Raw genomic sequence first — 72,089 nt, 5'->3', positions numbered from 1 at the left:
TACAGCAACTAGAAGGATGTGCAACTATGACATACAACTATCTACTGGGGCTTTGGGGAAAAAAAGGAGGAAGATCGGCAATAGATGTTAGCTCAGAGCCAGTCTTCCTCAGCAAAAAGAGGAGGATTAGCGTGGATGTTAGCTCAGAGCTGATTTTCCTCACAAAAATAAATAAATAAATAAATAGATTCTTCATTTTTAACTGAGTATTTTTGTTAATAGCTGCATTAACTTAAGCCAAGATGGGTTTGGTAAACCTTCACATTGTACTTAAGCTTTGTTCATGATCTTTCCTGATAGTGTGTGAGATGCACATGCGGTTACAACAGTCAGGGTCCACTCGGGAGACAGAAACAATACCAGTTACATAAACAGGGGAGAACTGATATAAAAAACTATTAACTAGTAAAAGGGGTTAAAAAAAAAGGACCCTAATGGGAGCAGAAGCAGCAGGTATAGCAAGAGAAATTGCTATCTCATGGCTGGAGGTGAGTGGACAATGAAAGAACTAGGGACTTAGGAGAGGACCTATGGACTGAACTGTGTTCCCCAACATGCATATGTTGAAGCCCTTACCCCCCGTGTGATGGTATTTGGAGATGGGATCTTTGGGAGGTAATTAGGGTTAGATGAGGTCATGAGGGTGGGGCCTTCATGATAGGATTAATCCCTTTATAAGTTGAAGAAGAGAGAGATCTCTCTCTCTGCCAAGTGAGGACACAGTGAAAAGACAGCCACCTGCAAGCCAGGAAAAGAGCTCTCGCCAGAAACCAGCTGGCGCCTTGATCTGCTACTTTCCAGCCTCCAAAACTATGAGACATAAACGTCTGTTGTGTAAGTCGCTCGCTCTGTGGTATTTTGTTATGGTGGCCCGAGCAGACAACCTAAAGCTCCAAGGCTGAGAGTCAGACTTCTTTGAACGTAGGGGTGCCACAGGAACACGCAGTCTGCCAGTGGTCAAGAAATTTGCCCCAGGGTCAAACCTAGTTCACAGAAGCTGTCTGCCGTTGCTGGAGGGTGTGGGCAAGCTGGACCTGGCCTACGGAAGCAAAATGCCTGGTAGGCATACAGTTGCCAGAGGTGGCATCCTGAACAACTGTGGAAATGGCCCTTGTGCACATGCATGGCCTGAGAATGTGGCTAGAGATGCCCATGTGAGGTGCTGGGCACCTACCCTGAAAAATCATAAGAGGACCGGAAGCTGGGAGGGAAGTGCCTTTCTTCTGCTATCACCTTGCAGTGCCTCTCTAGCTCCCTCTATTGACAAATCCTAGCATTGTGCCTGCTGGTAAAGTACTTTTTAGAGGGTTCAGGTCCAGTATCACAGAGTATTCCCATGAAGGTAGATTCAGAGCTGAGAGACAATAAATGTATTGATAACTGACACAGCAGTGAATAGAGTTTTCAACTGAACCTGCGCTTAAATATGAAAGGCAACCAGTAAATCTCATTTCCTGACCTTTTCTAGAAACCTCCCCTTTCAAGGACGTACGCTTGGCCACAAGCAGCTAGGGAAAACTAACTCCTTCTGGACTCGACTCTAGGGCTGGTGGGAAGGGGATTTGATGCTGTTTTCCCTGACAGCCATTTGGTGTCTCCATCAGTGGTGCATGGCCCATGCTACGGCCTGAGAGTATCAGATGAGGGTCAACTTATGCAGCAAGCCTAGTGGACCAGAAGCCCCAGTCCGGCCCTCTGGCCCTTTTATCCCCTTCAACCCAGAAATGGCAGATAAGGACACCTGTTATGTGCAAAAGGGCATCAGGTCCCCGTGGGGTGCCTTCTGCAGCCTCGGCCTCCGTCCTCTCAGTCTCCAAAGCATCTGACACTTTGGACCCCTCCTTTGCAAGTGAGGCCCTGTGGCTTTTCCTCTGAACACAGGGATGCAGGAGCTGCTCCAGGGGTCCCGGTTATTTGGGCACAGGAAGAGGGAAGGCTCTTAGGACCTCCATCGGGGACTCCTGGAGAGGGCCAGCCATGCTTGCAAAATTTGTAGAGCCCAGCTGGACCCAGGCTTAGCTCCACACCCCAGGACATTCATCAAGGGGTCCAATGTTGTGTGCTTTTGGTCCTGGAAGTTTGAAAGCCCCACTTTCCAGATGGGCAAACAGAGCCAGAAAAGTAAGACTTCATATTAGGGGCAGACATATTACTGGCCCCTGCTCCTCCTCCTCTGTGATGATAGCTGCCCTTCCAGTAGGAGCTGAGGTAGCAGCTCAGCCTCTTAGGAAGAATCCACTCTTTAGCATCATCAGATCTGACATTGGACCCCAGTTCTACCCCCTTGCTTCCTACAAGAACTTGTTCAAATTACTTAACCTCCTGGCCTCAGATTCCTCATAGATTTATTTATTGCTGAGGATTAAATAAAATAATCTGCATAAAATATCTAATGCCAAGTAGGTGCTCAGTACTCATTTATGAATGGGTGCAACCAACTTTTTTCTAGAATAAATCCTGGAGGAAATTTATTTCGTGGATGCTTACAAGAAACACTGCACAGCGTAATGGAAAGGTCTTCTAGCACAATTTCTTAGAAGATGTGGAAGCATTATTTGGGTGGTTGTGTCTTTTATCAAAATGTAATTGTTTTGATCATCTCCTATTCATCCCATTGCTGAAGGAGGGATCCCCCACCCCAAATATTATAAGATGGCCAAACACATGACATGAAACACTGGACAGATGGAATTGGCAGCAGTTTATTAAGTCACATACACTCATAGACCGGGAGAGGAGGACACCACACACCATGCAGGACCACATGGAGGCTACACTCAGGAACAGGGTCAACCAGCAAGGACTGTGGGAGGCAGGCTCCGTAGTAACAAGAGAGTGAGGTGGCCCTGGTTCCTGTGGGAGGATGTGACCATTGTGTCTGAATAATTTTACAGGCTGGCAGGGAAGTGAACTCATTAGGTGGGGGACTAGGTAGAGTACAGCTGGCGCAGCTGATGGGGGAACTAGCTGGGGAGGGAGACATTCTGCTTGGGGAGAGGGTGCACATATCTGGTGACAGCAGGGAACACATGGCCTTTGGGGCCCTGGGAGACTCAAAGATGTCAAGGCAGCACATGGAATTTCAGGCCTTACAGTACAGTAATAAAATAGTGAGCAGTAACTCTTCAAAGGCAATTTGACAAACAGCTAAGGTAAAGTAACTCAACGAGACAATAAGAGCCTCTTAGAGCAGTATACCTATTTTTATTTTCTGTGTTTTATGATATACATGGCTAAGGTCTATTTTATTACAGGTCTAGAACAGGTAAGACCACTGTCATTCATTTTCACAATTCACTATTGTTAGGGTCTGAATGTCCTTCTCCCAGAGAAAGGGAAGAAAAACACCTTAATGCTGGGGTAACTCCTACCCTGCACTTAACAGGACTCTCTGCAAGGCTGTGTAAAGTGGCATACCTTTCCCCGAGGAACAGACACCAGCCTGCTGCTGCTGGTTGCAGCCCTCAGAGGCTCTCTCTACAGTGGAAGAATCACATAAACTATTCCCCACCTTTGAGTCTTTCTTCCAAGTCCAAGTGCTAGGCAGAGGAGGGAGAAGGAGGAGAGCGACAGAACGAGCCACCTGTCGTCCCCCCTTTCCTCTCCTCAGCCCACATATCATGTCGTTTCCTTAGACTCCTCAGTCCCATTCTCTCTCCACAGCTATGCTTCTGGCTTGGGTACAAAAGGGAAAGTGGACCAGCCAGAGAACAGAAATACGAGCTGCATCAGTGAGTTGGGGGGCCCAGGCTCCTCTGACTGCAAGGGGGTCGGTGGAATAAGTCCTTTCAACTGTTTCCTAGAAAACAGCACAGCTTGTCCTCTTCAATTGACTAATCAATTTGTTCTCGAATCACTGAACACAGCAAGCACATTTTTAGCATATAACACAAATGACCACAGAAACTTTAACTTCCTTCTTTTTCTAATACTTGAAATACAATAGAAAGTCATATGATGTTTACCTGTGACATTATCTAAAGCTACCTTCTTGGGAACAGAGCATATCTAATCATCTCTGCCTACTGATAGCAATTTTAAATTTTGAAGGAAAGTAGATAGTTGTACATTTGAATAGGTTTGTGACCCACAAATCCCTATGAATGCAGACTAGGATAAAAGCAGAAGCACACGAGGGAAATAGGACTGGTACCTCACTGGTCTGAGTTGACTGTTCACTCAGTCTCTGTGCTGGCCTCTGATGAGCTCACAAAATGTCTTGGAATAGAGGTCTACCTCTCCATTTCACTCTCTATTCTCTCATTAAAAATGGAACAAGATATCAATGCTATTTGGTAAAGAGAGAAAAGTAACATCGATCTCCTTGTGCCTGGGAGAAGAGAGGCACAGCAGACAGTGAGGGCAGCACTTTGCACAAAGTGAAGACACAGCTGAAATGCACATGTATGGGAAGGAGGCGAGTGGGGATGACACCTCGTTCCAAGCAGAGTGGTTTTGCTAAGTGGCCGGTGCTACCACTGCCAACGTGATCACAAGACCCTCAGAGAATGTCCATTTCAGACCCTAGAAAACACTTAACATGCAAACATACAAACGCATAAGGGTTCCTAACAAGGGATTTCAAAACTAGGTCCCTAATTTGTGATTTGCCACCCTTGCACTAATTAAGGTCACTTTCGATTACAGGCACATGGTGATAATCAGGTCAATAAGAGAAAAGAGAAGGGCTATATCCAATGACTATTACGTCTTCATGGAGAGGAAAATCCGCCACAGAAGAGAATACTATTGGTTTTGCTGTTCTGGATAAAGAAAAGGAAAGGATGGTCTTCACAGAACCTGGGGATGATTCTTGCTCATGTGGGGACCATGATGATGGCAGTGACAGCTGCTGCTTCTGTACCTTCCTCACTGACCTCTACAAAAGACTTGTGTATGATCCTGGACAAATACAGTCCTTTCTTAGATGACATTCCCAAAAAATCTGCCCTCTCCTCTTCAAAGGCATTAGTCATGCCCAAACTGCAAAGGACATCCTCCATGTCATAACTTTCCTCCAGTTTAAATCTGGGAAGGAAAACTTCCAGCTCGTCTTCGTACATCTTGCCTGGCCTTGTCCATTCTATGAATTTCTCATAAGAAAGTTCTTTTTCCACCTAAAAGAAGAGAGTTGGAAATGTTCAGATCTAGAACAGCGTTGTCTAATAGAACTTTCTGCTAGGATGTTAATGCTCTATACTCGTGCTGTCCAATATGGTAGCCACTAGCCAAACATAGCTACTGAGCACTCCAAGTGTGGGTAGCGCAAGGGAAGACTTGAATTTGTTATTTTGTTTAATTTTAATTAATTTAAATCTAAATAGCCACAAGTGGCTAATGGCTACCATATTGGACAGCACAGGTCTAGAAGAGGGCACACTAATGCTAAACCGTTCAACTACAAGACGATTTTCCTTTCAATGTCTCGACTCCTCAATTCCAGAAACTTAGTCAAGCCTGTTTCCTGAGGCAGAAACTTATAACCAAGACATTATCTTGGGCTACATTTCCGAGAGAGTGGCTATTCTTTTAAGATTTGGTGTTCTATCTTATTAAAAGCGTGTTAAGGTGGGACATCTTAGACTTGGCCTTCTCTTTCACCCACACTTCCTTCCAATGGCTCCCTCACCGTTTTCTGTTGACTTAACTGCCAACATCTATGTCCAGTCTGGCCCTTCCTCTGTCTCCATTGCCATTGCCTTCACTCAGGCCCTTGTCATATTTTGCTGGAAATGCCAGAGTAGCCTCCTGTCTGCTTTATCGCAAGTCTCCATTCTTTCAGTTCATCCATTGCAGCCACAGGGATTAGCTTTCTAAAAAAGCAAAATACTCTCCTGCTTAAAATTCAGCAATTCTCCACAAGCTTGCTACTCTGAGTGTGGCCCAGGGGCCAGTAGCTTCAGTATCACCTGGGGGCTTGTTAGAAATGCAAAATCTCAGTCTCCACCCCACACCTACTAAATCAAAATCTACATTTTACAAGATTACCCAGGTGATTCAGAGTGTCAGAGAGGCTCTGCCTCATATAACTGCTTTCTGAAGAACAAAGTCACAGCTATTTAGCAAGATTGGGGAGAAGAGTACTAAAGTTTGTCAATGGCACACCCTGTGCATTAAAGCGAATGCATTAGATATGCCATCCCCCTGAATCCTATAAGAAACCTCATAGAGAAGTATTGTCATCATTTGCCATAGGAAGAAACAGGCTGAGAGAAGAAAAATTACTAAGTTGTAAAGCAAGACATTGAACTCAGACCTGGCTCAGACCTGACCTGAACCCTTTCTGGGACAAGAGTATTTTCTAAAGTGTGTTCAGCACTCAGAACACCAACCCCACTGGATGTAACTATAATAAGCGAAACTGCACAAGAACAGATAGGTTAGGGAAACACTGGTAAAAGTAAATTTAAAACGTTTCTTTCGTACAGGGCCTGTCAGAGCCTTTAATAAGATAAAATATATACTCGGAACACTCATTACCATTTCCAAATTGGTGTTTTCATCTGGAAGCACAATGATCATGTTCAGCTCCTTTCCAACATCAGGAAGCACTAGAATTTGGGTGAATATTTCTCCTATATATGTCGTTTTAAAAGTATATATGTTAAACATCATTTGCACAGGTTTCTTTTCATTCTATAAAGGAAACAGATAAACATTAAGTTGAAACACAATCCAGTTGATATATCTGACAAATTCAACAGAGTTAGCCACTCTCTGCCCCTAGAAACACTTTCTTCTCTTGGCTTCTAGAACACCACATCGGCCCCCTCCTTTGCCCGCTCTTCTTCATTACTTCAACCTCCAAACACTGGGATGCCAGGGCTTAATCTTCAAACCTATTTTCTCTTGGTGATCTCATTCAGTCTTGTGAATGTAGATATAATTTACGTCTCCAGCCTGGCCCTCTCCCCAGCACCCCAGGCTCGTGTGTTTTATTGCCTACTTGAGAGCTGCATTTGGACATGTAAAAGCAACCTCCAATGTAACAGTTAACACTGGGCTCCTCGTATTCTCTTCCACATCTATCTATAACCTTCCCCATCTCCGTTGATGGCAACACCAGCCTTCCAGTTGTCAAAAACTCTGGAATTAACCTTGACTCCTCTCTTTCTTTCACACTACATGTTTGACCCATTCATAAATTATATTGGCTCCACCTTTAAAATATAAGCAAGATCTGACCTGTGCCATCACTCTAGTCCAGGATGGTTGCAATGAACTCCTAAGTGCTCTCCCTGCTTCTGCCCTTAATCCCCTTGTGACAATTCTCAGCACAGAAGCCAGAGGGATCCAGTTAAAACCTAAGTCAAATCACATCATTCTGCGCCTGAGAACGCTTCAGTGGTTTCCCCTCTGACTCAGAGCCAAAGCTGAAGTCCTTAAAACGACCTTTAAATCATGACAAGAGCTTAGCTCCCATTTCCACTCGGATCTTCATGTTTCACCACTCTCCTTTGCTCATCCGCTAGTCACAGAGGCCTCTTCACGATCCATGGACAAACCAGGTTCTTCCCAACTCTGCCCAGCATGCTTGTCCCCTAGAACTTGCAGAGCACTCTTCCCTACCTCCTTCTGTTCTTTACAGTGAAGGCTTCCTTGATAATCCTTATCTGAAATTGTGTGCCCTCCCCCTCCACTTCCTCTCCCCTTTCCTCCATATCTGTGTCTGCAGCACTTCCCACTATCTAATACACCACTCTTTTCTTATTTATGCTACTGCCGCCCTCCCCAGGAAACTATCAGCTTGTGAGGGCGGAGCTGCTTTGCCGGTTTTGTACACGGCTGTAACAGTACCTAGCACAACACCTAGCACATAGTGGGCACTCAATCAACATTTGTTAAATAAATGAATAAATGAATTAATGAACAGGAGCATTTTGAAAGGGCCAGGCAAAATAAACACAACTTACTAGAAAAATACCCCATCTGTCACTAATGCATCCTCAGACGGTAAGAAAGGTCTGAGAACCACGACAATGTTCTATACAACAATCCTTCTCGATTCCTGGATCTTTTGTAGTTTAATAATAGCAGTTACTGTGAATTTATTAAATACCTTGTGAGAAGCACAATCACAGGTACTTTATATTCTCTAGTTCTCTGGTATATCACATAATGTTGTACTAAATAAACTAAACCAAAAATATGTCTTTGTGTCATCACATGGTTGATGCTCACCCAAACTAACCCTCAGCCAGAACATCATCTTCTTCCATAGTTACCTCCCTCCAGGCCAGGTTTTGGCAAACTCCTCTGTCAAGGGCCAGATAGCAGATACTTTCAGCTTTGTGGCCACACAGTTTTTGTTGCAATTACTTAACTCTGTTGTTGTAGGATGAAGGCAGTCATAGACAATATGTAAACATCTGAGCATGGCTGTGTTCCAAGAAATTTTATTTACAAAAAGAGGCAGTGGGCTGGATTTGGTCACTGGCCATAGTTTGCCAACCCTTGTTCCCTCTTCCCGACCTCCAGGTCTCAAAACTTTTAGTTTTACAGTATAAAAGAATCCAATCTTGATCATTTGTAGTAACTGGATGATTAACTAAATATACAATTGTGTGGATAAGTTTCAGTTTATTTAGAAATAAAAGAATTAAAATGAAAATTAATACCAACTCAAAATCCGTGCCCTTTAAGGGACTTCATAGGTTGATGTACTTAACACCTATTGCAACTTCTTTTATTTTTTTATTGGTTTATAACATTGTAAAAATTTCAGGTGTACATCATTGTACTTCTATTTCTGCATGGACTACATCATGTTCACCACCAAAATACTAATTACAACCCATATTGCAACTTCTTTCTCCCTTCTCTTTCTCTACTGTAAAGGCTAGAAAGGAAGATAGGATTCTTCACCTCCCCATAGGATGCAACGATTCTGGCCAATGAGATACAGAAGAAAGTTTTCACTTTCTGAGAATAATGGCAGAATCTTAGGAAGAGAAGGCTTTTGCTGTTAGCCCTTTGTCTTCTCCTTTTCTCTTGCTCGGATTAAGGATGAACCATCTTATGACCATGAGGAAGAAAGTCATGTGCTAAGGACGACAGAGGAGGAAGAGAGAGAGCCGGTTCCCTAAGAGCATCACCCACATCAGCCCTGGTCCCTGCCCACCTCCACACCTCCAGCTAGGGAAGATGAACTTCAAGAGTTTAAACTACTGTACGCTGCAGTTTCTGTTACTTGTAATTGAATAAAACCCTAACATACATCTTGTTAAAGAAATTTCAAGGAGAGAAGTATTTTTCTGGGAGAAAATGGGACAGTTCATTTCAGAATAAAGCTAGAAAGAAAATATATTTCTTGAGAAACTGAAGATTCAAGTTCGAGCCTGCCTGGAAGATTTAACTAATGTTCAATGATCAAGAACAAACTTAATTAATCTATTCTGTCTACTGTTGTGTGTGTGTAAAAATCTCTAGAGTCAAATAAAAGAGAAAGAATAAACTGGATTCTATTACAAAAAGGTAAGGGGCCTTAAGCAAATAATATATTCAAAGCTGGAGGTAGCTAAATTCTTGTCTAGCCTGTGTATATGTCCTTTTGCTCACCTGTTTATTAAATAAAAATTGGTGCTTGTATTATCTTTATTATCAAAAGAAGACTAAAGGTAATTCTTTGGTTCAGTATTTATTGTGCAACAAGTATGTGCTAGGCACTTGTAAGTTCTCTGCCCTCAAATGACGTTAAGCAGGGAGGGCGAAGACACCCATTCAGCACTGCAATGCTACTGTGGGGACAGGCAGAGAGCACTGTGAGAGCTTGGAGGAGAGCATCAATTGGACTGCAGAGGTGGACTGTCAAGGAAAGCTTCCCAGAGGGTACACTGGTGGAATGAAAGGAACATGGAGGTAGTGATGAGAAATGAAGAGAAATAGGCAGGATCCAAATCATGAAGAGCCTCACACATCATACTATGGATTATGAACTTTATCTCAAAAGTTTCGGGAAGCCAAGGACTGTACAATCAGATCTATGCTTTAGATAGAACACAGTAGATGATACAGGGAGCTGGGCCAGAGACATAGGAGTACACAGCCACTTGTGTGAGAGACAAAAAGGGGAACAACGGCAACAGAAAGGTCTAAAGGGGAGTCAGCTACGGGGCTGCCAAAGGGCCATGTCAAGTCAAAGTTCTAGAGGTTAAGCTTCTTGCATGTTTTTTTTTTTTTTTTGGTGAGGAAGATCAGCCCTGAGCTAACATCCATGCCAACCCTCCTCTTTTTGCTGAGGAAGACCTGTCCTGAGCTAACATCTATTGCCAATCCTCCTCCTTTTTTTCCCCTTCTTCTCCCCAAAGCCCCAGTAGATAGTTGTATGTCATAGTTGCACATCCTTCTAGTTGCTGTATGTGGGACGCCACCTCAGCATGGCCGGACAAGCGGTGCATCGGTGCGCGCCGGGATCCCAACCCGGGCCGCCAGCAACGGAGCGCGCGCACTTAACCGCTAAGCCACAGGGCCGGCCCCCTCTCGCATGTTTTAAAACCAATACACACACAGGGACTGTTCCCAATGATTTCCTTTGATAGTGCAAAATATTCACCTTTCTGATTTTAAAAGGAATTTCCATGGTCAGCTCTTTCTTAAACTGACTATTCCATTTTCCTTTGAAGTAGATGGCATTCACGAGAATCAGCATAGGCAACGATTCAACTGAATCTGGAGACAGTACCTCTGTAATTTTACTTGTAAAGAAAAATTTAAAAACCACTTAGCTAAAAGACTGATGTATCAGGAATGATATTCAGATAGGGTCATCTTTGTGAGCAGTCAAGTACACATGAAGAGAGTTCATTGTGCTCCAAAATATAACCATTTAAAGAGATGCTTGTCCTTAACCAACAATAGTAAAAATAGTCCTTAAACAACCACAGTAAAAACACCAGTAACAAAAACTTGAGATAGACTGTCCAGCTCTGGTAAGAAAAACACCACAATTTGAATAAAACACAACAACATGAACAATTAGATATTCATAGGTGAAGGATGAAATGACACCACAGAAGACAGAAGGGAATGACTTAAAGAAAGGAAATTAAAGGTTTGTCAAAGACATGAGAGGCTGTAGTAAGTATAAAGAACACTTAAGATTAAGAAGCAAAGGAAGAAAAGGGCTTGGCCAAGCACCCAGCAACACTGAATGAATAAACTGTAGAACGTGAGCAACACTGGAGAGGGACGCAACTCAAAACCTTTAAATACAACTTTTTATGTCATTTGTGAAAAGAAAGACTATCTAAGATTAGCAACAATAAAACAATTAAAGTGTAGATTGTTCTGGAAGAGATGTACTGAATATTGAGAGACATCACACATACGTGACGAGAGCAGAGAAAAGCTAGAGGAAATGTCTATATGTTGACAATACTTCAGAAGCATATGCTTCAAGTTTGCATTATTTAGAGAAAAAAAATCACTCATTTTTATATTTAACACTGTTGTAAAGGAACTGACAATTAGACCAATTAAAATACTATTAAAACAGAACAACATTGGGGCCGGCCCGGTGGCGCAAACGGTTAAGTGCGCGCGCTCCGCTGCGGCGGCCCAGGGTTCGCTGGTTCGGATCCCGGGCGCGCACTGACGCACTGCTTGGCAAGCCATGCTGTGGCGGCGTCCCATATAAAGTGGAGGAAGATGGGCATGGATGTTAGCCCAGGGCCAGTCTTCCTCAGCAAAAAAAGAGAAGGATTGGCGGATGTTAGCACAGGGCTGATCTCCTCACAAAAAAAAAAAAAAAGAAAGAAAAAAAAAAAAACAGAATAACATTATATTTTCACCTTTAGTCTTATTGGCAACCCAGGCGTTTATGCGTTTTGTGGACTTTTCTGCAGCATTAACAAAGCCGAGCTCTTTCATCTTTGCTTCGTAGACCCTGTGCAGGAATCTTTAAAAGACTAGGATAAACAGAGAAACATCGTTTCACAGCTATAAAATAGTTAATACCAACAGCTTACTTCTTCATTGTGGCAAATCAGAAAATCAATAATTTTATTATTTACGTATATAAATTACAAAAAAATATGAGGAATGAATCTGAAGTCAATATTCTTACTTGCAGCTATATTTAATCTTAGCAGGTAAACTAAGTAAAATAGTGGTCTAAAGATCAACTGAGCTTCAAGAACTGCGGGATCCTTTAAGGGGGTAGCTGTGCATCAGTGAGATAATTTAAAAGACGCTGATAATTCCCCAAGAAGACATAACAATCCTTACTGTGTAGGCATCTAATAATAGAGATAAAAATACATGAGGCAAAAACTGATCGAACTGCAGGAGAAATAGATGAATCCATTTTTATTGTTGGAGATTTCAACATCCCTCCATTAGAAACGAACATATCTAACAGGTGGAAAATCAGTAAGGGCATAGCTGAACTCAGCAACTCCAACAATCAACTGGATAAATAGACATCTCTAGACTACTTCATCCAACAACAGCAGAATACACATTCTTCTCAAGTTCATATGAAACATTCACCAAGACAGACCACATTCCAGGCCATAAAACAAGCCTTAACAAATTAAAAAAAATAGAAATCATACAATATCTCCTCTCAGACCACAATGGAATTAAACTACAAATGCACAATAGAAAGGTGGCTAGAAAATGCTCAAATACCTGAAGATTAAATAACACATTTCTAAATAAAATATGGGTCAAAGAAGAAATCTTTTGAGAAATTTAACGATATTTTTACCTCAATGAAAATGAAAACACAATTTATCAAAATTTGCAGGATATAGAAAAAGCAGTGCATAGACAAAAATTTATAGTACTGAATGCATATATTAGAAAAGAAGAAGGCTCTAAAATCACTTGCTGGGTGGAAAACAAAAGTTTGTCTTATTCTCCTCAGCCTGTTAAATGATTTTAAAAGTTAAGAAATGGCCTCAGAGGGGCCAGCCCTGTGGCTTAGCGGTTAAGTGCGTGTGCTCTGCTACTGGCGGCCCGGGTTCGGATCCCAGGCGCGCACCAAGGCACTGCTTCTCCAGCCATGCTGAGGCTGCGTCCCACATACAGCAACTAGAAGGACGTGCAACTATGACGTACAACTATCTACTGGGGCTTTGGGGGTGGAGAAAGGAGGAGGATTGGCAATAGATGTTAGCTCAGAGCCGGTCTTCCTCAGCAAAAAGAGGAGGATTAACATGGATGTTAGCTCAGGGCTGATCTTCCTCACAAAAAAAAAGAAAAGAAAAGAAATGGCCTCAGACCAAAGACCAAATCTAAGGCATTGACCTCAGGGCAAGACTACACCAGAGGTGTGACTGTAAGATCCACCTTGCTGAATTCATAGAAAGATTTAAGGCAGCAGTGTCACACAAACTATCTCAGCTAGACAAATGGGCTTCTAAGAATCTTAAGGACATCGTCACACAGCACCCTGACTACCAACCCAACACAGAGTCCTGCCTCAAACATATTTCTGGATGTGGCTTTTGTCTAATGCTGCAGAGTGTAAGTCGATACATAGAAAGCCCACAAGGGCTTTAAAGGAGCTTTAACTGCTTGGACTAAAGGGAAGAGAGAGAGTTCAATGTAAAAGGAGGCCTTGGGTGGGTCTCCCACTTTCTTCGAGCAGGAAGCAGGCTGACAGAGCTACTTAGCAACAAAGAGGCCATTTCTCATAGAAAATGAAAAAAGTTGGTTGAGAACCAATTCAAGAACACAGAGGGCAGAGCCAAGAACCAAGGCAGACAATAGATTAAGAAATGTTTCTAGGAAGCACAAAGAGAGAGTAATCAAGGAATATTCCCTGCCTTCAGAACAGAGGAGACTGGCAACATGTACCTGGCTGGGTTTCAGAAATGCTATGGTTCAGTAATCGCTACGTGCCTCACACACACACACAAAGACCACCCTTTCTTGAAGGGGAACGTCTATGGACCACAGTTATCTCTCCCCGTCTCACTATTGTATCTTAGGTGTATGTGTGTGGTGTGGGTGGGGCAGATGTTTCTTTTTAATTCACAAATCTCTGTTCCCAAGAAACAAAACTGAAGAGCTGCATCTTTAAAAGCCTAAATGGCACAAATTCCTAGACTTCAAGCCTAAGCCTGATCCCATGATGGGATGAGATGTGGGGGTCTGGTGAGGGGGTAAGTGTACTTTACCTGTGGGAGGAATTTGCATCATTAGGGGCCAGAAGGTAAACTATGGTAGTCATTAGTGTCCCCAATGAGCCATACCTTCCGTGTTCACATCCTTATGTAGCCAGTCTCAGGCTGAGTCTGGGCTTGGCCGTGTGACTGGCATTAGCCAATAGAACACCAGCAACCGTGACACAAGCAGAGACTTGATAAGCACTTGCACATTCAAGCTTGTCCTCTTGGAATGCTCCCTCATGAGGCCCAGGTACTGTGCTATAGAGAAGTCCAGGCTACCAGGCCAAAGAGAAACCAGGCAGATAGGCCCTCGAGGGTGACGCAGTACATGGAGGAGAGGCCATGTGGAAGAGACCAGATGCGCCCCAGCTGAGCTCTCGCCTGAATGCAGCCACACAGTGACCCCAGCCAACACCAAGTGGAGCAGAAGTGCTGCCTGATCCATCCAGAATGATGAAATAGTAAATCGTCATTTTAAGCCACTAAGTTTTGGAGTAGTTGCTTAGTCAACCATAAATAACTGAAACCCTAGTGAAACCACGTTTGGCCAACAAGTGCCATTCTAACAGAGTTTTATAATTAATTGAGAAAACAAAAATAAAAGTTGCTTTTAACAACTGAAAATTAGTTGACAATATCCAAAGAATAACATAAGACTCAATGTTGACATAAGTTTTTACATCTACTTACAAACTCATATGCAAGCTCTAACACTGTGGTTATGAAATCATTCTTCTGAATAAAGTGTCCACCACTCAATCCCTAAGAGATCAGAGACATCCACGGAAACACTCTCTGGTCACAGAACGGTCAGGCTGTGGTAACATGTCCTATCCTGCCAACTCTCCATCCACACCCTTGTGACACTAGCAGAGTTATCTGTTAAGAGCAATTTCTTTGGGATTTCAAATATGAAAGACCAGCTCAACTGACAAATTTACAGCATTTATTGTTGTCTTTAAATGGTTTCAGGTACCTGGGAGATCTGGGCAGCAGTGTTCCCCTTCACCCCCAGCAAGACCATGGCCAAAGAAGACAAAATGCTCATGGGTGAAAAAAATATCTTTTTTGAGTTGTTTTCAGCCAGCTTTTTCAAAAGGTTTAGAGCAAATGTGCCATTTCCTTCTGATAAGAGTATCCATGATGGTGAACCTAAAATGATAGATTTTAAAACAATATTATTTAAATATAGGCATACATGTCTACTGCATTTTTACTTTATTAACAGTTGTGGTTAATATTTTTGTTTAATGAGCAAGTAGATAAACACAAAAAATCTGAGTAGTTCTTTGTGGACCCTCCAAATTTATATTGTGTGTTTCTAATATTAAAGTGAAAAAATTTAATATGATCCCATTTTCGTAAAAAGAAAATAGCAGAGACATATATCTAAATACTTGCCCACCCTAAACCCAGGACGACTTCATCTCAAAAGCCTTAACTAATTACATCTGCAAAGACCCTACTTCCAAATAAGGTCACACTCTGAGGTTCCAGCAGACATAATTTTGGAGGGACAGTATTTAACCCACCACACATGGTCAGTGGGGTGCATGCCCATCTTCCTCTCTAGAATACAAGACTCTAAGGGTCAGGGGATGCATTTGGTAGTGGGCCTGGCTTCCCAGGTAGCGTCCAGATCAGGAATTCGCCTAAGGAGTCGTGATGGGATGGGTCAGGGGGTGTCTTCAGGCCAGTCGGATTCACAGACTCATAAAATGCTAAAGCAGAACAGGTCTTTAGAAATATCTGTCATAAATCCTCACTTTGCTGATGGGAACCTGAATTTCACAGAAATGAAATGATATATCTAAGCTAAGGAGTGGACAAGCCAAAATCAGACCACTGCCCTGTGTTTTGACTGCGCTCAAGAAGTCCTTACTTTTGGAAGATCTGCGTAGGTACAGAGGATTCTGGGTGAAAGAACAAGTGAATTAAGCACAATTAGTCAGGAAGTCTACAAACACAACAGAGAAAGTCCAGTAGGCAGCTAGGTGAACTCTGTGGGGGGCAGCACCTGTCTGCTCTGACATCTTTTATCAATATTTACCAAATTATGGTTTTACCAAGGAGAGCATCCTAGCATTCTCAGGCATTCACAATAACTCATCTGAAAATAATCACGAAAGTTCAATATATTTGACTAAAAATATTTGATTTCCATATGTCAAATAGATGCCATAGAATTTACTATTATATTCAACTATGTATTGGGGCTTTGCAGGGGAGAAAAGAAGAAAAAAGGAGGAATATTGGCAACAGATGTTAGCTTAGAGAGAATCTTCCCCTGCAAAAAAAAAAAAAAGATGAATGACAATAAAATATTTGAGAAAAAAATCTTTAAATGTCACTTAAAGGGCTCAAGAAAAAAGCTGATTAAAAAAAAAAACACAAAACAGACCCCAGTAGAAATAAGTGCAAACAACTTTAGCAAATTCATAAGAAAGAAAAGCCGTAGCTAATAATTATATGAAAAAGTTTTAACTTCAAAGAAAAATAATAAATATCATTTTTTGAGTGTATACCATGTGGTAGATCCTACACTAGGACTTCTCTTGCAAGACTTCATTTACTCTGGACAGCCCTGTGAAGTAGGTGCTGTGAATATCTGCATTCTACAAGCAAAGACATTGACCCTTAGTTGTTTGAGTATCTTGTCCCTGAGGTCACACTGCTACAAGCATCAGAGGATTGGAAACCAGGTCTGTGTGACTCTGGAGTTCCCTGTCTTAATCACTGTGGTACACGATGGCCTTCCAAAATGAAAGCAGCAGTGGAGAGCAAGTTAAAGATAGCTTTTTAAGACATGAAATTTGCAAGTACAACAGCTATTAATTTCCAATACTGGCAAGGTGAGGTAGGCATTGCTTCTCATACTCTACAAGTGATGATGTAAATTGGGGTACCAATACTTCCAGAGGATAATTTAGAATTTTGTTAAAAAAAAAAAAAAAAGGAAGGAAGGATGGAAGAAGAACAAAGAAAAGAATTTTCCATGAAAACATTTATACTTTCTGAATTAAAAATTCCATTTCAAGGAATTTCACAAGCAAAACTCACAAATATTGATAAAAATTTTATGCAGAAAGATAACCACTGCAATTATGCCACTTGCACAGAGAAAATCTTCACATGCCCATCACAGAGAACGGGTTAAATTCTATCACATCCGTGATGGGATATTTAAAAAGTATTAATAGAAAAAATACAGTTTTGCCACGAGAGCATGTAATATTAAGTGTAAATTAGGAATAAAGTTACATATGAGCATAATTTATGGGTAGACTAGAAGGATATTCGGCACATCAAGTGTTTCTGGGCAATGGGTAGTTGTTATGTTATTTGTGTTCTTCTTAAGGGTTTTATAGTTAATTTTTCTTTTCTTTTTTTTTTTTTTGTGAGTAAAATCAGCCCTGAGCTAACATCTGATGCCAATCCTCCTCTTTTTTCTGAGGAAGATTGGCCCTGAGCTAACATCTGTGCCCATCTTCCTCTACTTTATATGGGACGCCACCACAGCATGGTTTGACAAGCAGTGCGACCGTTCGTGCCCCAGATCCGAACACGGGAACCCCTGGCCACCGCAGCGGAGCGCCTGCCCTTAACCGCTTGCGCGGTTATTTTTTTATGAAATTAATGTACATACACTTAGTTGAAATACAGATAATGCTAGAGGAGATATTACAAAAGACAACAGCTTTCTATCCACTCCTCCCACCTCCCCAGAAGCAATCACTCACAAGCCATTTTGCTCTTTCTTTTGTTTTCTAAATAATATACTATTTTTGACTTACTAATTTAGACATTATCTACTGCCTTCCTAATCTAGGGGCTGAGGATTTAGTCCTCTTACACCACTCACCCTCCTTCACCTCCCCTAAGTGTTGACTTTATTATAACTAAATAGTATTCATTGCTAAGCCAAGTTGTGTACTATGAATGCATTCCTTTTTTCATATAACTTTGTTTTCCTTATGTTAATATTGTCTTTTCCCCGATTTCTTTAGTTTTCTATGTGCCTATGTCAAATTTCCCCCCAAAATGTTCTACAAATCAGTCAACCCATTTCAGTAATTTTTCCTTAGGCTCAAACACATATGAATAGTCGATCAGTCTCATTTTTCCTCTCAGAGTCTATCACCCTCCAAGTGAGTGCACAGTTCTTTCAAGTTTTTGGGATTTTCATTCCCAAAGTGTAATTTTTATTAGCAGGGAACACCTTTCCCTACTACACGTTAGACTTTAGTTAATGGTCAAATTTACTGTTGATCAACTGGGTAAAAATAATTGTTCTCCAGGCAGGCCCGGTGGCGGGGTAGCGGATGAGTGCGCACGCTCTGTTTCCGCGGCCCAAGAGTTCACAGGTTCAGATCCCAGGTGGGCACCAACGCACCGCTTGTCAAGCCATGCTGTGGCAGCATCCCATATAAAGTAGAAGAAGATGGGCACAGATGTCAGCCCAGAGCCAGTCTTCCTCAGCAAAAAGAGGGGGATTGGCATGGATGTTAGCCCAGGGCTGATCTTCCTCACATAAATAAATAAATAAATAAATAAATAAATAAATAAATAAATAAATATAATTGTTCTCCTCAAACTTTAAAGCACATTGCCTACACAGCAAATAAATGATTTTTTCTTAAATGTTTAAGCATGATTCCATAATATGTCAGAGTTTTTAAAAGGTTTTAAAACTTTTAAATGCAAACTTACAAAGTTCACAAACACACTTCTATCAACATTTGAACCCTCATAAATCTAATAATCAAGATTTATAGATCTAGTAAACCAGGCTCTCTTAAGACTTTCAAACATGTTTAAAAATATACAAAATAGTACAGTGATTTTGAAACACATCTGCATCTGTACTTAGGTCTAGCACACCCTGTATCTACTGATAACAGCATGAATTCATATTAACCGCAGTGCACATTACTTAGCCCCAGGATACAATGGTGCTTTGGGACCTTAGAAAGTGACAAATATTACTCATCAGATCACACCACGTCAGAACTAAAAACTACAGTGGGGAGAAGGCAGCTCTGAGTCGTATTTCTGTCGTCAGGCACAACCGAGCCCCAGAAGCAAAAGTACCCACACTTCACAGCTTCCCCCTCACACCTGAGTATGCCTGACAGCACATAAGTACTAAATGTCCATACTTTTGTTTCCAAAATTCAGTTTTTATTAAAGGGAGGAGAGAGAAGAAACTAACTTAAGTGCCAATTTTATCTAGCACAACAAACCACATTCAAGATTAAAACTTCCCCCACCTCCTCTTAGCCTGAGGACAAAGAATCCTGTAATATTTTCCCAACAGTGAGTTTAATAAAAACAAGGAAGCAACAAAATCTAGGCTGGCCCTCACGATTATCTTCCCAAGCCTCAATGACCTTCACGTTTCTGCTGAACTAGCCAAACTCGGCGACCAGGGCGGGCTGTGAAACCCACGAAGGCGCACGTCCTTGGAAAAGGCGCTGCGGCAGCAGGGTCCTTGGGACGCACCCCTGTTCGGTCTCGGGTCTCCAACCTCTCGGAATTCCCAAAGCCCGGCTCCCTGCAGGGTCACCTGTGGCCGGGGGTCCCAGCGCTGCTGTCCGGTTGGCTCCGCGACGCCCCCATCTCTCCGCCACCTCCCGGGCTGCGCGGCCCACGCGCTCCGGGTCCGGTCGGTCTCCGGCGACCGCGCACACTCCACCACGGGCGCCACCGTGCGCACCCGCTGCCCCGCTCCCGCAGGGGACCTGAGCCGGGATGTTCATCCTCCGCTCGGCGCCCGCGGTCCCCACCCGGACCCGCAGAGGCGCGGCCAGGGGTGGGCTCCTCCCCGTGGAGAACCTGAGCATCCGAAGCACCCGGCCTGAGACAAAGCTAAGGATGGGGAGTGCAGGGACACGCGGGGACCCCGGGCAAGGCATGCTGGGCCCTGCGCCCGGTGTTGCTTTCGCAGGGTCTCGCGCTTTTCCAAGCGATGCAGCGGGTAACCGGATCCTAGCGCGTAGGAGCAGCCACCAATGAGATTCTGGGCGCTGCTGCCAGGGAACGAGGCGAGACCGGGTCCGAGCGCGGCGCGGACCGAGCCTGGAGCCGCCCTGAGCCTCGAATGCCTGCTGGGTGGGAGGCGGCGGTGGGCGCAGGCAGGGTCGGGCTGGCCTTCCTCTGTGATGTAAATTGCAGATATTTTCTCCCGGTTTGTTATTTGTTTTCGACTTTAGCTTGCTTCTGGTGATTTTGACATACAAATTTTTTATGTAGTCAAATTAATGATATTTTTCCTTTATTGCTTTTAGACATTTGAGTCGTGGACGGAGAGGCTTTCCGCAGCGTATAGAGGTCGCCAATGTTTTCTTCCAGTATGCATATGGCTTCATTTGTTAAAATTTAGATTGCGGATCCATTTGGAGTTTATCCTTCTCTATGAGAAATATGGATCCAATATTAATGCTTTTTAAAATGGCTTTCCACTAGTTCTAAAATGTATTTATTCCAGTTTAAACGTGTTAAAAACTCCATCTTTTTCACTAATGGTTTGAGATGCTAACTTTATTACATACCAAAGAGCTATATATACTTGCCTCTGCTTCTGAACTTTATATTCGGTTCCATTGGTCACACAGTTTTAATTACAAAGGTTTTTTTAGACTATTTTTTAAGAGCATTTAGGTTCATAGCAAAATTGAGAGGAAAGTACAGAGATTTCACAAATTCCTTCCACCCCCGGACATGCACAGCCTCCCCCATTATCAACACCCCTTGCCAGAGTCACATATTTGTTGCAAATAATGAACCTACATTGACACATCATTATCACTCAAATTTCCTGGTTACCCTTAGGGTTCACTCTTGGTGTTGTACTTTGTATGATTTGGGGCAAATGTATAATGACATGTATCCACCATCATTGTATCCTACAGTATTTTCATTGCCCTAAAAATCCTCTGTGCTCTGCCTATTCATCCCTGTCTGCTCCCACCACCCCTGGCAACCATTGATCTTTTTACTCTCGCTATAGTTTTGCCTTTTGTAGAATGGCATATAGTCGGAAACATGCAATATGTAGCCGTTTCAGATTGTCTTCTTTCATTTAGTAATAAGCATTTAAGTTTCCTCCATGTCTTTTCATGGCTCGATAGATAATTTCTTTTTAGCATTGAATAATATTCCATTGTCTGGATGTACTACAGTTTATTTATCCATTCACCTACTGAAGGGCATCTTGGTTGCTTCAAGATTTGGCAACTATGAATAAAGCTGCTGTAAACATCCATGGGCATGATTTTGTGTGGACATAAGTTTTCAACTCCTTTGGATAAATACCAAGGAGCACCACTGCTGGGTCATATGGGTTAGTTTTTTTTTTTTTTTTTTTTTTTGCTGAGTGTAGATTTTATTTTTTTATTTTTCAATTTTTTAAGAACTTTTATTTTGAAATAATTGATTTAATTCTGTAATGCAGATTTTCAAACATAAATGAAAGTACAGAAAACAGTAAAATAGTATGATGAACCACCACGCACCCATCTTCCAGTTACACCAATTTTCATAACATGGCCAATCTTATTTCACTTACATCCACTCCCAATAACCCCTCACTCCTTGGGCTATTCTAAAGCAAATGTGGATGTCTGTAAATATTTCAGAATGTAGCTCTAAAAGATACATTTTATCTTTATCTTTAAGAAGAGTCTTAAAGCATAGACTTATGCTTTAGGTCTTAGAACCATAAAACCATTATCATACCTTTAAAAATGAATAATTCTTTAATATCATCAAATATCTTTGTCACTGTTCACATTTCTGATTTTTTTTACATTGTTTCATATTTTTAAAACAGGAATCCAAATAAGATCCAATATTGTGATAATTTGTATGTCTCTTAAGTCTCTTTTAAACCATTGCTTCTTTGTTTCACCTCTTTTTTTTCCCTTGCAATTTTTTTGTTGAAGAAACTGAGTCATTAGTCCTCTAGACCAGGGATTGGCAAAGTTTTTCTGTAAAGGGCCAATGAGTAAATATTTTAGGCTTTGCAGATTCTACAGTCCTTGTTACAACTACTAGTTCTGCCCTTGTAGCATGAAGAGCAGCCACAGACGACACATAAACAAATGAGCATGACTGTGTTCCAACAAAACTTTATTTGTGGACACTGAAATTTGAATTTCATATAATTTTCACATCTCATACAATATTATCCTTCTTTTGTTTTTTTTTTCCTAACCATTTTAAAGTGTAAAAACTATTCTTAGCTCACAAGCTGCATAAAAACAGGCAATGGCCCAGATCTGGCCCATGGGCCATAGTTTGCCAACCCCTACTCTAGAGTTCTTCTTTTTTTTTTTTAATTTTTTGTTTATTGCAGTAACATTGGTTTATAACATTGTATAAATTTCAGGCGTACATCATTATACTTCTGTTTCTGCATAGATTACATCATGTTCACCACCCAAATACTAATTACAACCCATCACCCCACACATGTGCCGAATTATCCCTTTCACCCTCCTCCCTCCCCGCTTCCCCTCTGGTAACCACCAATCCAATTTCTGTCTCTATGTGTTTGTTTATTGTTGTTATTATCTACTACTTAATGAAGGAAATCATACGGTATTTGACCTTCTCCCTCTGACTTATTTCACTTTGCATAATACCCTCAATGTCCATCCATGTTGTCACAAATGGCTGGATTTCATCGTTTCTTATGGCTGAGTAGTATTCCATTGTGTATATATACCACATCTTCTTTATCCATTTGTCCCTTGATGGGCACTTAGGTTGCTTCCAAGTCTTGGCTATTGTGAATAACGCCGCAATGAACACAGGGGTGCATGTATCTTTATGCATTGGTGTTTTCAAGTTCTTTGGATAACTACTCAGCAGTGGAATAGCTGGATCATATGGTAGTTCTATCCTTGATTTTTTGAGGAATCTTCGTACTGTTTTCCATAGTGGCTGCATCAGTTTGCACTCCCACCAGCAGTGTATGAGAGTTCTCTTCTCTCCACATCCTCTCCAACACTTGTTGTTTCCTGTCTTGTTAGTTATAGCCATTCTGACGGGTGTGAGGTGATACCTCATTGTAGTTTTGATTCGCATTTCCCTGATAATTAATGGTGCTGAACATCTTTTCATGTGCCTGTTGGCCATCTGTATAGCTTCTTTGGAGAAATGTCTGTTCAGGTCTTTTGCCCATTTTTTAATTGAGTTGTTAGTTTTTTTGTTGTTGAGATGCATGAGTTCCTTATATATTTTTTAGATTAACCCCTTATCAGATGTATGGTTTGCAAATATCTTCTCCCAATTGTTAGGTTGTCTTTTCGTTTTGTTGATGGTTTCCTTTGCTGTGCAGAAGTTTTTAGTTTGATGTAGTCCCATTTGTTTATTTTTTCTATGGTTTCTCTTGCCCGGTAAGACGGTGTTTGAAAATATGTTGCTAAAACCAATGTTGAAGAGCGTACTGCCTATTTTTCGTTCTAGAAGTTTCATTGTTTCAGGTCTTACATTCAAGTCTTTAATCCATTTTGAGTTAATTTTTGTGTATGGTGTAAGGTAATGGTCTATTTTCATTTTTTTGCATGTGGCTGTCCAGTTTTCCCAACACCATTTGTTGTAGAGACTTTCCTTTCTCCATTGTATGTTCTTGGCCCGTTTGTCAAAGATTAGCTGTCCATAGATGTGTGGGTTTATTTCTGGGCTTTCAATTCTATTCCATTGATCTGTGTGCCTGCTTCTGTGCCAGTACCATGTTGTTTTGGTTACTATAGCTTTGTAGTATATTTTGAAATCAAAGAGTGTGATACCTCCAGCATCGTTCTTTTTTCTCAGAATTCATTTAGCAATTCGGGGTCTTTTGTTGTTTCATACAAATTTTAGGATTCTTTGTTCTATTTCTGTGAAAAGTGTTGTTGGAACTTTGATAGGGATTGCATTGAATCTATAGATTTCTTTAGGAGGTATGGACATCTTAACTATGTTAATTCTTCCAATACAAGAGCATGGAATATCTTTCCATTTCTTTGTGTCTTCTTCGATTTCTTTCAGCAATGTTTTATAGTTTTCACTGTACAGATTTTTCACCTCTTTGGTTAAATTTAATCCCAGGTATTTTATTCTTTTTGTTGCAATTGTAAGTGGTATTGTATTCTTAATTTCTCTTTCTGCTACTTTGTTGTTAGTGTATAGAAATGCCACTGATTTTTGTATGTTGATTTTGTATCCTGCAACTTTACCGTATTCATTTATTACTTCTAAAAGTTTTTTGGTGGCTTCTTTAGGGTTTTTTATATATAAAATCATGTCATTTGCAAATAGTGACAGTTTCACTTCTTCCTTTCCAATTTGGATCCCTTTTATTTCTTTTTCTTGCCTGATTGCTCTGGCTAAGACTTCCAATACTATGTTAAATAGCAGTGGTGAAAGTGGGCATCCTTGTCTGGTTCCTATTCTTAGAGGGATAGCTTTCAGTTTTTCACCATTGAGGATGATATTAGCTGTGAGTTTGTCATATATGGCCTTTATTATGTTGAGGTACTTTCCTTCTCTACCCATTTTGTTCAGAGTTTTTATCATAAATGGATGCTGTATCTTGTCAAATGCTTTCTCTGCATCTATTGAGATGATCATGTGATTTTTATTCTTCAGTTTATTAATGTTGTGTATCACATTGATTGATTTGCCAATGTTGAACCATCCCTGCATCCCTGGAATAAATCCCACCCGATCATGGTGTATAATCTTTTTAATATATTGTTGTATGCTATTTGCTAGTATTTTGTTGAGGATTTTTGCATCGATGTTCATCAGAGATATTGGCCTGTAATTTTCTTTTTTTGTGTTGTCCTTGTCTGGTTTTGGTATCAGGGTAATGTCAGCTTCTTAGAATAAGTTAGGGAGCTTCCCCCCACCCCTCAATTTGTTGGAAGAGTTTGAGAAAGATAGGTGTTAAGTCTTCTTTGAACATTTGGTAGAATTCACCAGGGAAGCCGTCTGGTCCTGGACTTTTATTTTTGGGGAGGTTTGTGATTACAGTTTCAATCTCCTTACTGGTGAGTTGTCTATTCAAATTCTCTATTTCTTCTTGGCCAGTTTTGGAAGGTTGTATGATTCTAAGAATTTATCCATTTCTTCCAGATTGTCAAATTGGCTGGCATATAGCTTTTCATAGTATTCTCTTATAATCTTTTGTATTTCTGAGGTGTCTGTTGTAATTTCTCCTCTTTCATTTCTGATTTTACTTATTTGAGCCTTCTCTCTTTTTTTCTTGGTGAGTCTAGCTAAAGGTTTGTCAATTTTGTTTACCTTTTCAAAGAACCAGCTCTTGGTTTTATTAATTTTTTCTAGTTGTTTTTAGTCTCTATTTCATTTATTTCTGCTCTGATTTTTATTATTTCCCTTCTTCTACTGATTTTGGGCTTTGTTTGTTCTTCTTTTTCCACTTCCTTTCAGTGTATTGTTAGATTGTTTATTTGAGATTTTTCTTGTTGTTGAGATAGGCCTGTATTGCTATAAACTTCCCTCTTTGAACCGCTTTTGCTGTATCCCACAAGTTCTGGCATGTCGTTATTTTCATTTTCATTTGTCTCCAGGTATTTTTTGATTTCTCCTTTGATTTCTTCATTGACCCAATGGTTGCTTAGTAGCATTTTGTTTAATCTCCAAATATTTGTGGCTTTTCTGATTTTCTTCCTATAGTTGATTTCTAGTTTCATACCATTGTGGTCAGAAAAGATGCTTGGTATTATTTCAATCTTCCTAAATTTATGGAGATTTGCTTTGTGGTATAATATGTGATCAATCCTGGAGAATGTTGCATGTACATTTGAAAAGAACGTGTATTCTTCAGTTTTTGGATGGAATGCTCTGTGTATATCTACTAGGTCCATCTCTTCTAGTGTGTCATTTAAGGCCAATGTTTCCTTATCGATCTTCTGTTTGGATGATCTATCCCTTGGTGTAAGTGGAGTGTTAAAGTCCCCTACTATTATTGTGTTGCTGTCTCTCTTTTTATGTCTGTTAATAATTGCTTTATATATTTAGGTGCTCCTGCGTTCTCGTTGTTGTGATTTGCTTTTCCCTGATGACATATGATGTGGAGCATCTTTTCACATGCTTATTTGCCATCTGTAGATCTTCTTTGGTGAGGTGTCTATTAAAGTCTTTGGCCCACTTTTTAATCAAGTTGTTTGTTTTCTTATTGTTGAGTTTTAAGAATTCTTTGTGTATTTTGTATCACTGTCCTTTATCAGCTATATCTTTTGCAAATAATTTGTCCTAGGCAGTTTAGACTGGATACCTATGAAGGGCTTTATATGTCATGCACGAACATTTTTATTTTATCTTATAGGTATTAGAATGCCTCTGAAGAATTCTGAGCTGGTGTTCACATGATTAGAATTACGTAGTGGAAAGATTGCTCTGCAGTAATGTGGATAAATGGGGTGTGAATGAGACAGAAGGCATGGAGACCAGTGCTGCAGTGTGTCAGATGAAAGACACCAAGAGGTGAACCAGGGCAGTGGTGATGGGGATGGGAGGGCATTCATGGAAGAGCAGTTTAAGAAGGAGGATAGGCAGTATTTGGGATGTTGGAGGACTCCAGCATGACACCCAGATTACTGGCTGGGCAAACCAGTGAATGGTGGTGACAATAAAGCAAGATTGTGAAAAGAGGGAATGTAATGAATTCAAAGGAGAAAATGAATTTTATTTTGCCATGTAAGGTTAAGTTACATGGAAAGCCCAGGAGAGAGGTCTAGGCACTAGATATTAATTTGGGATCCATCAGCAAAAGGATATAGCTGAAATCATGGGTGTGGTGAGATTTTCCTGGGAGTGTGAGAAGGGCAAAGGAGCCCTAAGAATGCCAATATATAAAAGATGAATAGAGAAAGAAAAGAGCCAGAAAAAAAGCACATGGAGAGGCCAGAGAGGCATAAAAAGAATCACAGAACACCAACACCACCACCAAAAAGGTGGAGATAAAGTTTTAAAGAAGGAGTTGAGCAGTTTGAGGAGATTACAAGGTCCATGGGCGGCCAGGGAGTGGGTAGTCATAGTTGAGCAGCAGTAACGTCCTTAGAATTGAGCACGTGTGGGATCAGATGGGTTAGGGGCTAGGGTTATTATCTAGGAAGACACTGAAAGCTGTAGATGGGTGGATGGATGATGGTGGAGATATGGATGATGAGGAAGTTGAGCCTGATGCTAAAATCCTCAGTTCATGGGCCTGAAATAACCAGTCCATCGGGAAATGAGGGTGGAAGGAAGGATGGAGGCTGGCATTGCTTGGTGTCCTGGGAATGGGCCAAAGAGAGCCTGAGAAGCCAACCCTGCCTCCCACTCCCTGGAGGTGGAGGGAGCAGACTCCATCCCACCAAGAGGGCTACCAAGGAGCATCATGGGGAGAGGGCAGAGCAGGATTAACGGTTTATTTCATTTTACGTATTTATTTATTTATTTATTCCATTCTGTTTTTAATTCTGCAAATACACTTTTCCCTTCCACTCCAAGCTCAGCCCAGAGTACACTTTATTATAGTAATGTTGCAAAAACAATATATATTTGTACTGCTCATAACAAAACTAATCAATGCAGCATTGTAGAAAGTAAGGAGTGAAATAACTCTTCTTTATTCACCAGACACCTTTAGGTACATTAAAATATGTATGTGTGGTCTTGGGTAGGAAAATTTTTCCTTCTACCCTTTTAGATTCTTTAGCTGGTCTAATAATCAAATTAATGTAAGACAGATTAACAGGGGAAAAACAAATTTAATTGTGTAGGTACGGGGGCCCCGTAAGAATATGAGACCCAAAGAAGTGATCAAAGGAGGCCGCTTTTATACCATTTAGACAAAGAAACAATAAATTCGTGAAGAACTGACAAGACAAAGAAACTTAGGCTTGGTACTAATTAGTGAAGAAACTAAGCAAAGTTTGCTTACACAGCCTTCTCGGCCCTGAATTCTCTCTCTCTGGTGATAAGAATCTCTCTCTCTCCTGGGGCAGGGAGGGTACCTTTCACATGAGAGATTTATCTCCTGCTTTCAGGGGAAAAAAGGCAAGTCAGAGTATCCTTTTTGCATTGGCTGCTTCTTAAGTAACTTCAATTCAAAATAATCAATATGCCAAAGTGGCCTATTTGGGGTGGCCTTCCCTGAACCCCAAGATTAGGAACATCTATATTTTACATGAATGGAATCATACTGTCTGTAAAGGGAGCCCCAAACAAAAATCCCACACAGGAACTGAGACCACTTTCTGACAATACCCTAAAATAATTTTATTTTCCCCCGAAACAAAGAAGGTTAACAGACCATAATTATTAACTATTGTTCTAAGATCTATAATCCTTCTAAAAAGATAGGTTATATACATCTGTGCTGAGGGAGGAAAACATGTAACATCAGCAAAATTCCCCACTTAAAGCCTCTGTATTGAAAAGCCTGATACACACACACACACACACACACACACACACACACACACGTCTCCAAAATGACTGCAATTTATTTTGTAGTCATTCTTTGCACTAACTTCCACTATTGGGTCCCTTTCCTCCACTATTTTGTAAGCTCTATAACTCCAGGAGACCAGGGTCTGTTTTTGTTTGGAAGTATAGTCTCCATGGCCTGAATATCAACTGATTCAGTATAGGTGCTCAGAGAATACTTTTGTGTGTGAGAAAGATTAGCCCTGAGCTAACATCTGTTGCCCATTCCCCTCCTTTTCACTGAGGAAGATTGGCCCTGGGCTAACATCCATGCCCTTCTTCCTCTACTTTATATGTGGGATGCTTGCCACAGCATGGCTTGATGAGCGGTGTGCAGGTCCACGCCCAGGATCTGAACCTGCAAACCTCAGGCCACTGAAGCTGAGGGTGTGAACCCACCTGCTATGACACTGGGCCAGCCCCTCAGTGAACACTCTTTAATGAATGACTGCGTGAATGAATCTTACTAATCTGAAGTTTCTAGCATCACCCTTTTTCCATTCTTGTTGTTTGTTTGAAGCATATTATATTTAATATTTTCTGATTGTCAGCCTCTGAGAGTGTTACACTGGTCCTGCTTTATTCTGGCTTGGATTCCACGCTGCTGGTTCACTTGTTACCACTTTTCTTTTGAGTCCACAATGATCCATAACATTTAAGGACTTTTAATTTACCAGAACACAGACAAAAGAGATTTCTTTCATTTCTACTTAATTTGAGATGTTATGGGTAGAGGCAAAATATTTCATAAAGATATGATATAATGTCATATGTATTACAACTTCCTATCTTTGGAGCTAAAGCATAGAATCTTTTTCTTATTCCATAACACCAAACCAAGAGTTTATATAGAAAATAAAGTTTCTTGTACTAATTTATACGTCAATCATGTCAGATCCAGTCTTTCACTTTATTAGATAAATACAGAAAAAGCAACCTAGAATGATACAATCAATCTCCAAAATTAGAACAACAGCTGATGAGACTACCAATAAGCAGTTGTGTATGAGCATTTGTAAAAGAAATTAAGAGACACAGCCAATTTTATGGAAATACAGTATTACTAAGAATATCTTCTTATAAATAACAATACATATTTATATAAATCAGAAATTTACTCTCCTAGTTTATAAGATTTTTAAAAGCAAGGATGTTAGTGTGACAACTTTTACACATGATAATTATTTTTAACACAATTTTTATTTTGGAATAATTTTAGATTCACAGAAAAGTTGCAAAGATAATACAGGGAACTCTTACATACTCTTAACACAGTTTCCCCTAATACTGATCTCTCACATTACCATGGTACATTTTCTAAAACCAAGATGCCAACACTCGTACATTGCTGTTAACTAAGCTCCAGATTTCATTTGGATTTCACTAGTTTTTCCATTAATGTCAACATAAGTATTTTTTAATAGTTAGCAGAAAAGGGGAATTTAATTTTACAGTAGTAATTGATGAACCATAGAAAGAAGATTCTTGAGAAATTCTTGTTTATCAATATATTTCCTGCATAAAGACTTTTCTTAACTAAATAATGCGTGTGAAATATAAGTGACAATGAAAATACAGTGACCAAGCAGTTCAAGAATTGTAAGGCATTCAATGAATAACAGAATTTCTGAAATGTAAATAAAAGTCACATTAAGACAAATGTTAAGTGGTAAAAATAAAATTTGCCATTGTCTCTAGCTATATAGATATGATGGGATCACTAGAATGCATTATTTCAAAATATTTTTGCTAATATTCATATGTGAAAAAGATCTAGGATACAAACTGTTTTTTATTTTAATTGTATTTTTCCATCTTATGGTGCATTTTTCACACTGTAAGATGCTCTTGTTTGATGAGAGAGATGCAGAGTTAGGGGGAGCAGAATCTCCCATAAAAGAGAATGCTATTGGTTTTGTTGTGCCTGATGAAGAAGAGGAATGGGTGGTCTGCATTGAATTCAATGGTGGGGAGTCTAATTCTAAAACCCACCTCACTCCCAGTGCCAGCTGCGGCTTCTGTACCTTGTTCATTTATTTCCACAACAGACTTGTGGAAAACGTTGGACAGAAATAGGTTTCTCAACATAGACATTCTTGAGAAGTCAGCTCTGCTCTGGTTAAAGGCATCTCTCATCCCCATACTGCTTAGAGCTGACTTGAGATCATAAGCCTCTTCCAGCTTGAACTTGGGAAGATACAGCTGCACGTCATACAACTCCATCATGTCTGCACTGGTCCACTCACTCAGCTGCTCATAGGTGATGGCCTTTTCCAGCTGCGGGTTTGGAACCAAGGAAGAAAGAGTCAGTAATTTCAGAGTGGAGTGATACATATTTGTCGAGGGAGACCCCTAGATACTACATTGATGAATTATGATTATTCCCGTTACCAACAGTATCAAAACACACATGTTTGGAAATTTTCTGTTTATAATGAGATCCTTCATGGTGTTGACCTACAGAATCTTTGTTTTACAGATTAATAGTTCTCAGGATATAGAAGAATTAGACCATGATTCAAAATGGAAGTACTTCTACAGTAATATGCAAGACATCAACTACACACACAAATACATCAATATAAATATGCATTTAGATGTTGTCTACACAAAAGTGAATACTCTAGGAGAAGTTGTATGCCAGGGCACAACAAAAATTAGCCTTAATAACATGGGAGACAGTTCTTTGAAAACAAAATCTGAGATAAAATAAAATGCTATACTCTATAATGTGAAGATAATTTAGTAACTATAAATTATAAAGAAAAGAAAAGAAAGAAAAATCCCCAAATCTTAAGAGTAATGACTTTAATAGTGGATTTGAGAGTACTTTTTCTCCTCTTTATATTTTAAATTTTTCAAACAATAAATATATATGTATGTGTATAAATATATGCATATGTATATATGAGGGAAAAACAATGAGTTTGATTTTTTTTAAATAACCTGTTTGTTTCAAAGCATATGCTTTGGCTATTTTGAGAGATTTTTGGACCCAAATATTGATGTCAATGACATATATCTAAATGATGTACATTAATAATGTGGCAATTCTTCAGCTCAGGAAACTGCGCGTTTAGGAAGAAAGACTAACCCTATAAGGGTGTGACTCTAATGGTTTACTGTCAACACTTGGCCTTATTTTTACCATCCTCTCTAGTTTCACAAATTCTTGGACACAATTTCGAAATCTTTTCTACACACTAGTCGGGACATGGAAACATAAGTATAAAGAGTTTGGCAAACGTGAAAAGAAAGCACTGTGCAAGGAAGACAAGCCACCTATTGCATGAGAAACTAATGTTCAATTTACACATGCAAATTGCTCATAAATGTGGTCTGACCAAAGTTATGTCAGGCTTAATAGAAATTTGTCTGACAATTAACTTGAACAATACTTGAAGATGATACTGAGACAGACGATTTCTCCTGAAGGCTATTTACTTAATAAAAATGATTTTAAAAAGTTTTAGACGGGCCGGCCCGGTGGTGTAGTGGTTAAGTTCATGCTCCGCTTCAGTGGCCTGGGGTTCACCGGTTCGGATCCTGGGCGCGGACCTACGAACTGCTCATCAAGCCATGCTGAGATGGCGTCCCACGTATAGCAACTAGAAGGATGTACAACTACGACATACAACTATCTCGTGGGGCATTGGGGAGAAAAAAGGGAAAAAGGAGGAATTATTTGCAACAGATGTTAGCTCAGGGCCAATGTTCCTCAAAAAAAAGTTTTACAAGTCACTTTAATATTTTAAAATATACATCTAAAGCTAGACTAATGCAAGTGATTAAAAAATTAACCTCCAATTAGGTAGGTCCTACAAGAAGGAGAAGAAAGACTTAGACTGACTGAAAGATTGTTATGATCAATCCAGACAGCTGTGGGACTGACAAAGAATATCTGTATCTATTGTTCGTGTGGCTGTTTGTGTGGCTACTCCATGCTAAAGGTGTCTATAGATTGCTTAACATTTCTGAGTAGTAGTAATATTAACCTTACAGAGTTTTGTGACACTTAAATGATATTGTGAAGGTAAAGTACCGAGGGCTCAACATATATTGGTTGCCTTCCTCTACTCAGACACGGAGACCATGTCCTTATTGTTTTCCCGGGAGGGGTAAACACTGGAACCATCTTTATGTTAGACAGATAATGTCTTTACCTGATCCAGCCCACTGATATCTTCTGGCAGTAGTATGAGCAGGCTGAGGTCGCGGCTCTTATAGTAGAGTTGAAGGCCTATGGCTTGTGGGTTTTCTATATGAAAAACTTGAAGTTTTTCTTTCATCGACATCATTTGCACTGGTTTGCTTGTAGTCTATAGAAAACAAGTAGCAAAGTCACTGAGGAGGAGTCCCACCAAATCCATAATTCTTTATCATCATTGGTTCCCAGTCGTCTGAGACACTGGCAAAATTGGTGATCTTCTGCTAAATGCTGAATAAGGTTATTCAGACCTTGCTTTCTGGAAATATGTTATACAGGATAACATCATCAATGGCTGCTGTGGGAGTTTCTTTCTCTAACACTATTGTGGCAACCTTCATAAATCATAGCAAGCTGGATTCTACCAGACACTTAAAAGAGTACATAGTCTTATGCAAACTAAGTAAATGCCAATGAACCAGAAACTGACATGCAAACATTTGAGAAAGTATTTTAGTATCATAAAACTGAAATTCACTAAAAAAATTAAAAGACAAGCAATAGAATAGGAGACAATATTTCAAAACCACATATTTGATAAAGGGCTGGTATCCAAAATTTACAAAGGACTCTTAAAACTCAACAATAATAAAACAAACAGCCCAATTTTAAAAATAGACAAAAGATCTGAACTGATACCTCACCAAAGGAAAACATACAACATATGAAAAGATGTTCAATCATATGTCATTAAGAAATTGAAAATTAAAACAATGAGGATACCACTACACACCTATTAGAATGGCTGAAAGTCCAAAACACTAACAACATCAACTGCTGGTGAGGACATGGACCAACAGGTGCTGTCATTCCCTGCCAACGGGAATGCAAAATGGAAGCCACTTTGGAAGATAGTTTGATGGTTTCTTACAAAGCTAAATACAATCTTACGATGTGATCTTGCAGCTGTGCCCCTAAGTATTTACCAAAATGAGTTAGAAACTTATGTCCACACAAACTCTTGCACACAAATGTTTATAGAAGCTTTATTCATAATTGCCAAAACTGGAAGCAACCAAGATGCCTTTCAATAAGGTGAATGGATAAACAAACTGCTACATCCATACAATGGAATATTACTCACCAATAAAGTGAAATGATCCATCAAGCCACAAATAATCATGGAGGAACCTTAAATACATATTGCTAAGTGGAAGAAGCCAGTCTGCAAAGGCTACATGCTATATGATTCCAGTTATATGGCACTCTTAAAAAAAGGCAAAGCTATAGTGACAGTAAAAAGATCAGTGGTTGCCAGGAGTTTAGGGAGAGGGATGAATAGGTGGAGTACAGGGCATTTTTAGGACGGTGAAACTATTCTATATGATACTGTAATGGTGAATACGTGACATGCATTTATCAAAACCCATAGAACTGTCAACACAAACAGTGAACCCTAATGTAAACTATGGACTTTAGTTAATAATAATATATCAACAATGGCTCATTAATTGTAACAAATAGACCACACTAATGCAAGATGTTAATAATAGGGACAACTGTGTGTGTGTGTGGCATGGGGGTGGTATACGGGAACTCTCTGTACGTTCCTCTCAATTTTGCTGTAAACCTAAAAATGCTCTAAAAAAATAAAGTCTATTTTTAGTAAAGCCAGTGGTGAAACAAAAACAAAACACTGCAATTCAGATGTTGTAGACATATGTTATTTATCCATTCTATATGGAGCTAAATGTCAATCACAAAGCCCCACCCTTCTTCTAAGGTGGTGGCCATATGACCAGGGCTGTTCATTCAGGAACCTCCACAATATAGTGATTGTTTCAGGGATAAGCACGTGAATGGCACCAACCAGAGTGCAATTTGGGAGCTTTCTGTTAAGCCTGGTAGCAAAGACTTTCTCTATCTAGTAGGGTTGTGAAACTAGAAGACTGAATATGAGGCAGCCATATTCCCTGGTCATATGGATCAATTCCATCTTCCTATTAGAGAATGAGGGCAACAACTAGAGGGAAACGAGAGAGAGAGAACTGAGATGATGTTTTGAGACTCTAGAGATCCCACTCCTGCACTTCCTATTTCCTCTTAGTTACAAAAGCGAATGCTGATACAATTCCTGTTTTACCAGAGCTAGTTTGGAATGCTATTCAGCTGAAAATTCTGAGTGAATGCATTAAGCCAGGTAACTATCCAGCTCATTTCTAGTTAACCTTTTGGATTATATATTCAGTCCCTACCCCATCTTAATCCCACTGATTGTCTGAGAACTGCCTAATGTGCACATCCGCAGGATCACAGCAATAGGTCCTCAGCAGCATTGCTTATGTGAGATGACCCTCCCCAGGAATAAACAACTTTAACAAATTTTGGCCAATCAGTTCCTTCTCTACGAATTTGGAATAAGATCTATCAGACTGGTCTCTAGAATGGAAGAGGTGTTGTGGGCAGCCATCTTCTGCCGTTGTGGACTGGGAAGCAGAGAAAGTTAAACTTCAGCCTGAGACAAAAATGATGGGAGAAACAGAGTTGACAAGATAGAGAATGGATCTTGACCACATTTGAATCCTTGTTTCCACTCAAGTCCCAAGACCCAGCCACGTTCCAGCCCGTGCATTCTATGAGATATATCTGTCACTTTCTATTAGTCTCCCTTTTTGCTGTGGTGGGTTCCCATTACAGAAACAAATGTATTGTGTACTGACCCAGAGAGAAACCTTAATAGAAGAGGTGAGATTTTAAATTTTTGTTTCTTTTACTTATGGAAGGGTAAGAGTTTGGTAGAAGATAGTATTGGTTTAGTAGAACAAGAACAGACTAATAGTGAAGAGTTTTGGGTTATGGTTCTGATAGACTTCTAACTTAGGCATGGCTCCAGTCACTGACCCATGCTGTATTTCTCACCTGGGAAATAAATATAATAACTACCTTACGTACTCTACCACAGCTGTAGCAAGGACTAAATGATAATATATGTGAATAGTCTACTCTCAGAGAAAAACAAGGAAAGAAGGATTTCCAGGTGGGATGGAACTGGGGGCTTTTAGCTCAGCTCTAGTAAGAGCCATAGTTTACAGGAACATATATTCAGAAAGAAGAGTGAATTAAAATAGAATCCCCTTTGCAATGCCAGGTAAAAATCCATATTGATTCTTAAAAAGTTCCCACCTTGTTTATTCTGAAAGGCTTTTCCATGGTGTCTTGGACTAAGAATTGATGTTCCCAGATTCCTTTAAAGTAAAGGGCATTCACCAGAACCATTCTGGTGTCAGAATCCACAGCATCATCAGGTAGGAGATTCAAGATTTTTCCTACAAGAGCAAAAGGACAGGTTTCAAATAGTGTAGTTACAGCCTGGTGATATGCCACACTTAAAAAAATGATGATTATGAAATACTGTTAAGTGATAACATTTTATATCCACCAATGATCCAAACTAGGAAGTTAGCATTGATAGAACACTCTTAACAGATCTTATTCAAATTTCATCTATTGTTTCAATAAAGTCCTTTTTTTGGACCAGAAATCAATCCAAGATCTCAAGTTGCATTTAGTTCTCATTTTCTCTTAGTTTCCTTTAACCTAGGACAGTTCCTCATTAATTCTTTGTCTTTCATGACCTTGTCACTTTTGAAAAGGTTTTGTAGAATGTCCCTCAATTCTCAGTTCAGATTTGTCTGATATTTCCTCAACATAGTATTTAGTTATGCATTTTTGTGAGAATACTACCCTTGTGGGTTGAATTATGTCCGCCACAAAGATATGTGCAGTTCTAACCCCTGGTCTCAGTGAATATGATCTCATTTGGAAATAGAGTCTTAGCAGATATAATCAAGTTAAGAGGAAGTCATACTGGATTAGGGTGGGCTCTAATTCGGTCACTGATATCCTTGTAAGAGAAGGGAAATTTGGATATAGACACACAGAGAGGAGAAGAAGATGTGAAAACACAGAGACATAGGAAAGACACAAAGAAGAAGGTCATGTGCCAACAGAGGCAGAGATCGGAGTGATGCATCTACAAGCCAAGGAATGCCAAGGATTGCCAGCAACCACCAGAGCTAGGAGAGGCATGGAACAGTTCCTTCCCTAGAGCCTTCAGAGGGAGCATGGCCCTGCTAACGCATTAATTTTAGACTTCTAGCCTCCAGAACAATGAGAGAATACATTTCTATTGCTTTAAACCATCCAGTTTGTGGTAATTTGGTACAGCAGCTCTAAGAAACCAATATAACCACAGAAGTAATGTTGTGTCCTTCTCAGTGAATTATATCAGGATGTACATGATGTTCATATGTCTCATTACCGGTGATGTTAATTTTAATGACTTGATTTCTCCAGGTTTCTCCTCTGTAAAATTACTATTTTTCCCTTTGTAATTAATAAACATCATGTGGGGAGATGCTTTGAGACTATGTAAATATCCTGTTTCTCATCAAACTTTCATCCACTAATGTTGGCATCCATTGCTAATCTTGCCTGAAACAATTATTATTGTGGTGTTTGCCAAATTTCAATTGGTGATTTTCAATTTCCATTACATTTCAAATTCCTTCTACATTTATTAACTGGAATTCTACTATGAGGAAGATCTTTCCTTTCTCCTCCATTTATTTAGGTATTCAATTATTTATTTATATCAATATAGACTCATGGATATTTATTTTACTCTATTGGTTATAATTCATTACTATCATTATTATTTCAAGGCTCAAATTGTCCCAGATTTTGTTATTGGAAGCCTCCTCAAGTTGGCTCCTATATCCTTTTGATATGTCACCAAATATTTTGAGCACTTCCTTACCTTCTGGTACCACAAGATGTCCTAAGGCTTATCTTGTACTTTCCATGTCCTAGCCCAGGTATTGACATTTCTTTCATGAGCCCTGGTTACATTTTTTGAAGGATGGCATTTAGAAGTCAAGATCTGAGTGTTGGCTATGCTGATTACTACTGGGAAGTCATTGCTCAGTGGAGAGATTTAGGAAATATATATATTATACACACATCTGTATCTATTTCCATACCTATCTAATTCTCTTTCTACTTATACATTAATGGTTAGAAGGTCATATTGATACGTCCACTTCCAATCCAGCACCACGGGGTTGTTTCTAGGCTTTCCTTTTTGCTTTTTCTTTTTTCTTTCCTGAGGAAGATTGCCCTGAGCTAACATTTGTGCCAATCTTCCTCTATTTTGTATGTGGTACGCTGCCACAGTATGGCTTGATGAGCGTGTGTAGGTCTCGCCCAGGATCCAAAACCAAGAACCCGGGGCCACCAAAGCAGAGCACACAAACTTAACCACTATGCCACTGGGCCAACCCCTAGCCTTTCCTTTTTCTTGTTTGTAATTCCTTTCTCTGTCAGTGAGAAACCTGGCCCTCGTTATTCCCAATAGATTTACTTATTTGCTCAATCCTAGAATATACATAAAATACTTTCGGAATTGCCAACCCATTCTCTTATGAAAACAAATTTAATTTAAGTAGGGTACAATATTTGTGTACAGTTCCTTTCTTAAAGTCAGAATATATAGTCAAAATATTGTTTTCCAGAGTTACTTAATTAGTTCTAAAACAAATATTTGTTAAGAAGAATAATTCTGAAACAGGAATGTAAACCAAGAATAGATGCCATTAAAGGACTGGAAATTTTGAAGAATCCCCAAAGAGAAAATGCAGATGGATTAGACTGATAGAGGAAACCACAGCACGGAAAAGGCAGCAGAGACAACTAACTACCGGGAAAATCCGAGTGTTGCCTGGGGAGTTAGAAGCTCAAAGGCTGTGTGTACATGGAGCTTGTTGCGGCGGGGAGGGGTGTCGGTGGAATTAAGGGATTTATTCCATTTACGGCAATGGTTCTTAGCCTTGGCTGAGAATTAGAATCACCTGGGGACTTAAAAATACTGATGCCTAAGCCTCACCCCCAGAGATCTGAATTAATTCATTTGGGGTTGGCCTTAGGAGTTAGTGAATTTAATGTGTAGCCAGGACTGAGAGCCACAAGTTTGGAGCAATTGGGTCTACCGACATTTTATACCTCCCTGTGTGCCAGCAACGGGCAGCAAATACGTTAGCTTACAAGTCGGTGTAATGAGTAAGGACACCTACTTATGTCATAGTGGCATTAGGACGGTATCTCCAAATAGCTGAGAATTTCCCCCAAACACAGAGAGCCTCCCACATCTAGAAGACAAGTTATGAGCACAGCACATCAGCATCAGCCCAACATTCACTGTAGACAAGTTATTCTAATTAGAACTGTCAACTAAAGATGAGTGAACTGGGATTCTCAAACAAAAGGATAAGCAGAAAATCAAAAGGACTAAACAATTAGGAAAATCAACCTCCTGAGGGAGAAGCACCAAAGTCAACAAGCAAAATTAGAAAATAGAATTAATGAACAAAACAAAGACTTAAAAATAAGCAAAATTTACATATTTGGAAAGAGTTGACAGGAGATCTCACCCATAAAGAAGAAATAACCAACAATCATAGATCTTGAGGGGAAAAAATTGTAAAAGTAGAAAATATGTAATTTTCAAAATAGAACTCTAACTAGATGGAGTGAATAGCAGAGTGAATACAGCTGGAGCAACTTCATGAGCCAGAAGGGCATAGCAGAAGGGCAAAAGGATGAACAGTCAGTGTAAAAGCAAGATTGAAGCATGTAGGATAGATCCCAAGATTCCAAATTTGTTTATTAGGAGTACTGAAGGTAAGAATGGAGAGAGTGGAGAAAAGAAAATAGTTAAATAAATAATATATGCAATTTCCTTTAGCTAAAGGAGTCTTTAAATTTATCTAAAAAGAGTTCCAGGCAGAATTTTTTTAAAAATTTAAAAAGACCCCTACCTAGAACATAATGTTGAAACCTCAGAACAAAAAGAAAGAGAAACTTCTAAAATTTTCTGGGGAGGATGTGGAGTACAGGTTTGTTGTTTCCATCAACAGCACTGGATGCTATTGTCTAGAGGAAAAATGAATTTTGAAACTTCTATATTCAGCCACTCCATTAATATGGGGGAAAGAAAAATTTGGACATTTTCAGATATTGTATTTCTCAGAAATTTTATCACCTTATAGATTATCTGACCTCCTCCTAAATAATTACAAGAGAATGGATGCCAGCAAATAAAAATGAATCAAAGAAAGGAAGACATGGAACACAAGAAACCATGATAAAGAAAGGAACCAGTACATAATTGTTGATGCACAACATATTTCTAAAAAATATCACAAGATGAAACAAAAATTCCAGTAACGGGAGAGGTTTTATGGAAGAGAAGGAGTAGAAAAGTGAAAATATGTTAAACTTTTTGGTTAGTTTGATAGGAGGAAATGCCAGATTAGCTCCAGACATGAAAATACATATATATATATATATTATACTTTACATGTATCATCTCTATATGATCTGTTTTACATGTAAGTGCAACCACTAGAAAGATGATAGAAATAAATTCTGTAACACCCAAAATACTAGAGAAAAATGTAGAACAAAAAAAACTTTATCAATGCAACAGAGGAAATGAAAGAAGAAAAGAAAAAGAAATCATGGTAAATAGAAAACCCCAAATTATGAGACAGCAAGAAGGCCAGACATATTAATCATCACAAAAAATGTGAATGGGTTAATTAGCCTTTTACAGGAAAGTTACAGCACTGTTGTAAAATATTATTACATTGTGTAAGGAAAATACACAAACACAGAAAAATTGGGAAACAAGGGCCTTCTAGTTCTTACTTTATATGGTGCCAAATTGAATTTTTTAAAATAAAGATTGTATATGACATATGTAATAAAACTTTTTAAAATAGTTAAGAACAACTAAAATTAGACATTTAACTTTTGATTTCCTTTTTTTTTTTAAAAAAAATATGGTATGGAAAACAATAGTAGGTAAATGAAGTATGATAAAAATTAGATGAAGTCCAGACCTCTGGTGTCCCATTTCTAGTGGTTGGCTGGTAAACTGGCTCCAGGTAAGGGTGGGGTGTAGAGAAGGAGTCTCCTGATGTCTAGCCCATTGCCCTGGTGTGGCTATTCTCACACAGTGATTTCAGGGTACCAACGTGAAGTCTCTGAAAGCGAGGTTGGGAAGAGATGCGCATGTTCAGGAAACTGGCTCTCTGGCGCCTGTACGAGGGCCTCCAGCGACCCCTCCACTGCCTGCTCCAGCCTTCACAGGGGCCCATCACAAGCACCTGTGGGGCTTTATTTAAAAGTTCTGGGGGCAGCACTTCTAGAGATTCCAGTGGATCTGAGGTGTGGTCTTGGATACGTCTATTCAAACCTAAACAAAGCAAACAACCCCCGCAAAACAGACTTTTCGCTTTTAAAAATTAAATTTAAATTTGGCTTTAAATGCTGATGTCAAAACTTTCCGAAACATTTTAGTACTTGTTTTTCTATCTTATTAAAGACAGTATTAAACTTAATTTAAAATGTCTTCTATGATGCAACATGGGGAGGCCTTCTGTGTCATTTAAAAAAATTTTTTTTTTGCACAGAAGTTTTATTTTTTTTAAAGCTCTGTTTCATGTTTGTTTAATTACTCTATCATTTGATAAAGTTGTAGGTGCAAATAGAACATATGCAGGATTGAGGTTTGCACAGATTGATCTTAAGTTGGTTGAGATCCAGTTGATTTAAGTTTTATTGCATTGTTCTCCAGGTTCATATGCTTTCAAGCAACCTAGCCCCTTGAACCCACAGCCAAGCATCAGGACACTTAAAATATAACTTATGTTACAAAGGATGTACAAAATGTACTTAAATACAACTTCAAAGTAATTTGAAGTAATTTGACTTCAAAGAAAATGTTTTACTATTCTCTTGAGTGCTGAAGTGCCACCTACTGGCTTGCTCATGGCGCATGTCCTTAGTAGTTATAGGTAATGGGAAAGACATTCTCTTTGTAGATATTCAGGGTAAATCCTGCTGAGCACATAGTAATGTGACACTAGAGTGTGCAATACGCCAAACATGATAGATTTTGATTAAAAACTTGTGGACAATAATCATCCCCAGTTCTCCACTTTTAAGACTATAAAGAAGACATACCAGAAAAAAATAATTGCATCTATCACTGAGAATTTGACTGAATGCTGTATGTCCCAGTAGTCCATACGGCTTCTTGGAAGAAGGCTTGTCTGAAAGCTTAAAGTAAGAAGCTTCTTTCAGGCGGTTCAGATAGAACATAGTCACGCCAAAATGTTTCTAGCAACTTTTCCTTTAGGCCGTGTGGAACTCTGTCTTGAGAAAGTCAAAGTTCCTGAATAGTTGATTAATTCCTTATTTTATTTGATGTCAAATAGCCCCCAAATACCAAATATTTGTATTCAATATGTAAAATAAAATACAGAAGGATTACAGCAGCTTTGTCTCTCTTTGAAAGATTCTACTTCTAAGAAATAGAGCCGGCAGGGCCAGCTGGAGGAATGAGGTCAGAAGATGTGGGAGCAGAGGCTTCATAACAGATTCTGAGCATGCCCAGGGTGAACTTATTTTGGGGGACCTCTCATTTAACAAGTGGTATGACAACAGAGGATTTTTCAAAGTGTGACCATTCGACATCTTGACTACATAGTGACTGTAATCTGAAGTCTCCTCAATTTTAAAATATCATTTGCTCAGTTCTTTGAAACAAAACTTTTGTGCTGTCATCTATGGTAGCTACAAGACACACATGACTTCCTAAATTTAAACTAATTAAAATTCAGTTCCAGTCGCATTAGCCACATTTCAAATGATCTATGGTCATATGTGGATAGAACATGTGACTATACCACACAGGGCAATGCAGATTTATGGCACATTTCTATGATCACGAGAAGGACAACTCTGAGTCTAGACGGTCAGATCTTGTCATGCTCCTTGAGTGTGTCAGTCTACACTGGGGAAGTGTGACAAGGACCCTAAGAACCATGTTTATGCAGCATCAGACAATGGCTCTCTTCTTGGCTCTGAAAGGCTTTTTCGGGTGTAAGGGAGCAGACTAGTTGCTCCCAGTCTTCCTATCTGTGGGGTTCCCACCTGTCTTACAGACAACATAATGGTCTCTGGGCCAGGAATTTGAGACTTGAGATTTAGTTCCGTTCCAGCACTATTCTTACTTCTACTTCTACTACGTTGAATTTGTGTCATGTATTACCACACAGGGCTTTAGCCTGTACAATCATATTTGGTCCTCTTGCAAACTGCAACAGTGCAAGTACTCAGTAAACGCTAGCCAATCTATGATTCTAAAAAACCGACTTACTTTTGGATGAATCCAAATCAGGAGTAAGTTAAGTATAGCGGTCACTCTTGCCTCACCTTGTGGCTTTTGAGTCACTAGTTCAATGAAAAAGGAACTGAGAATACAGGGCTGCCAACTTCCTCAATTCATTTCAAATAAATATTCTTGTTCTATATGAGCAGGCCTGTCATGTGTTGGTAATTCAAAGCTGAAACTCAAATAAGGCAGTGTTATGGCACGTGGGGTACTTGAGTCCAGTAGGAGAGGCAAGGGCACAGGCAGTTAATTTCAATAACAATATGGTAGGTGTCAAGGTAAAGGTTCCTACAGGGTGCTCTGAGAGCAAAGAGGAAGTCTCCTAGCCCAGCCTGGGAGCCAGAAGCTTCCTGGAGGACATAGACCTGAGTGAAGCCCTGAGAAGTTATCAAGTGGCTGTGGAGGGATTGGGAGTGACAGGGCAGGGAAAGGTGTTTCAGATACAGGGAAGGGCATAAGCAAAGGCACAGGGTCGTGAAGTAGCACAGGGAGTTGTAGGAAGCTGTGCCACTGGGAATTCTTGAAGTTTAAATTTTGAGTCAAGGAGCGAGCAGAGTTGAAGTGGAGAGACAGGCAAGGTTCCACGGTCATGCTGAGCCTTATATGTCACTTTAGGGAGGCTGAATTCATCCTGCACGTCATGGGGCACCATGGATGGGTTTTGAGTACAGGAGTGAGGTGGCCTACCTGGTCTAATTTCTATTTTAGGTAGGTCATTTGCACGCCTGAATGGAGGCTGGATTTGAGGGGAGCAAGATTAGAGGCAGATTGGGGCTGGCTCAGTGGCGTAGCAGTTAAGTTTGGGCATTCCACTTCAGCGGCCTGGGGTTCGCAGGTTCAGATCTGGGGCGTGGACCTACACACTGCTCATCAAACCATGCTGCGGCGGCGTCCCATAGAAAGTAGAGGAAGATGGACATGGATGTTAGCCCAGGGCCAATCTTCCTCAGCAAAAAAGAGGAGGGTGGACAACAGATGTTAGCTCAGGGCTAATCTTCCTCAAAAAAAAAAAAAAAAGGATTAGAGGCAGATTATTGTGCTAATGCAAACAAATGATGACAAAAAGTGAAAGCAGAGGAGGAAGAGATTGGAAAGGAAAGGCGAACTCAGAAACATGTAGAGGAGGCAAAGGAAAGGCGAGAATTTAGAGTATCCCACAGATTTCTGGTCTGGACAAGTGTGTGGTGGCGCATGCATTCACTGAGATGGAGAATGAACACACAAGGAAGAGGAGCTGTGGGAAAACCATCTTGAATATGACTTCAAGTATGTTAAGTATGAAATATGTGGGACCCTCAGCAGGTATGTCTAGCAGGTATATATGATGAACTCTGAATTTCAGGGCAAATCGCCTAAACATTCTGTGTACTTTGATGCAAAGCAAGAGCTTAATTATTAATATTCATTAATGATTATACCTTTTGTATTTCTTTGTGGGATATAATGGAGCATCAATAGAAATATCGATTTAAAAGGCAGCATGGTGTATTGAAATAAGTTCGGATTTTAGAACTAAACTGACTTTGGTTTGAATCCTATTTCTAAGGCTTTAAACTGTCTGATCTCGGGTAACTTAATTTCCCTGAAGCTTCAGCTTCCTAATTGCTAAAATAAGGATCATAATAAAAGACTGCTAAATTACCTAGGAGAATTCTCCTTCTATTTTCTTTTAGAAATAGAACTCTCAAATTTTAGGAGAGCATGTGGCTACCCAGCTAAAACTACATTTTACAGACCTTTATTACAGCAAGTCCAGGAGACCAACCATCCCAGTTTACCTAGAACTGAGACACCTTTAGGTGCTAAAACCAGGAAAGTCCCAGGCAAACTGGGACAAGTTGGCCACCCTAGCATAAAGTGCGCCATGTAGCTAAGTTTGGGAGATGAGTGGAATGGATGTGTGACACTTTCAGGGCAACCCCTTAAAAGCAAAGAGGTTTTCATTTCCCCATTTCCTGTGGACTATAAAACTGACAGTTGCAAGAATCATCTTAGACTTAGAGGTGAAAGCCATGTCTTGAGGATGGCAGAGCTGACTCACCAGTTTGGGCCTCTGCATGGCCTCATGGAAGAGAATGCTTATCTACCTTTTGACTATTATGGGAGCAAAAGATAAACTTCCATCTTATTATTAAGCCACTGTAGTCTGGGTTTCTTTGTTACAACAGCTTAGTATGTACTCTAACTAATACTTGACCTTATTCTGAAAATTAAGAATATATAGCACATTTAATGCCACATTTTTATTATTAATTAGTAGCTATCTTTCTTTAAAAACCACAACTGCAGCAGTATTTCAAATTTCCTGTTTTCATTTTCCTGCTTTTTATCCCTGGTCTCCTCTTTGGAATTGGTGAATAGGGTATTTTCTTGTCTGCTTGGTGAAGTGGATGTCTTGACTCACGTGCTTTAGATGAGACTTATTGGGAAATCTGTGATTCTAAAAATTATGAGTATGAATAGAAAGAAATGTTCTGAATATTTAGAATGTGTTCACCGTTCCATTTAAGAAATACATATGCTTACACATAACACAAATTCAAAATAATTAAACGACGCTTGGAGAAAGCACTCTGCGGACACCTTGGTGAAAGCTTACCCTCCGTCTGACTTTCAACCCAAGAGTTGATCTCCTTTCTGACTTGGTCAGGAGCTTCCAAAAAGTTAACAGACTGTGGCTCTGCACCAAAGTATGTTCTCATGTCTTCTAAATATTTCTGGAAAATATGGGAAAATCTCCTTTTGTAGAGTTTGTGCAAAACTGAGAAATCAAATCTATCTAGATTACCCAAAACACTAGGTAGAGGTAATTGAACCCCCTCCCTCCGTTGCTCCCTTCTCTCTTGCCCACTACAGTTTTGGTCAAAAACTAAATACCTCCTCTCCAAATTTTGCTGGGTGCTGAGGAGCCATGGAGAACTCCAGGTGTGGAAGGAAGGCCTGCCTCCCACAGCTCTGGAGCGTCTACCTCCTCTTCTTTTGTGTTTTGATTCACGCCTGGGAAATGGGGCTGGGGTGAGAAGTGGGAGCACTCTGGGAATCCAGGAGTGACTGCAAGAGTCGAGAGGTATTGAGAGTTGTACTTGGCTTTCTTTCTGCAGCAGAGATGGAACCAAAGTGAGGCTTGTGGGTCTGGAGCTGCCTGCTGTGGACTCTAAACGCTCAAGAACCTGTGGAGGCCCCTGAGGAAAACTATGTGCTGCTGTGGAAACTGATTTCTAAGCAAAGCCAAATGTGTCATCAGGCATCCTGAGGAAAAAAGCTGGGCCTCCTCCTTCCCACCCTATGATGTTACCCTGGTGGCAGTCATCATAAGCCAGCTGTAAGTGCTGCTTAGGAGGGCACCTGCCTTGGGAACATAATTTATCCCTCAGGATGGTTGTGGTACTCTTTCTGTTTGCTTACTTTATGAAGGAATTATGTGCAGTAAAAGGGGTGCATTAGTTTAGTTTCCAGGTAGTGGTTTGAAGATTATGAAAGTTGAATTCTGTAAAATCTATAATCTAGTAAAAAGAAAATTTAAAGATTCACAAGGCACGATTCCCTATCTTGACTCATGGGTTCTGATCAACCTCTCTGAGCACATCTAGGACTTGTGAACTTCTTAAAAGATGTATCATTTTGTGTCTCTGTATCCTTCTCATCTTCAAGTGCTCATCCAGCTCAATCATCTCTCCTACTTCTGAATAAAACCTGATTTCATGAGACTACCTCTAATAAAAATGTCTTTAAGACCTCATTTGGTTGCTTTTTTGCCTTTAGTATTAACAAAGCCCAAGTCCTGAACTCCCCAGAGATCACTGGCTGTGTGCAGGGATGGCACTGCTTGAAATCACAAGATAGCTTTAGTTTTTTGATTGCTATTCCTCTACTCTATCCCATTTCCTTGCTCTTTGCCCACTGGGCACCTAGGTCCTCCTGCTCTGTTCTGAGATGTGCCAAAGGGCGTGATGGACAAACGTGAGAGGAGTAAATGCTTGGTCTGGCTCAGGGTGGACCACTCTGAGGATCCCTTGAGTCTGAACTGAGGACAAAGTCGTGGTCTGCACGATAGGGTTCATCCATCAGAGAAGGGGAGAAGTTAATATTATTCCATGTTAACAGTCTTTCCTAAAGTCTCTAAAGTCATGATATGAAATGATTTGTCTGATCCCAAAGTCAGCTTTGCTCTTGAGTACACAGTCTCCAGCCACACTTCTATGACCAACCCCACCCTCTGCTCTTCAGATTTACCCTACTTAGTTACTCTACATATTTTGCTCCATTTCCCGTAAAACCAGTGTTGGCCCAGGGATTATATAAACCATATGTCTACATGTGTTCATGACTGTGGACCTGCAGTGTACCCCTTTATTCTAGGCATCAAGATCTGATCACTGGATCTGGTTTGAGACCCATTATTCGTTCCCTTTACAACTAGACACTTATTAGTTGGTCTAAATGATGGTTTACTGGAAGTGCTGACCACATTAAACTGTGCCTGGGGTCCCTAGAGAAAGGTACAGAGTTTATTGATTGGTCTCACATGGCTCTTTTTTTTCCCCATTAGCTTAAAATAACACATTTGCACTTACAACGTGAAATGGGTAAGTTTTCTCAGCATATATCCTGTTGGCTGTTTTCAGTATGTAGGCCTTGCTGCGTTTTTTGATTTCTGAGATAAGCATCTGGAAATCAGAGTGTATTTCTTCAACCTCACTCGAGTTCAATTCCTTTAAAAAAAGGGATTAGTCAAATAACAATGTTGAACAGAAACTACATATATATGAACATCTTGTATCTAAATGAAATTGGTGTGCTATGAACAAAAGCTGAAATCGATTGTATGGTCAATAAAAAATGTTTTCTGTAATGTTATCAATGCAAGAATTTAAAAGCTGTTGGGGGACGTCATTTCCTTCACATTTAGTTTGCAAAGGCAAGAACGAGTTTGAAAGTGGAGCAGTTTTGAAAGGGAAGAAAAGGAGGGAGAAAGGTAAGGGAAAAGAATATGACCCTTCCAAAAACTGTAGACATTTTGTAGTTTGAAAACGATTTCTATAATTTTAATATATGTTTGTAAGAAAATTTACATATTAAAGGTTGCTTGAATTACCCACTAAAATACATGTGCTAAAAGTGTTCTCTCCTTAATCGTCAAATGGATATTAAAATATAAGATATACCATTTTCCTTTTCTTTTCACTTTCAGGATGAGATGTGATGTCCTGGTCTCTGGTAAATTGAAGCACCTGTAATTTAAAAGACAATATGTGAGGGCACTTTGCAGAGAAGTAATCATATGAAATATACATCAGTAAATATAAGTCAGTCATTCCTATAGCTACAGAACATATAATTAATTAATTATATGTTATATAACATTAATTATATGTTATATGTTATTAACCAGGAGGGTTCTGATTTGACTTAAATGGTGTGTTAGCTAAACGAATAGAGTAAGTCAAGAGCTGCTTTTAAGTAAATTTTAAAAAGTCTAATTTAAGTTGCTAGACTATTTTAATATTTTTGTAGGACATTTAGGATGATTTTGGGAATACCCTTAGAGCATCTTGTTTTCCTTGTTTCATTTTTATCTATGATTGTTTTAAAAAGAAGATTGTGTGTTCAATTGAAACCATCATTTAGCAATTTAAGCAAAAACCACCATTGCTCCAATTATCTGAAAAATTCAAGGGTTGTATTTGCTGTTTGTTCTGGGTTAATGCTTCAGTTCTCATTGTCTACTGCACTTGACATATAGACACATTCTTTGTGTTCACCCCAGCATTTCATTTGAAAGTTAACAGGAAGGATGTGGACATCCTTGTTTCCCCTGAATAGTACAACGGTAGAAAACAAGGCGATAATTCCATCTCCCACATCCTGGACCCAGCTCACAATAGGGAATAAAGTCTATTTTATCAAAACTTGTGCTGACACATGGTGACAGAACAGGGAACATTTACCTTAGAAAAAAGAGGTGCATAAGCAACTCATTAGTCTCAATTGCAAACTGAGGCTGTTACTGGTTAAATAAATATTAAATAAAACAAAGGCAAGCAACACTCAGCAATATATTTATATGAAATGGACCCAAATTGGAATCCATCTAAGATTAAGTCTATCACATTAATGGTTAAGCCTTTTAATAATTAACCAATTATTAACTAACTGTGAACCAGGATTTTGTTGTTTTAAACCACACAATATCTTGTGAACTACAAGAATAAGTCTGATATTCTAGGCCCAGACTGACAGAATATTTATTCTGCCCATCTCACTCAGAATTAGTGGCCATGCACATTTCCATACTTGGCACAGAGGGCACCCTTTTGGGTGGAAATTCTGTCACTTGGCCTTTCAATTCTTGTCTAATTTAAGGCTGGATTTACTCTTTTTTGTTTTTATTTTTATTTAAAACACACACATATATATTTGTATATTTACATATGCATGTATATATAGATATACACATATACATATATATGTGGCAGTTTTATTATACATTTTTCTATCTATGGATACACACACACACACACTATGCTTTGAGGATACTTACAGCAAATCAATAATTTCTTATACAATACCATTATTTTGCCATTTTTAATGCTCCTAATGAGATCTTTAGATTCATCCATACAACCAGGGGCTAAACAATGAAACAGCCAAGCAAAGCACGGGAACAGAATTCACTTGATTTTTCTATTTGTGTCTTCAAGAAAATCCTTCTGGGATTAGAAAGATGCTGATGAATTCTATTCTTTAAAGTTTGAGCCATCACTGCTTGAAATATTTTAATAATCAAAATAAAATTGTTTTGGTGTTGAACCAAACTTGTTAATCTCCTCATCTCTTCATCTGACTTTGGTAGAGAGCACAGGTTCTTAAGTGGTTTTCCTAACAGTTTTCAAATTGATTCCCTTTCCCAGACTTCTTTTTATGGTATAGAAAATTTTTTAAAGTGTATCTTTTGTTTTGGAGGATATAGTTGTAAAACGTGGCTATTTGGATTTCAGGAGAAAAATGAAGATAAAAGGTAAAGAAAGCATTTTGTTTCAAGGCAGTGGAGGATGATTGGCCTTTCCCACTCACCTGGGCTATTTGAGCTGCAGTGGTACATTTGGTGCCCAAGTACACCATGGCCAAGGAGGTTGAGATGCCCCAGGGAGAAAAGAAAATATTTTTACCCTCAGCAGATTCAGCTAGCTTTTTGCTAAATTCCAGGGCAAATTGGTTGATTGATTTTGCTAGAGAATCCATTGGCAAAACCTAAGAAAAATAAAAGAGAGATAGAGAACATGTTAATAACCTTTTCAATTCATTTTACTTTTGTAAAAGAATTTGTTGGCTTACACAATTATTTTTTCAATCATCCTTCATTGAAATGATAAAAGTATATATTATCCAATTAGATATAACGATTAAAAAGTAATCTATCCATATATATATTTAGATGATAATAAGTGTCTCATATGTATATGTATATATAGTCACAAAACCTGAATGGACTTTAGAAAAATTCTAGTCCAACATTATTGTTTTACATATTGGAAAGCTGAAGTCCAGAGAGTTTAAGAGAGTTGCCTCAAATTTTAGTGCTAACGCACATCAGAGAACAATCGGATTCTTGTCAGCTAGCGGTTCCTTGTTGAGAATGCCACAATAAAAATGGCCGTGGAGCCAGGTCTCCTGGCTTTCTCAGCCCAGTGTTTCTTTTCAGTACACCATACGACTGATGACTTTACACAGTTAATGAAAAATAATTAGACATCTTTTCAACTTTGTGATTTTTCTCACTTACCTTTCATTCATATTTTTATATTTTTTAACCTTATTTATTTATTCCTGTACACTTTTATATATGATATTCCTGGTTTCTGGAATGCCTTTATCCTCCTTTATTCTATTGAAGTCCAAGTCTGTTCAAGTTCCTTTTTTTCTCTGTAAGCTTTTCCTGACCTTTTGGGTGCACGGGAGCATGTCTGCCACCAAAGTCTCATAACATAGTTTTTGTCACTTGCTTGACATTTATCACACTACTGGTTCTGGTTTCATGTTTATATCTTTCCAACTCCAGGGTAAGTTCCCTGAGAGCAAAATTTTCTTCCACTGCTTTGTACATCTGACGGCACCTAGCTCAGAACTTTGCACAAAATGGTTACTTATAAGTACTTGTTTACAATGTTCATTGCTTGGGCTTTAGCCACCATTTTTAACTTATTTAATCTTGAAATCACTCACAATTTAGTGGGAAATGCTTACAGAGAAGTCGAGAAGTCAAGACTCCTTTGCCTTTATTCTCACTCGCTCAAGACCCTCTGAAACTGGTCTTCTTAAACAAAAAGACTCAGGTTTTCTCATCTTTTTTGATATTATATTCAACTTCTAAATTTCACCTCTAGTTGCCCTTACATTTTAATTTAAGTCTTTTAAGACTAGGTCTCTATCAAAGTAATTTCTAGTTCAATCTATGGTCATTTTATAGCCAAATAATTTCTCCAACTGGTTAAATCACTAAAAATAAATCAAATTTCTGGGCCTAGAACCTTCCATTAGTGCCAATGTTGTATAGAACTTGGTCTTCCACTGACATCACCTGGCCCTCTGAGAAACCTAGAGTGACAACTTTGGAAAAGTCAGTTCTCTCTAGTCAAATAATTGAATCAAGCGGGAGGCATGTGCAGACACAGTTTTGGTTTCATCATGACTTGGATTAACAGTGATACTATTGAAACCCCTCCCAGCCATAGCCTCACACTTAACAAAACAGCTTCCCAGCCTCTAGATCATGCCCCTGTTGAATTCCAGAAGCTGATGATAATCCTAGGCAAACATTTGATTAAAGAAAAAAACAACTGTGGTTTTGTAGTAATTCTACACCATCATAAAATGTTAAAACTTGCCTGTGAGTACTTTTCCGTGACAGATCCAATGCTTGACAGATCTTGGAAATAATATCTCTATTTCCTTTAAGGCTATATTCATTCAAATAATGCTTTGTTTACTGCCTATATATTAAACTTTATCTTTTTAAAACTTGTGGACTACATTTTGTGGAAAATGCTTGAGTCTGCGGCCAAACCCTACTCACCATAAAGGGAGGAGAGGAGAAAGTACTACCTTAGGGACTGGGATTTTTATCCACCTGTGGTTTATGGTTATTCTGGAGTTTAGTTACTTGTAACAAATTCCCAAAAACAATAACTCTCTAATGAAAAAGCCAGTTTCTTGAGGAAAGTTAATATCCAGTTATCTTCAGCTTCATAAGTCTTTCATTAATATCATCATTAATATATCCAGGTGTAGCCTGCGCAAGAGGAAAAATTCCTGCTCTCTTTTTCTTTTCAAAGAAATTTATGAAAGTGCTAAATCAGCAATTAGCAAAATTTCACCCAACAGTGAAAAGTGCTTTCTGAAGCATGCACAATTTGAGGACAAGATTTTAAAGGAAATAATTTGTCCACACAAGGGTTGAACAATGATCTTTTCAGAGAAGACTACAAATGTCTAGATCAGAAGCCTACCGTGCCATTTTCAGAATGAATTGCTCTTTTGCAGTTTTCCAGAGCTCTAAACAGGTACTTAAGCTATGTCAGTTTACATATATTAATATGTATATGTAAAATCATGATCTGTAAAGAGGCTTAGCAGAGAAGCTAGAGAACTATGAATGTAGGACAAGGATAGTGTCATTCATGAAAATGTCTCATCCTAGATACACACACTCCTAGCATATCAGAGTTGGAAAGAAGCTTGGAGTCCCTTTAATCCAACTGACTCACTTTTTCTGCTAGGAAACAAAGGCCTAGAGGGGTTACATGTGCTGACTAACATGCACAGCTAGCTATAGCAGAGTTATCACTGCAATCCCATTCTCTGGACTCTGAATACAATTACTTTTGTCATTGTAGTTCATTGTCTGTGAGATTTTAATGGTAAAGGTAGGGATTGGGTGATGAAAGAGGATGAACAGGAGGAGGAAGAAAAGAGGGATTATGATGAGCAGGAGGAGGGAGTGGAAAGGATTCTCATCCCTTTTTGCATAAGAGGATAGCCAAAGCCTCTTGACTTCCCCATGACACTGATGATATTACCTACTTCATGGAGGTGTGCATATCAGAGAAGACATCTTCCCCCAGCACTTCTATATTCACCTAAAGCCATTTTCCAAGGGAGGTAACAGTTTGAGGTGTTTTATAGTGGACATCTACTATAAGGCAGGGGTGTGGGGGGTAGGGGCCTAGATTATTCCATGGAAGAGAAGAAAGCTAATGCCTCATGGAATGGTGGCCAGGACTGGATGTTGGCTGGGGATGAGGAGTAGAGAGTCAAACCATTAGCTCCATACATTAATGACCAGGATCAAATTCATGTTGCCAGCTCACCCTTCTAAAGGGTTAGAAGGGTTTTGGCTCAATTATTCTGAGAATACTCTGTTTGTCTTTCCGACGTTGACAGATGCAGAAGTAGCAAATCCAGAAATGTGACTGGAGGAAACTCCATCCATAGTCTCACAATTCCTGGTAAAAGGATCCTCTAACTTCTTTTGAAATGAATGCTCTCTCCCCCTTAGCGCTCTTTCTAATACAAATTTTAGAGCAGCTCAGGGTTAAACCTCTCTGACTTGTACAGAATTCTTGGAGGATGGAACTTTATCTATTATTCCTGTTTTTCTTTAGCTGGGCACTTCAACAAAGAAGGAAAACATAAATAAACATTTTTAAATAGAGAAGTATTTACAATACCTTGTTTTCTTCCACTGGAGCAGAATTGGCAATTCGTTTCTTGAGTAAGAGACTGTGGCTGAGTTAAGTAACTTAACCGTAGAAATTCAGAAAAAAAATTCCGGCACCTCCCTCTTCTTAGCCCCACCCTTTGATTCATGTTCACAAGCCTGTACACTCTCCCTTTCAGGTTTATCTTGGCCAGAAGCTCAAATAAAAAGACAGAAAGATAGATGATTAAGGTTTTGCCTAAATTATTTAATTACCCACAGTTTCCGTGTCTATTCTCATGTAGAGAACTGAATTCTGACAAACTGTAACTCATAGTCTCCTGGCTTAATCTTCTCTCTAGTCTGCCAACTAGCAGCAATTAGAGTGCTTTTCCCAATAGATCTTTTCTTAAAAAGACAAAAATAGAAAGCTTAAAATTAGTGGAATACTGGTGGGCAATGAAATGGAAAATATTGTTGGTGAAGCATTAACTATTAAACTGTTAAGGTTACCCTTCTCATTTGAAGTCTACACCAAGCATAACTCCAATGAGTGAGGTGTCCACTGTCCCCACCCCAGGGAGAAGGGGTCTGGATCAATGTTTTAGACACAGTCACTGAGTCAGATGTTGATTCATCATTTTGTGGTTCTCTTTTATTTCTCCCTGTGAATGTTCCCTCACTCTTCCATATTTATTAGAAACGAAAACAAAAGGTTATAGTTTTGTTTTCTATCACAGCATGTATGTGCTTGGAGGAACGGAGGAGGGAACGAAGAGAGGGATGGGAATGGAGAAACAATCCAGAAGGCAATAAGAGAAGAGAGAAACCTCTTTGTTTATAACATATTTGGTATGTTTTTCTTCATGCAGTTTCCATTTTTCTCTTCATAGAGTCACACATATCTTCTGGTAAGCTGGCTCAGAGTTTAATATTTGAATGTTGATGTGGAACCTAGAGCAGACTGTTTCTCTGGATTTCACTAGAAAGTGTGACTTGTGGTGGGAAATCCTATGATGCCTGCCTGACATGTGCTGAGCAGATATTATTATCCGTGGATGTCTCCAGACTATTATTAGCTGAAAGTATCCTATGGAGGCTCCAGATAGAGGGACTGCTCATCTTGAGTGACAGAGGTTCACCAGAGCGTGGTTTGTGCCCCATCATTTGCTCTAGTTATTTATGTCGCATTAAATGCATCAATGTAGATTCTGCTGAACCAGCTAAGAAATTGTTTCTTCTTCTTTAAAGTCACAGACTAAGTTTTATTCATTTTATCCCCCAAACCTTCTTCAGATTTCTTTCCCACTTACCTCTTGATTAAAATCCTTACATATGGGTATATAACCTACATCGATAAAATCATGATTGTCCATAATTTTGATGACTGTGGTGAGGGAGAGAACGAGGTAATAGTATCTTAGGTTAACAATATAATATTATTAGCATTATTTTGTTTGTTGTTATTTATGGCCTGCCCTATGTATATGTAGTAATATGTACAGATGTTACTAGTGGGGATGGAGGGATAGGAACTAAATGAATGGGGAAGCAGGATGGGAGGGAGAATTTTTGTTCTAGTCTTTTTATGATATTTAATGTTTAGACTGCATAGATTTATTACGTATTCAAAAATTTTTTGAAACAGAGAGAAGAATTCCAGGTACATCAATATTATTCTCATAGGAATCTGGAAGAAAGTAATTAGAGTGGGGCAGAGACAACTGAGTGGATAATAGCATGGCTGTCTTATTCAGTTTGGGTTGCTATAACAAAGTACCATAGTTTGGGTGGCTTAAACAACAAACATTTATTTTTCACAGTTCTGGAGGCTGGAAGAATGAGATCAGGGTGCCAGCATAGTTGGATTCTTGGTGATGGCTCTCTTCTTGGTTCAGAACGCTGCCTACTCTCTGTGTCCATACGTGGTGGAGAGAGGAAGCTCTGGTCCCTTCATCTCCTTATAAGGGCACTAATTGCATTATGGGGATTCCACCTTCATGATCTAATCTAACCCTAATTACCTCCCAAAGGCCCCACTTCCAAATACCGTCACACTGGGAATTACAGTTGCAACGTATATATTAGGGAGACACGAACATTCAGTCCATAGCAATGACTGAGACTTTCCCAGAAATGAAGCAAAATACAAGTTTCCCGATGGAAAAAAATCTGCTGATGAACAAGATAAATTTTAAAAAAACAATTAAAAAATACTCAATGCAATGAAATATCACTAACATCATCAAGAACAAAAAGAAAATTATTAAAACTACAAGAAGCAAGAATTATCCTGATATCTACTTTTCCATCAGCAACTTTGGTGCCAGAAGATAATAAAATTATATCCTCAAAGTTCTAAAGAGTGCTTTGAACCTAGAATTCTACGCTCATATTCTAACTCAATAACGAGAGCAAAATATGGATATCTTAAGACTCACAATGATTCAGCAAACTACTACTTGTCGACTTGCTGAATGAATTATTGAACTACATAGAAAAATGAATCTAAGAGTAAGGAGAAGAATGCAAGAAGCAAGAACCCCTAATTTTTAAGAAGGTCTGATTGAAAGGAAAAAAACACAATTCAAACCTTAAAAAACTAACTCAATTGTCTGAGATTCCACGTTTGATCAGCTGACAGTGAGACAGTTTTATGCTGAGAAAGATAACCATAATCACTATTATTTATTAAATACTGTATATGCTAAGCATTCTTTCGATTGCTTGTTATGTATGAATTCATTTAATCTTCACAGCAACCTTATGAGGAAAGCATTTTCTCTAGCTTACACTGAAAGAAAACTGAAGCACGAAGAAGCACCATTCCTCCCCCGTGGTTAGACTCAGAAGTGTTAGAACTGGGATTTGGATGTCCTGAAGCTACCTCCTTAGCCACCATGCTCCAGAGGGTCATTCATCCCTGCCTTCCATCATAGGGAAGGGTGTTGCCTGGGAGACATTTCCAGGATCCAGCCATGCTTCTGCAGCTGGACTCTGTAGCCAGTTCAGACTCCCCAAACCGCAGATCTGCCGTAGTTCTCAGGACTTAAATTATGTTCTGCTCTGCCTCTGATCCACTCAAAAGTATTCAGTGCTATTTGAAGCAAATACCCTTAAAAGAAGCCGTCTTATATTTCCCCTCCTGCTCTTGCACCCAGCCCATCTCCACTCCTCTGAACTCTCAGTTCAGTGGCTGTGACCTTGATTCTATATTTGGACCTCTGGACTTGATGTTTATTCCTGATGTTCTTGAGGTTTAAACACCGGTGTCCCCAAAGGACTCTGACCCAAACCAGTCTTCCGAATTGCTATGCCCTTTGCTGCTGTGAGAAGGCGGATCTAAACCATTTTTCACATGACCCCATCCCATCCCCAACATTGGGGCTCCTTGCAAGAGGGTTGGTTATCCCCTTGGTTCCTTCATTCTGTCTATTTTTTCTTAGTTCCCACAAATGAGCCATGATACCTGATTCTTGAGAATCAAGATCTAACAGGGTCTTATGAGCCGAAGACCTAATGGAATGACAACAAACAAATGGCTGCATGGAAACATGTTTATTTATTATATTTTTGCAATTTTACATAAGTTATAGACACATTTATGTGATACATAATGCTAGAAGTACACGTATATATTTGCCTGTTGTTCAACAGTTTCTTCTAGGTTTTTATTATAAAAGGACATGGAAGGACTTCATCCTTCATTAAAAGAACAAATAAATGCATTTCCTCAGAAAGAAAAATAACTGATCATCTGCTTCTGTAATGATACCAGTTACATTAAATAGTGAACAATAATAAAAAAATTATACAAAATAATAAATAATACAGCAAAAGTTATTGCTATAAAATAAACTAAGAGTAAGGAAAAACTAAATGGGACATAATCCCGTTTTAGGAAATCAAATGATGAATAGGGTTGTTAATGTTATGATTGACAGTTGTCTAGTTATTTCTGTATTTATATTTAAGGTGTAATAGATGTTCAGAAAAACAAAAATATATATATAAAAAGTCTCTAAATTTTGGGCACTATAGCAATTCTGAGGCTTATAGCTCATAGTACAAAATCCCGTGCAGAAACAGAATCTTTCAATTTTAGGGTGAGGCAAATCTGCCAAAAAAGAGGATGTTCTTGGTTATTTTGTGCATGATAAAGAAGAGGAAAGGATGATCTGCCACAAACTGTGGGCCTCCATGGCCAGTTCTCCCTGACATAATGGCCCCAGTGCCAGCAGCTGCCTCAGTGCCTTCCTGGTTAACATCCACAGTGGCTTGGTGGAACACTTCAGACAGAAACAGGTCATTTCTTTCTGACATTCCTGAGAAATTGGCCTGGCCCTTGTTGAAGGCATCATCCATGCCCATGCTTCTCAGAATGGATTTGAGTTCATAACGTTCTTCTAATTTGAACTGGGGGACATACACCTCCACATCATCTTCAGCCATTGTGTCTTTGCTGGTCCACTTGTTGAGTTTGTCATAGGTTATTTCACCTTCCAGCTACAAATCCGAAAATAAAAAAACAAAACAAAACTAGTGAGCGCTGAGAAGAGAAGGAAAACAACTTCTAAATCTATGTTAAAAATCAGTGACTTTACTATATTGTGGGTGATATAAAAATTAACTAGATTGGTAAAATTTTTGCAAGAAGGTGGCATGTGTGTTTGAGACAAGCCACGTTTACTATCAACTCACATATTTTTTGATCTTTGCACATCATTTCCTAAGGTTTAGACACATTCATCATGATAGGTAAGGTTAGCCCAGAAATCTAAAACAATTGAAGTTGGAATGGCTTACCAACTCCAAGCCAGTAGACATATCAGCAATCTCATCTGGAAGCAACAGGAACATACTGACATCTCCAGCATATGGAAGTTCTAGAATCTGAGCCTTTAAGTCGCCTATGTATCCAATGTTCAGCTGTTCACGCAAGTACATCATCTGTACAGGTGTATGCCGAATCTAAAATAATTAAAAAGTAAACTATGAAAGTTGATACTAAGATGTCAAGAGATTTACAATTAGACGTAAAATAAAATGGGTCCTGCTTTAGTGTTGAAGAAATATGTTTTTAAAAGTCAACAAAATAAATTATTTGTACACCCTTACAATGGCTCTGATCTTATTAGCTTTTTCAAGATTACATTCATTATTAATAAGATGGACAATAATAATAAAACTAAAACATTTGTTCAGTACCTACTATGGGCCAAGAACTTTACAACAACACTTTGAGTTGGGTACTATTATTATCCCAGTTTTACAGATCAAAAAATGGAATGCATGGAACATAAGTAAAGTCCAGGATAAGTGGTAGAGCTTACATTTGTGTCCAGGATTGTGAATTATAAAGCCCATGTCTTTCACCACTACTCATATGGCCTCTCAAAATATTACTGAATGATATTCAGTAGCTTGAAAAGTCAATAAATTGTCCAATGTGCATAACGTAACTAGCAAGTCACGTATGATCATCATGAGTGGTCTCTAATTTTTCTTTCTCTTTCTTGTCTAAGGCCCTGAAACATATGTCAGGAAAATTCATCTTATCTCATACCGAGTTCACACGGAAAGGATAAAGCTCGTTTAATTTCTTCTCAAATGGAGTCTTCCACTTTCCTTTGAAGTAGACAGCATTCACCAGGACCATCCTGGTGTCCCCATCTACGGAACCTTCTGGTAACAGGTTTGGGATTTTGCCTATGGAACATATGACATATGTTTAGGTTTCATGATCAAGAACTATGAAGTTATTATGATTTCTTGACTCTTTTGAGTCACCATCAACCTCAGCACCCACATTTGTCAAACTCTGCAGAGATGTTGATCTTCAAACTCAAATTTTTCTCTCGATTTATTTAGAGCATAAGTAAATCTCAGGCCAGATTTCTCAGGAGATTTGCAAAATCCAAGAGAAAATGAATAAGTAACGCATTTGAAATTTAGAATGACTATCAAACTTGGAAAGGACATTTTCACTTCATTTTATATTGTTTTCTCAAAGTTTTACAGTTGTATGAAGTTATTTAATTCAGACGTGAGTGAAAGAGAGTCTCTTAGGGAAGATAACAGTGCCTTTCCACAGTATGTCACTTAGTGCTCCTTCTAGATCTGGTCTAGACAGTCTATGGGCCTGACCCATTGATTCATTCACAAACATTTTTTTGGAAGTTGTGCTAGACCTAGACTTACACTAGTGCAGACCTAGACTGCACTACCAAGGAGTAGTGCAGATACAAGAGGTGAGAAGGCAAGAATTGTCCTGGTGGGGCTGAGAATATTGGAAGAGACATCCAAAATCAGTTGTGAAACAATGTGTGATAAGTTCTGCAATAGAGCTAAATAATGCAAAGTGCTATGGCAATACAGAGAAAGAAGTAAATGAGTGAGCCAGAGAAGGTTCTCAGAAATGATAACATCTGAGTGTGATAGTATTTTTTAAAAAAAAAACTTGGTTTAACAAGCAGCCCGTTTATAGAGAATGCCTGCTCTGCAATATTTCAACCACTAAGTACATTATTTTATTTAAACTTCATCACTACTTTATTAGGTGAATATCATTAGTGTCATTTTACACAAAAGAGCACCATGGTGAGAGAGGTTAGCAATCTTCCCAAGGTCGCAATGCTGGTTAGTTAGTCAGGATTCTGTCTCCACAGTCCAGCACCTTCCAATCCCACAGACAGATATAGTATTCTAATAAAAAGGTCACTGTAGTCTGACCAGCTTCAATACATACCTTCACTATCTCTATTCAATACATCCCCAGGCAATTAAAATTCATGGTTACCATGGAAATCTGCTAATGTTTTTTTTTTTAACTTTGTGATGCACGTGACAAAACTAGTCTTTGATCATAACAAATAAAACAGAAAATTCTCTCAAATTATAAAATTTGGTAAAACAATCAGCCCAAATGACGTCTTGGCATTTTGGTAATACAAATGATGGATTTACAGCCATTCAACACAATGCTTAAAGAGAAAAACAATTTATGCTGTTCTCAAAAAAGCAAAACTGTCACGTGTCCCTAATTTTGCACTCTGTTTTTACTTTCTCTTCCAGGAATCTTCTCTTTCTCTGCTCCCGCCATGTCAGCGGTCTGTCAGTATTTTAGGACAATAATTTAAAAATTCATAATGAAAATTAAGAGCTAAAGCAGATTAACTCTTTTCAGAGAAACAAAAATATTTTTTAAATTCTATAAAACTTAGTTTATGTGCTTTTTCCCATTACTGGAGCTAAGAAACCAAGACACCAAACTATTGCTTGAAACAATGTTTTAAACATGGGAGTTAAATGAAGATCCATTTTTTGCGTTGTTCTCAAACTCTTTCAACATCCAAATGAAGAATTCGGAGTTAGATGAAGGGTCAAAAGAAGAGAGAACCCCAGCTTCACCACTAACTGGTATTAGGTTCTTGGATGAGTCAGTTAACCCCTCAGAGGCTTGGAGTCCACAACCATAAAGTAGTAATTTGGATAAATCGTCTCCAAAGACCTTTCCAATCCTAACAGCTTATAAATCTGTGAAATGCCAAAACAATTCTGCATCCATAATAATCTCTATTTTTTTCCTCTTAGAAACCCATCTGTATGTGACTATTCAACAATTATTTATTTAAGACCTGTATTTATACATGGAAATTTGGGAGAATGAAGGATTTTCACTATCAGTAGAAGACTGATAATTTTTGTGGGGACACAGGAGAAGCATGACATACTCACCCCACCCTCAAATAATTACAGTCTAGGTGGGATGGCAAAGCAAACAAAATAAAATCAGTTCAATAACAGTTCAAGGCTGTATACGGCAAACATTAATATAAATCATGAAGCTAACAAAGTACTAGAGGAGTCAAAAAGAGAGGAGATGAGGACATGGCTGAGAGATACCTCTAAGAAAGACTAGGACTCTGGTTGACACTTAAATTCTGAATTTGAGGAATACATTAAAAGAAAGTATGGAGGTCGCAAGGAGCATGCTGTGTTTTCGAGAGCTCAGGAGCCAGCAGCAGTCAAGTACAGTCTGTTAGATTACTGAGAACGCAAAAGTCAAGGTAAAGAGTAAGATCTTCTGCTGAGGACAGTAGGAAGCCCCTGAAGTTGTTTTAGTAGGGGAATAGCATGATAAGTGTGTTACTTCACCTCTTTAGCTTCATCTCCTCCCCTCAGCACTCTATGCTCCAGTCAAATCAACTCCACTCATTTCCCCAGAAGGCCAAGGTCTCTCACCTCTGGATCGTTCCACATGTGTGCACTCTGCTGGACCCTCTCTCCCCAGAAACCATGCCCTTTGCCTGCAGCCCATCCTCCTAATCACAATTTAAACGTTTCTTATTCTCGGAAACCTCCTCTCATCAGTACAGTGGAATCAGATGCCTTTCCTATATGCTCCCAGGCAGTGCCCTATGCTTCCCCATAAAAGCACTTATCACCATTCATAGCAATTGCCAATGGGATTGAATGCCTCCCTAGACCGTAAGTTTCTTGATGGCAGGGTCTGGATTCTATTTTGTTTACCGTTTTTATCCTCCTCTCCACGTACAGTGTCTGGCATGTAATATGTTGTGGATAAATTGCTGTTGACTGAAGGACTCAGTTCAATAACAATGAATAAGTGATTAAATTAAGTTTGAGTCCTTGTAAGAAATACAAAGGGGGACAAGAGCCTAAGAAAGAATTAAGGACAGGAGTTACGATGGTAGACATAGCTTAGACACCAAGGAGAAATGAAGCAGGGACCAAAGGAACTTGACAGCAGATTGACTCTGAATGGTGAAAGAGAAAAAGAGTTAAAATAATTTTACGACCTCTCCCTCTTCCATTGCCAGTAGTCTCACATCAATTACTCAGTTGAGGGTCATTTTTTCTCATTTAAAACACAACTCAGCTAAATAAGAATAAGATTACATTAACCAAAATAACTAAGGTTGAATGAAATCTAAGGGAGTAAGGGCTAAGTTCAAGGATGGTTTTAAAAAATAGATCAGAGTTTTCTAAGTGGAAAGAACAGAAAATATTTCCTTAGTTTTACCTTTGGTTTGAGTCTTGACCCAGGAATTAATCTTTTCTCTGGCTTCTTCTGCATGTTCTAGGAAGTCGACTGACTGGGGTTCTGTAGAGTAATATTTCTTAGATAGTCGCATGTATTCCTTTAAAGCAAGAAAAATGGCAAAGATTACATAGACTACATGAACTAAACAAGCCTTGGTGTAATTGTGAATTACAGGCTTTCTATCAAGACTGGGGGGCCTGAGGTAGGGATAGGAATGGAGATTGTCTATGGGTGGGCTGAAAGACGAAATGCAGATTCTAAGTGCTCTGTTGACCCCTTTACTCCACACTCATCCCCAACTCTATTTGCCCTCCTGCATTCTTTGCATTATAGACACTGAATCTGAGGGCAGAGGTTGGGCTGGGGGGATAGTGGCACTGGACATCAGCTGTGTTGCTTCTAAGGATTTACTACTCTGCAAGTGGGACTTTTGCAGCAGGGAGAGGAAGCACTGACAGAGGGAGCAAGTGGGATAACTTAAGAAGCCTTAGGGAGCCTGTGTGGAATTCTGACTCTCTCTATATGAATCATAGAGAACAGCTATGGAAGTGACCTCATTGCAGGTTTGGGGCCCTGTCATTTCAATTACAGGTTTCACTTACTTCCTTGAATTTCGCAGTCTTCTCTCCGAACAGCTTACTGGCACTTTCCAATAAATACTCCCCTGTGGATGTGTTGATTGCAGAGATGAGAGAACAGAAGGACGAATGTATCGTATCTCCAACTTGCGCCTTAAACAGAAAGGAGGGATTCTCTTTAAATAACACAGAACTACTAAGCAAGACATTTCGTAAGCAATGGTATTTTTTTTCAATACAACAATAGAATGCTGTATTAATGTACACTGTTTTCTGGCACTTTAGAGAAATTTCTGAGGAAATGCTCTTGATATGGATGTGGTGCATTAAAACTGATAAGATAATGTTTTACTTGTTTCGAATTTTGCTGTGCCTATGGATTGGATTTAACCATGAATTAACCAACATCCTAGAAAAAATTTAGGCTCCTTTTACAGTTTCCTAAATTTCAAGGTCTCTAAGGAATTTTTTTATATTAAAATATTACCTTAAAAATGTTCTAAACAAAGTTCGTATAACTTCTAAAAGTATCCATTTTATAATTAACGGGTAGCGTGTGCGGTGGAAAATCTGGGTTTTAGAAAGCTACGAAAGTGGAGGGGAATTCCAATCCCCAGCCTGAGGTTTGTAAACATGATGACAGACACAGGGCTTAGTCACAGCGGCGGCTCGGTGAAGCAGAGGAGAGAGCCCTGCAGATGGACTGCCAGGTGTCCGTTTAGACCTGGCTGAATCTCCATACCGAAGGGGCCCTCTCCACCTCCTCTAGCCCATAATTCCTGGGGCAACGGGCAGATGGAGCATCAGAGTTCCCAAGAAGGAACCTATGGGAGATATCTTCCCATAACCTAACTCAGGAATGTGATTATAGAGGTTGTTTACCAATAAGAGCACATCGACACCCAGTTCCTATAATTTAGATGGATAGTTGGTGTTTAAGGAAATGGAGTATTGAGAAAAGATGTTACTACCTGAGATAGATAGATGATGAGATATATAGATAGATAGATGGATAGATAGACAGATAGATAAATAGACGATAGATAGATGATAGAGAGAGAGTAAGAGAGAGAGATGATAGATAAATAGATCAATAGAAAGGTAAGAGAGGGATATCTGAGGGTCAGTGGCCCCTTACGAAGTCATCAGGTCTGGCCTTCCTCATTCCTCAATTATTTGTCACTTCTTACCCTCTCCACTCTGGAAATCTGCATCTAAGCATTTGTATTCTAGGAGTCTCTACCATGGTTTTGGAATAAATCACACATACCCACTATTGGCCGAGGGATGTTATAGAATTTAGAAACAGTCTTTGCCTGGAAACCAGTCACAAAGTCTGGATTCTACCCTGGCTCAGCCCTTACTTACTTGTGTGACCATAGGATATTTACTTAAGGACTCCGAGTCTCAGTTTTCTTTCTGTGAATGGAGGAATTTGTACTAGGTTCCTTCCCTGTCTAACGTTGTGATTTTTAAGACAAGAAGATTCCAGAAATAAAATACAAAAGAAACATGAATGAATGAGTCAGATACCCGCAAAATAGCCTCAGGATAAGTGCCCTTCCGGATCTGCTGCATGATTTCATAGCTGGTGAATTTCTCTGGGGTCACTGGGGGGACTTCACGGACTCCAACTTTGTTAAACTGAAGCACCTATAATCAGAATTAGAGAGAAAGGGTACATTTTCCTGCTAAATTACTTAAGTTATAAACCAATGGCTTCAGGTACCTCTTAGTGGTCTTCCATCTAGTTCCCTGCCCTTGCATATGGGGAAAAAGCACAGGCCTTCCTTATATGTAATAACTATCAGCCAACCAAAATTTCTCTTAGAAGAAACAAAATGAGGTACTTTATATTAATCCATATACTGGCCATTTGGACAACAATTTGTTATGAGATGATTTATAACCTTTTCCCTAAATTATCAACCAACCCATAAATTGCCTTGAAAAAAAATGCCAGGATTTTGAAGAAAGCAATACAGTTAACTCAGGACCTTGTATCTGTTGCTCTATTCGGTATTCTTATATATTATACACTTGAATCTGTCAAAAACTCCAAGCCAAAGTTAGTTTAGGCATAAAAACAGGCCACCCAATATTAACAGGAATCACCTAAAATATTTACACAAACCATATTTACACACAGAGAAAAACTAATACCCATATGGGAGGACAGATGACAGGGGTCAGATGAGAATATAAATCTGTTTACAGCGTAAGTAGCAGATCCAGATAACACAGTGAAGCTGGCAGGTGAAGATTGGCCCCTAAAAAGCTGTCTCAGATCCCCTCTCCCAGCACTGTAACCTTGCTAGCCTGGCCCAGCCAGCCTCATTACCCCTAGGCTGGCCCTGCCACCCAGGTTTCCCTCCCATCTCCAGCATCCTTGGGATCCCATTGGTCCTGAGGCACATCCTCATGGGGCCCACCATGAGGAGGAGCTTATCTGATAAACAGATTGATGGTATGGGCTCTGCTATCATTAGGAAAGGCAGGCTTGTCCAGCAGGTGGTGAACTACTGGGCTGGATGGAGAGGTGTCAGGGTTTGTGGGATCTTTCTCTGCTCCTCAGATCATAGGTTATAAGTCCTACCTACCACTCTCTGAAAAGAAGCAGTCCTACTCTGGGCCCACATAAGAAAACAATATTTCCTGTAACAGCTTCCCTGGTTTTCCTCCCTTCTAAGGAAATTGACCCTTCAATCAGGGGTCTCCAGGACAGCACTAAAGCTTTCCGGAATCACTGCAAAAGTCCGTGTAGGAGTGGGAGTGTGAGGTGACCCTGGGCCTTGAAGAGGCCACGGAAAAATCACAAGGCAGGCACACTGCCCAGAAAGGAGGTTAGTCTGGGCAGGTCCATGCCTTATCCTGAACGAAAGAGCTGGGGAAACAGTCCTTGATGGAGCGCTAATCTCATAGACCTGTGCTCTGCAGGAGTTGATCCCTTCCTTTATCCCTTTCTTTCCACTACAGCCATACCACCTTTACCAGCTACACCAATTCCCAACTGTGGGGCCTCTTCTTGCCCTAGCTTCCTCATCTGTAAAATGAGTATGGGAATCATAGCGCCTACCTCATAGGATTTTATAGTATGTGAGTGAATTCATAAACCATTCTTAGAAAGGCGCCTGGCTCAGGCACTAACAAGCATGAGCTATTATAACAACTTCTGCTATGAGGTGCTTGACATATTATCTCTAATCTTCACAACCATCTTGTAGGTTATGCATTTTCATACTCATTTTATAGAGGACAAAACTAAGGCTCAGAGAGTTTAAATGCCGTCACTCACACACCTAGCAAGTGGCAGAGCCACCACTCAAACACAGGTCTGTCCCCAAAGTCTGTGCTTCTTCCTCCAAGCCAAAGAGCTTCTCCTCTTTCTTTTTAGTAGGGAATTAACTACAATTTGCTTTTGGATTTTAAAATCTGTACATGCAGCAGAGTTACAAGAAAACTATGTAAAGTCTTTGCATAGTTCCACATGCCTAGAGCACTTTTCAGATGGAGAAAAGCTGTACAGCTTACTGACCAATAAGTTTTCCTTTGATATCAAAATCAGTTTTTTGATTTTAACAGCCTAGAGTACTTCCTGTAGCATTTGCCCTCCAAATGTATTGCTTCTGATTCCTTTCCATTAAAAAAATTAAGACCCTGATGTTTCCTAAAGTGTTCAGTGCAGTTCACTGTCTTTTCTTCAAGGCAAAGAAAATAAAGGGGAAGGAGTGTTGCAAAACGTTGCTGGTATTAGAGAGTTGAGCAACTGAGTTTTGTTCTAAGTCTTGATGTTTAAACTGCCACCAACACAGAAGGTGATGCAGCCACCCTTTCTTCTCCCGCAGGGAGACTGGCCAACACTCTCTGTGCGCCACTTCAAACAAGGTCTGTCTTAAATGGGTCACCGTGTACCTGCAGGATATGTCTATACACACTCAGGTACAATTCTTCTGGGAAACCAAGAGCAGCTGGCGGCATTTTGGCGTGACTGAAAGCACAATACGCGCTTGTGAGAAGCCAGAACCTGTACTTAAAGCATTCGATTTGAATGCTTGTGTATATGTGAATATGAAAGAATTTTAATTACAGCATATGATGACCTCGGCTGGCTCACGGACCTAGGCAATAACCGGATCACGTGAGTTTTAAATGTGCTGAATTCATCCCACAGGAATATTGCAATGCACAGTTAAGTAGTTCGATGTATTTTCAAGGCCCCAGACTCAGTGAAAGGGTCCTCTGACTGAGCTGGTGTCCATTTAGCAAGGAAGGAAGCCAGTGGCCTTGTCAGAAATACCTCACAACGCTGCTCCACGCACTGTCCATCGTTTGAAGACCGGCCGTCGTGCCAGGCCCCATTTTGTTGACATGATCTCGTGGGGTTGATAAGATGGCGGAGGACCTCTGATGTCACATTGTTCTCTGTGCATCTCCAAGAGTATGGTGACCACAGCTCTGAGACATATTTATCTTCCTAAGACACTCTTTTAAAACCACTAGTAGGAATTCTTTACATGAATGGGGAACAAACATGCCACAGTGGCAGAGCAATGGAAGGAGCTTGAGCTAGGAGTGAGGCAACCTTGGGAGACCCTGGGAAAGGCACTTCATTCACACTGCCAGTTTCCCCATCCATGAAATGACACTTGTCTTAAAACAGAAAGAGACAAAGCATGCAAAATACTTTGAAAAGTATAAACATTATACTATTAAAATGTAAGGTGGTGTCACTATTAACTATTTCCAGCCTCACAGGATAACAAACTCCAATGTGCCTTCAGCTATCTACGGTTGAGGGTTTTTGTGGTTTGGCTGTTTTGTAAGTTTGAATCTGAGGAGCTTGTGTTGTAATGACATGTGTTGAGTGCTGACCTTGTAGTCAAGATATTTATAGTCAAGATAGCTCAAGCATAAAGTCAGAGCAATTCTACAATTCAGTTCAGGAGTCATTCAGTCCTAATTTGGAGCTTTAACAGAAACTTACCTTAGCCATCTGGTTTGCAGTGTTGCCCCTGGCACCCAGGTAGATCATGGCCATGGTGGAGGAGATGCTCCATGGAGAGAAGAAGAGATTCTGGGTGGCATTTGTATTTGCCAGATACTTGAAGAAATTGAGGGCAAATATTGTGTTTGCCACATAAAGGTCTTCCATTGTTTCAACCTGGAAGGAAGGTGAGGAAGAAGAAAACAGCTCTAAAAGATGACTCAACATTTTGGGTGACATCAACAGAGTAGTACAGGCTATACTATGCATAGGGCAAGGATTGTCTCTCTGTTCTTCCTTCATGGAACAGCATGAAGTAGAGCAGAGACAGCATCATGGTCACATGACCTGTGCAGCCATAAAGGGCCCCATGCTTGGTGCAATGCTCTGCTGTCACCATCTTGAAATTCTCAATAATTTTAAACATGGGGCTCTGCATTTTCCTTCTGCACTGGATCCTGCAAATTGTGTAGCTGATCCTGAGATATCATGAACAGTTATATGTGAGTAGTGACACTCCATATAATAATAATGATAATAACAGCAAAAACAATAAATACCACTTATTGAATTCTTACTGTACTATAGATACTGTTCTAAACGTTTTACCTGTACTAACCATTTAATCCTTACCAAAACCCCATGAGGAGGGCACTACTATTCCTGTTTTACAAAGGAAGAAACTGTTGCACAGAGAGAATCAGAAATGTGTCCAGTGCCACTCGACTATCAGGGGTAGGACTAGGTTGGAAGCCAGTTGAGTGGCCTCCAGGGTCACGCTCTCAATCTCTATGCTATACCCACAAATTCACACCACACACAAAGGCAAATACACACATATTCAAACGTATGCCACATGCACACATATTCTTGTTGGCCCCAGTTGATATGGTCAATCTTTTAAATTCCTTGCTTCTAGAAGTGGCTTAGATTCATAGTTTGAGGGTTGGTATTTTCACCCAGTCCTACCTCCTATTTCCCCCCTAAACACACACACATACACAGCCTTGCTACAAAAGAGCTTCCTGTGTTGAGGAGTTCAGTGCTGGGAGTGCTGGAACGGCCCCCTCTTCTCCTGCCACCCCTCAGCAGGGAAGTCAATTCCAGGCAGCACTGCAGGGATCATCCTGGGTATTTGAAAAACACACACACACACCCTATCAACCATCTGAAGATAAATGGCAGACACGCCTTCTATGACCTAAAACTCTGCATGGGGCCAAATTCTTGGACACACCCGAGGTGTGTAGGTAACTGTTGGTACTGGCCAATTAACATCTTTCTGACTGTATGTCATGCTTTCATAGTGGCTTAAAACACACCCTATAATTATCAAAATATATAAATACACCAAACGATGCTGACACTTATCATCCCATAGGAAACTTTCTTGTGACAGTGGCTTCCCACAGCTAGGAAGGGGCAGAGGAAGTCCCAGCATGAAGCATTTCCTGCAGTGTTGTCTTAGCTCCCAACAAGGGCTAGCAGTCACTTCCCTCCCTAATGCATGGAGGTCTTGGGTGAACACTTGGTTCACGAGCATTTCTTTTTAAGAAAATGATTGCAATTTGTATCAAAATTTCTCATTTGAAATACCACTCAATTATGTTTTATCAAGAAAAAATAGTAAATTAAGTAAAACTTGTCCCTGAAACTCTCTCTTCTTCTCATTTAATCTTCACAGGATCTGTGTGAAGTAGACACTATTGTCCTCATTTCATTGTTACATCCTGATGCTCAGAGAGTTTAACTTGTATAAGGTCATACAGTGCATATGTAATGGTGCAGGGATTCAAGCCTAGGCCAGCTTTGGAAACCCACTCTGTCCAATGTCCCACACTGCCTCACCTGCTGATGTTTAACTTCACTATTATGTGTAAGAGTTCAGGCAAGTTCCTAGTTTGAGAAATACTGGAGAGGAAATAAAAAGAGGAAGGTAGCAAGTGTGCAACGCTCCTAGAAGGCTTATTAAGTAAAAAAACATCACTATATTTTTTCTCTTGCTTCCTAACTGACCGTAGGTTAACTCGGGTGGCTCAGAAATTTGTTTCCTCTTCCTTCTACCAATTTAAAGTTGTCTTTATAATTAATTAGTCTTATTGAGTAGATCTTTTTTGCTAGTTATCTCAATAACATTTTGGAAACAAACTGAGAATTAATGACATAAATAAAATATTTTTTCTATTCCCATTTGAAAAAGATAAATAAGACATCAGAGCCAGAAAAGTAAACGTAGGCTTTTCCTATACCTAATTCTTTGTAATAACCTGAATAGTTGGTCACTTTGACACTAACGAAATTTGTGTCAAGACAAACTATAAGTGACTTTTAAAAGAAAATAAAGTAAATAAGAACACAATTAAATTGTCCCAGATGCATTTACTTCTTTTAAAAAACAGTCAATTTTATTTTTAAAATGAGATGCAATTAAGTGCATTTAACATAAAAAAAAAATGATGTCTATATTGCAGTTACCAAATTCCTTCTGCTGAATTGTTTTGTTTAATTTGCATAATTACCGGCCCAGTACAGCCTAGTAATTCCTGTTGTACAGATGAAAATATGAAGATGTAGAATGCACAGCTAGTTAGTTTCAGAGCCTAGACTGAATCTAAGCCTCCTGATTCCAGGTCTAGTGCTTCTCCTATAAGCCTTTCAAATGAGAGTTGAGAAGTTCGTAGTTTTGGAAATCTAGAAAGGCATACACAGTATTTCTTGACTCTCAGACAAGTCCATGCCTTACATTTGGGTGCGAATCTGCATAAGTCAATGTAATATTGAAGTCACAGAGTGACATCAGATAGCATAATGTCCCAGAACGGGTAACAGCTGTTGTGAATTTCTTAACACTAGAGTAAGTTATACAACTTCGTTAACTTTCAAATATTATTCTCCTAATTAATGTTGAATATTATCATTGAGAAGAATGGATGGAAGGCATACATGGGGCTGGGCTCCAAGATGTTTGTGTTGCTTCCTGAAAAACAAGTCGACAAATGTGCCACTGAAACTTGGCACAGGTGACGAAAAACTCAAAAGGTGCCACCAGGCACACTACCCCAGTCCCTCGTCTTGTTGGCACTGGATGTTAGATTTGAGTTTGCTGTGGCATTTAAAACAATTTTTTTTGTGACTACACAGTGCAAATATTTTAAAGTTGACCATAGAAGTCAATGAGAACAAAGAGAAAACAGTAACTTCAAGGAAGCTTCCCATGCAAAATTACCACATTTTCCCCCAATAATTAAAAGCAGTTTGTTATTTGACGACTTTCATAAGGAATAATTGTTTCTCTCTGGGGTATTAAATTATTTGTTGAACTATTACTTATTACTTCAGTCAATCTAACAACTAGTTTGGCTGATTTTTCTCTTTCACTGAATTGACTGATTATTAAACTAAATTCAATAAATACATTCTGGTATTGAACTGGCCCAACCCAGATTACTGCTTAATTTTCTTCTGTTTCTGATTATTTTAGATGAAAACTGAGTCATCTTTTTATTTTTGTTATATTTATATACAATTTATAGACTACTTTTAATTGTTTAAATTAGTATATTTTAATTGATCTAGCTATTTCCATCAAATTCAGTGTCAAAATACCTGCTAGTAAAGAATATACATATTCTAACCTGTTGGATAAAATTGACATCACAACTTGAATGTACATTTTGGTTTGGTTAATGTTGCATCGGCGTTTGCTGGTTTCTGAG

The 72,089-nt window shown here is 39.4% G+C and overlaps 3 protein-coding genes across 3 annotated transcripts; all 3 read right to left on the bottom strand.

Annotated features, from left to right (window-relative positions):
* Positions 1–4,470: 4,470 nt before the first annotated feature.
* Positions 4,471–11,974, bottom strand: LOC131415209 (serpin B6-like). Its single transcript, XM_058556625.1, has 5 exons — positions 11,967–11,974; positions 11,777–11,884; positions 10,553–10,694; positions 6,481–6,636; positions 4,471–5,117 (listed from the first exon to the last, which is right to left on the bottom strand). The coding sequence occupies exons 1-5, from the start codon at positions 11,972–11,974 to the stop codon at positions 4,818–4,820; spliced, it is 714 nt and encodes a 237-aa protein (XP_058412608.1). The 3' UTR covers positions 4,471–4,817.
* A 17,501-nt stretch (positions 11,975–29,475) lies between these two features.
* Positions 29,476–53,838, bottom strand: SERPINB10 (serpin family B member 10). Its single transcript, XM_058557273.1, has 8 exons — positions 53,776–53,838; positions 50,123–50,299; positions 48,214–48,279; positions 47,623–47,760; positions 45,648–45,765; positions 35,932–36,074; positions 32,765–32,920; positions 29,476–30,878 (listed from the first exon to the last, which is right to left on the bottom strand). Exons 2-8 carry the CDS (start codon positions 50,288–50,290, stop codon positions 30,474–30,476), a joined length of 1,194 nt encoding a protein of 397 aa, XP_058413256.1. The 5' UTR covers positions 50,291–50,299; positions 53,776–53,838; the 3' UTR covers positions 29,476–30,473.
* Positions 53,839–57,295: 3,457 nt separating this feature from the next.
* SERPINB2 (serpin family B member 2) lies at positions 57,296–68,546 on the bottom strand. Its single transcript, XM_058556610.1, has 7 exons — positions 68,374–68,546; positions 64,923–65,042; positions 63,414–63,542; positions 62,791–62,908; positions 59,311–59,453; positions 58,551–58,715; positions 57,296–58,250 (listed from the first exon to the last, which is right to left on the bottom strand). The coding sequence occupies exons 1-7, from the start codon at positions 68,539–68,541 to the stop codon at positions 57,846–57,848; spliced, it is 1,248 nt and encodes a 415-aa protein (XP_058412593.1). The 5' UTR covers positions 68,542–68,546; the 3' UTR covers positions 57,296–57,845.
* Between the last annotated feature and the right edge of the window lie 3,543 nt (positions 68,547–72,089).

The sequence above is a fragment of the Diceros bicornis genome, chromosome 16 (genome assembly GCF_020826845.1).
Source record: "Diceros bicornis minor isolate mBicDic1 chromosome 16, mDicBic1.mat.cur, whole genome shotgun sequence".
NCBI classification, from domain to species: Eukaryota; Metazoa; Chordata; class Mammalia; order Perissodactyla; family Rhinocerotidae; genus Diceros; species Diceros bicornis.
Note: the sequence above shows the minus strand (reverse complement) of the source record. Positions and strands in the feature narration are given on the sequence as shown.

What these genes read in the sequence shown, in the direction of transcription:
- SERPINB2 (XM_058556610.1), bottom strand. Translation starts at nt 68,541, where the DNA reads ATGGAAGACCTTTATGTGGCAAACACAATATTTGCCCTCAATTTCTTC. An exon ending in AGACTGCGAAATTCAAGGAA is followed by an intron (nt 62,909 to 63,413) that starts GTAAGTGAAACC and finishes CTTGCTTTAAAG; the next exon opens with GAATACATGCGACTATCTAA. An exon ending in ATCCTTTCCGTGTGAACTCG is followed by an intron (nt 58,716 to 59,310) that starts GTATGAGATAAG and finishes TAATTATTTTAG; the next exon opens with ATTCGGCATACACCTGTACA.
- LOC131415209 (XM_058556625.1), bottom strand. An exon ending in TTCCTTTTAAAATCAGAAAG is followed by an intron (nt 6,637 to 10,552) that starts GTGAATATTTTG and finishes TTTCCTTTATAG; the next exon opens with AATGAAAAGAAACCTGTGCA. An exon ending in AAAACACCAATTTGGAAATG is followed by an intron (nt 5,118 to 6,480) that starts GTAATGAGTGTT and finishes CTCTTCTTTTAG; the next exon opens with GTGGAAAAAGAACTTTCTTA.
- SERPINB10 (XM_058557273.1), bottom strand. Translation starts at nt 50,290, where the DNA reads ATGGATTCTCTAGCAAAATCAATCAACCAATTTGCCCTGGAATTTAGC. An exon ending in GGTTGAAAGTCAGACGGAGG is followed by an intron (nt 36,075 to 45,647) that starts GTAAGCTTTCAC and finishes TTGCTCTTGTAG; the next exon opens with GAAAAATCTTGAATCTCCTA. An exon ending in AGCCTTTCAGAATAAACAAG is followed by an intron (nt 32,921 to 35,931) that starts GTGGGAACTTTT and finishes TGTTTTCTATAG; the next exon opens with ACTACAAGCAAACCAGTGCA.